Genomic DNA, 72089 nt, shown 5'->3' with positions numbered 1-72089 from the left:
ATTTTTTTTTTAAAGCGTTATTTTTTTCGTGGAAATACAACTGCCTATTGTTCTCATTGGCCCCCTACGGCGACAGCGCAGTGAGCCGGCGGGCGAGCTTCGCTAGTGCGTTGACCACTCACCCATAACGAGAGCACGGCTCCCAAGATATAGTCGACTGGCGGTATCGCTGTCACTGTATCGCTACCGTATCGCATGTGCTGTGCAACTGAGCATGGAATATACACATGTATATAGATTTCAGTTACTATATTTACAGTTCTTTTTCTCCAAAGTTTGCATTCACTGTATAAATTTATTGAAAATTCCTTACATATTAGGGTTGTGTTGGAATCGACAAGGACGTTTAAATCCTTCGAATCGGTCATAGTTTAACTACACTGTACAAAGATTTGATGTTTTTTTAACATATTGTGTATTTCAATTTTATTGATTATTACGTTATAAATACAATATATAGATATGTTTCTGATAACGTACGTAATCTGTTTTGATTAACGAAATTGTGTACATTTCTTGAATGGCTGATTAACAAAATTATTTGTCGAAGTTATGCATATTATGGAATCTGTTTTGATTAACGAAATTGTGTACATTTCTTGAATAACTGATTTATATATATCACAACATTATTTGAGGCATATTTTGGAACAAGTACTATACATGTATATTCAAAATGAACATTACAAAATCTACTATACCGACGGTAATTCTATATGATATGTCGTATCGTACAGGGAAGACACAAATAAATATCAAATGCACGTCCCTTGAATACAGTTACAATACGCATGATGCAAACCGACATGCATTTATTTAATTAAATACACTGTATTGTACGTTTTGTCTACGTTATGAAAAGTGAAATATATATTCAAGTTCATGCTAAAATCACTGTCAAAACAAACTCCATTGTATCCGACTTGCTACCGCGCACGGACATGTAACATGCGCAGCGACCCGTGAAAATTGCCCGCGGGTCAAGCAGTCGTGGATCTTTTATTTTCGTCAAGTATTATTATCTACGCTAATTTGTATGTACTGTTTGGAATCGGCTTGTTAACTTAAGCCATTAACTTTTAACTTCAACAAAGATTATTGAGAAATGGTACCATGACATAGAGTCATCTAGCTAGAGGAAAACTATACTCTAATATCAAAGAATTTGTGTCACGATAAAATGAGGTGTGTTCTCCTTTCAAGACACTCGGAGTCATTAGTTGCCGGACACATAGATATCCGCATTTCGGTGTCAGGACATGTATTGTGGTAACGAGACTTATTTGGTGCGTGACGTAATCGACCCTATGCAAGGCAGCGCAGCTCATCACTATCAATGCTTGCATACGGCGCTCGACACACCTACCTGTGATTTTCAAAAACGTATTTTCAGCGATTTGGGATTGTTGCTACGTTTCTTTGATTTTTTTTATTATTAAATAGCATTGTCATGAACTTTCGTTTTCTTATAAAATGTTAAGCAATGCGGGACGAAAGCGTAATTGTGAGAACCGCGATGAACAACGTAACCCTGTACAATTTCACATGGATGCGGAGGCTGGTGGATAATTATGTATATTTAATGAGTGTAAAACTTTCGTGTAGATTTCTTACTTTTTTTCAATGATTTATGCATTCTTTCTAAAGACTGTAGTAAAAAGTAACACATACTTGTATGCATCGTAGCGATTAACATTTTTCTACATATTTAATTCTCCCTTTCTCTTTCTTTCTTTTTCTCCCTCCCTCTCTGAGTGACAGGTCATAGCACTTACAGGTTCTCGCCATGTCTGCTAGTGTGATTATCCTGTTTAGACAGGAATTCACACTAGACCTATACACGGTGGAGAAGGTTAACGGAATCGTGATGCGCCCTGACTTACGAGGCTAGACTTACGTGGCCCTTATATTTCATTGTATTTAGGCCGCACTAGTAGGAGTACGAAGCGAGAAAATGGCCGACAATAATTGTATACACTTTATAGACAAAGATATTGAAAGGGAACATTAACATTGAAAGTTGCTAGTAGACGTAAAAAAATCTCTTTATGAGTTGCAAATTGGTTGAAATCTTAGCGAAGTACGGGATTAGCTGGGCGGGTGGTTACGTTATGTATAGTAATCTTCAGAATGTGCACACAAGTCATCTACAAGTATTTAAACCAGAGACTTAAAGGATTTGTGCATTCAAAAATAATAATTTCAGTTTATGCTGGCAATGGCTTTAGATTTCATATTTCAGATTTTTATTTCACTCTCAGACATACAAGTATGTAACAGGAGGTCACTATACATAATATAAACATGCAAGTATATTGAGCCCATAGCGCAGCAGTGCATTACAATATGTATTAGTGATGTACATGCTCTTTATCAGACCTCGTAGAAACCTCTCCGTGCCGCGCGCGACCGGAATAACCTGTAAACCGCCGATATCGAGGTCAAATTTTCTGACCACCCGATCATGCATATTTTCTGTTTAAACCGTGTGACGTCATAATAGTCCGTGGCTTACAGCTGTACTATAACTGATGTGCTATCACTTACATCGACGGTCACAGGAAAAGCCGATCAAAGATTTTTTTTATGATTAATTTTGAGTGAAGTTAATCGTACAATAACGTTGGCTCTTATATGAATAACTAAAAGAGTGAAATTCGATGTTTCAAATACTCTTATTTATGCTCTAATAGCAGGTATCTTCGTGTAATTATGAAAGAAAATCCACACAGAAATAAAAGTTTCAGATTTTTTGTCGAGCAGTTCAGCAACGAATAAGCTTTAATTAGATAACATTTTCCTGTAGTCTGTATCTTTGATACATTGTAAATTGCAAAGTTTGTGACCGTAAAATGAAATTTTATGTTACAATTTAAGAAATCCTTGATTAGAGCATGATGCTTGACATATGTACGCACCGATGTTTAATCGTTAAAAACATTGTGTTGTGTGTTGCTAACTGAATAAATCGAGATAGATTTATTGCAATACCGTAAAACGTTTCAACATGTGGTAGAAAGAATTTACTTTTGATATTATAAAAGATCATATAATTGAGATATTAAGCAAAACAAACTATTTTTTTCAGACCGTGCGGTCGCTTTCAATTTTTAATCGATATACGAGTAGATACACAATGACAATGACAAAGACAATGACAATGACAAAGATTTTATTCTCGTAAACATACAAACAGTAGTGTAGAGAATATATAAACAGGACATATACATGTAAACAGCATTAACAATGAAATAGTGCAGTACATATTACACATATACTAAAATATACATATATATATATACTGGTTATATTAATGAACTGAATTAAGTCTGTCTTGTATAATAATTATAAATTTTGTAAGTGAAATAAGTTCATTGTTAACTACATAATTAAATAGAGTTTCAAATTTAAAAGTATTTGGTCTTTCATAATAGTATCTAGACATAAATTTCTTTCTATTGGATACTAAGTGATCATCAGTACAGTTAAATAAATAATGGAACTCATCTCCAATTTCGTTTAAGTTACACATGTTACACAATCGTTGTTGTCTTGGTATATTAATCCATCTGCCACATTCAACCGCTAGTTTTACATTACATGTTCTAAATTTACAATAAGCCTTCGCCAGACGTGGAGGAAGAACAATCAAGTAGTTTTCAAAAATCAGATCATGCTTATATATTCTATAATTGGTACCTTTCGGAGAGTTGAAAACATCATTTTTCCAACTATATATAAAATTACTTTTGAGGGCATGGAAAATAACTTTTTTCAAACAATGTGAACTAGTGAATTCCCTTCTCTCGAAAACATTAACAAGATTACATTCTTCAAAAATACTTTTAATACATTTTAACCACTGTGTATTATAATTATTAGTAATCTGGAGCAGTTTAAAATTAAGCTTGATATGTGATGATTCTATCATCCTTGCCCAATAGCCAATCATGCGAACTTTAATACTGATAGATAATGGGAATCTACCAAGTTCCCCGTATACCATGAAGTTGGGTGTTGATGTTTTCAACTTAAGAATATGTTTACAAAATTTCAGGTGGAGACGGTTCTAAAAGTTTATAATCACAAAATCCCCAAACCTCACAACCGTATAATATAACAGGTTTTATAGCTTTATCAAAAATATCTAAATTACAATCAATAGATAGATTATGACTCCTACATTTAGCAATGGCACCATACATCGCTTTTATACCCTTTTCATATAATTTCTTAACATTAAACTGCGTGAAGCCATTTTTGGTGAAATAAACACCAAGATATTTGAAATTTTTCACAATTTCCACGTTGTTACCATTAAAAGTGAACCTCATATCTCGAGATAGATTCCCTCTACCAAAAACCATAACTTTCGTCTTATCGATGTTAACTTTAAGGTGCCATAGCTTGGAATAATTATAAAATACATTAAGTTGCTTTTGTAAATCTTCAGCAGAGTCTGCAAGTAATATAGTATCGTCAGCATACAGTAAGACATACAATTTAAGGTAAACTTGTAATTCATTCTCAAGTTTCCCAGATAAAGCTGACAAACCTTTACAATCATGTGATTTTAAAAAATCTTCTAAATCGTTTAAAAATATTGAAAATGTAAAATGGGGATAAGTTTTCTCCTTGTCTCACTCCAGAGTTACAATTAAATATGCTAGAAACTGATTTACCTTTAACGACATTAGCTTTAATGTCATTATACATATTTAATATTACATTAAAACACTTTCCATTTATACCACTTGATATTAATTTGTTCCATAGACCTAATCTCCAGACACTGTCAAAAGCTTTTTCGAAATCTATAAAAGCACAATACATACGTTGTTTAAATTGCTTTGACAGCTCAATTAAAGAATATAACGAAAATATGTGATCTAAGGTAGAGTATTGCTTTCGAAATCCGGCTTGGTTTTCAAGTATAAGTTCAATGCTATTGGCATAGTTATTTAGTCTTTCATTAATGATAGTAGTAAATAGCTTACCCAAACAACTAACAAGAGTGATAGGTCTGTAATTTTTCGCGTCAAACCTATCCCCTTTATTTTTATATACAGGTATAATATTTCCCATAAGCCACGACTTTGGAATGATACCAGTGTCAAATATGTAGTTAAAAACTTTTACATATACGGGAATCATAATATCAATAGTAGATTTAATATATTCATTACAAACTAAGTCCTCACCAACAGCTTTACAGATCATATAATTGAGATATTAAGCAAAGCAAGCTATTTTTTCAGACCGTGCAGTCGCTTTCAATTTTTAATCGATATACGAGTAGATACACCGATATTATAGATATATAATTAGCCATGCCTTTGGTTTGATGGTTATGTAATACCTTGACCAGGATGTTGTTTACCTGTACACGCCGCCATTCATCGAACTCACCTGCAATTACCTGGCCGCGGGCAATTTGCTATTCGGTGGACTATATCGGATATTTGCTATTGTCTTACTGTCAATCAGGTTAGGACATCCGTTAATTGGATTGTGATTTGAATTATGGAAACCCCGTACATCTATGCACTAGGTTTTTTATTGTCACCTCCATTTTTAAAATGAAGATGTAAAAGCAAATGGAAATAAAATATACCTGATCATACCTAGGAATATATATTACATACACATATATATATGTCATACATAGGTAAAACAAAAATGGAAAGTGACTTATTCAGAAACAAAAATGATTCTAAGAACTATTTCAACTAAAGGTTTAACCTAAAATTGTTCCAGTCTAGTACTGTAATTACGGAATCGTCGCTTATAGCAATCTTCCGTATTTTCTAAGGTATTAGTATTTACTGCATTGTATCTTAACGAAAATTCCAAATATCTACATCACACTAGCGCTATCGGTTGGTTTTGGTCGTGATTTCTTGGTGTAAAGCTGAAGTATAATAATAAATTTAATCAAATTCAAAAACATTTATCTGACCAAGGTCGTAAAGCCATGTTTGCACTTTTTTCTATGTGTTCTAATTTATATTTAAATTTTGAAACCTTGTTACGTTTATTTGACACGTATGTTTCTAGCATCTTGCATTATGCTTGCGAGGTGTGGGGATCATCGAAAGGGTGTGATATAGAAAAAATTCACTTGTCATTTTGTAAGAAGATCCTAAAAGTTAAGAGATCAACGTGTAACGCCATGGTATATTTTGAATTAGGCCGGTATCCATTAGAATGTTTAAGGAAGTACAGAATGATAAAGTATTGGCTTAAATTAATGGTCTCAAATAACTGTATTTTGAATTCCGCTCTTTTATATTTAAGTAATAGCAACGCTGGTAATTGTTTCAATTGGATAAACCATGTTAAACATTGTCTTTTTTCTATTGGTTTTGGAAATGTATGGAATCATCACTATCTGTATAACCATAAACATATATTATGTTTGATAAAGCAACGACTATTTGACCAAAGTCAGCAACATTTGAGAGGCTTATTGGATTCCTCATCAAAATGTACATTATATAAGCATATTGTAAATCATTTTACTATACAATACTATTTGACCAAATATATACCTCCGAAATACCGAATTGTCTTATCTAAATTTCGTCTATCTGCTCATAATTTTGCCATCGAAACAGGCAGATATACCGATACTGCTAGAGAACAAAGATTGTGCCCTGGTTGCAATTTAGATGTGGAAGACGAATATCATTTTATTTTAATATGTATTAATTATCATGATTTAAGAAAGAAATATGTTAAACCTTTTTATTGGCGTAAACCATCTATGTACAAGTTGATACAATTATTATGTTGCGAAAATATAAGTGATATACGTAAATTAGCAAAATTTATATTTGAGGCCATGAAAATACGATCCCGCCTCCAATAATTTCAGTACAGTTATTTTAATGTTGTATACTTAATACACATTTTGATTTCAATGTATAGTACATTTGTAACTTGTCTATGATATTGTACTAATTACTATGTGATTGTATATATATGTATATGTGCGTATTTTGCACAATTCCAATAAGTTGTAAACTTAAGGAAAATAAAGAATTGAATACGGGTAGTGTCGACTACGGTTCAGAGATAATGAGCTAGGCGGTCTCGTGGTCTTGTGATGTCAGAGTAGTCCGCGGCTACACAAGGTAAGCCTAGTACTATACATGTATACAGCATATATACGTATACGTATACGAGTTTTTCGAGTAAATGGTTATTCTAGCTTTGTGATGTAGATATTTTCAGTTTCAAAACATTCCATTTACACCATTTCAAAAATTCAAACAAGCATATATCTTACTTACGATTAGATAATCAGTCCAATTTGATAGCGATATCAAAATGATGTTCGGATCAGTCTGGACTGAGATTTAGATAGCTATGATGTGAATTTCAGTGTAATAAAAAAACAGTATAACGTAACACTATCTTTTTACGAGTAAAATCCCAAAATTCAGCATGAATATATCTAGAATCCGTGTTTTTATTTCAAACTTCTGCCATAACGATGCAAACATGGCACAGTTTTGAGTAAAAATAAAATGTGGACGGTTATCAGTTATGTGATATTGGAGTAACAGTACCGAACTTATACCGAAAATTATATGTATATCTATATTGTTGCCTTTGAAACTTTATCCATAACGTTTACTAAAAAGCAGAAATACATCAATGGTATTTCTGATATATGTTCCTAAATTACAGTTTAAATGTAGATTTTATAAATTTATTATTTCAAAATTATACTTAATCCTTAAAATAGTATATTCATTGTCGACCGTTTTGTATATCATACCGAGATTTAATAGTATGATATATGAACATTTATCGTATCATCCAAAAAGTAACCACATAAAGTGTTCAAATGAAAATTGAAATTACCTGTATACAGGGATTATAACTAGATATAATATCTTGTACCTTTTATAAAATATACTAAGTGATATTTAGATAAGTATATTTAGATTGATAATGTTGTTAACCCTTCTTGTTTGACTATACATGTACATTTAGATTCGAAACTGTGAAAATACATGCTTAGAATTTTTACTAATACCTTAGAAATTACGGAAGATTGCTATATGCGACGATTCCGTAATTACAGTACTAGACTGGAATAATTTTAGGTTAAACCTTTAGTTGAAATAGTTCTTAGAACCGTTTTTGTTTCTGAATAAGTCACTTTCCATTTTTGTTTTACCTGTGTACGACATATATATATGTGTATGTAATATATATCCCTAGGTATGATCAGGTATATTTTATTTCCATTTGCTTTCACATCTTCATTTTAAAAATGGAGGTGACAATAAAAAAACCTAGTGCATAGATGTACGTGGTTTCCATAATTCAAATCACAATCCAATTAACGGATGTCCTAACCTGATTGACTGTAAGACAATAGCAAATACCCGATATAGTCCACCGAATAGCAAATTGCCCGCGGCCAGGTAATTGCAGGTGAGTTCGATGAATGGCGGCGTGTACAGGTAAACAACATCCTGGTCAAGGTATTACATAACCATCAAACCAAAGGCATGGCTAATTATATATCTATAATATCGGTGTATCTACTCGTATATCGATTAAAAATTGAAAGCGACTGCACGGTCTGAAAAAATAGCTTGCTTTGCTTAATGTCTCAATTATATGATCTTTTATAATATCAAAAGTAAATTCTTTCTACCACATGTTAAAACGTTTTACGGTATTGCAATAAATCTATCTCGATTTATTCGGTTAGCAACACACAACACAATGTTTGTAATGATCAAACATCGGTGCGTACGTATGTCAAGCATCATATCCTTGATGCTCTAATCAAGGATTTCTTAAATTGTAACATAAAATTTCATTTTACAGTCACAAACTTTGCAATTCACAATGTATCAAAGATACAGACTACAGGAAAATGTTATCTAATTAAAGCTTATTCGTTGCTGAACTGCTCGACAAAAAATCTGAAACTTTTATTTCTGTGTGGATTTTCTTTCATAATTACACGAAGATACCTGCTATTAGAGCATAAATAAGAGTATTTGAAACATCGAATTCCACTCTTTTAGTTATTTATATAAACGCCAACGTTATTGTACGATTAACTTCACTCAAAATTAATCATAAAAAAAATCTTTGATAGGCTTTTCCTGTGACCGTCGATGTAAGTGATAGCACATCAGTTATAGTACAGCTATAAGCCACGGACTATTATGACGTCACACGGTTTAGAGCTAGAAAATATGCATGATCGGGTGGTCAGAAAATTTGACCTCGATATCGGCGGTTTACAGGTTATTCCGGTCGCGCGCGGCACGGAGAGGTTTCTACGAGGTCTGATAAAGAGCATGTACATCACTAATACATATTGTAATGCACTGTTGCGCTATGGGCCCAATATACTTGCATGTTTATATTATGTATAGTGACCTCCTGTTACATACTTGTATGTCTGAGAGTGAAATAAAAATCTGAAATCTAAAGCCATTGCCAGCATAAACTGAAATTATTATTTTTGAATGCACAAATCCTTTAAGTCTCTGGTTTAAATACTTGTAGATGACTTGTGTGCACATTCTGAAGATTACTATACATAACGAACCACCCGCCCAGCTAATCCCGTACTTCGCTAAGATTTCAACCAATTTGCAACTCATAAAGAGATTTTTTTACATCTACTAGCAACTTTCAATGTTAATGTTCCCTTTCAATATCTTTGTCTATAAAGTGTATACAATTATTGTCGGCCATTTTCTCGTTTCGTGCTCCTACTAGTGCCGCCTAAATACAATGAAATATAAGCGCCCCGTAAGTCTAGCCTCGTAAGTCAGGGCGCATCACGATTCCGTTAACCTTCTCCACCGTGTATAGGTCTAGTGTGAATTCCTGTCTAAACAGGATAATCACACTAGCAGACATGGCAAGAACCTGTAAGTGCTGTGACCTGTCACTCAGAGAGGGAGGGAGAGAAAGAAAGAAAGAGAAAGGGAGAATTAAATATGTAGAAAAATGTTAATCGCTACGATGAATACAAGTATGTGTTACTTTTTACTACAGTCTTTAGAAAGAATGCATAAATCATTGAAAAAAAAGTAAGAAATCTACACGAAAGTTTTACACTCATTAAATATACATAATTATCCACCAGCCTCCGCATCCAGGTGAAATTGTACAGGGTTACGTTGTTCATCGCGGTTCTCACAATTACGCTTTCGTCCCGCATTGCTTAACATTTTATAAGAAAACGAAAGTTCATGACAATGCTATTTAATAATTAAAAAAATCAAAGAAACGCAGCAACAATCCCAAATCGCTGAAAATACGTTTTTGAAAACCACAGGTAGGTGTGTCGAGCGCCGTGTGCAAGCATTGATAGTGATGAGCTGCGCTGTCTCGCATAGGGTCGATTACGTCACGCACCAAATAAGTCTCGTTACCACAATACATGTCCTGACACCGAAATGCGGATATCTATGTGTCCGGCAACTAATGACTGCGAGTGTCTTGAAAGGAGAACACACCTCATTTTATCGTGACACAAATTCTTTGATATTAGAGTATAGTTTTCCTTTAGCTAGATGACTCTATGTCATGGTACCACTTCTCAATAATCTTTGTTGAAGTTAAAAAGTTAATGGCTTAAGTTAACAAGCCGATTCCAAACAGTACATACAAATTAGCGTAGATAATAATACTTGACGAAAATAAAAGATCCACGACTGCTTGACCCGCGGGCAATTTTCACAGGTCGCTGCGCATGTTACATGTCCGTGCGCGGTAGCAAGTCGGATATAATGGAGTTTGTTTTGACAGTGATTTTAGCATGAAATTGAATATATATTTCACTTTTCATAACGTAGACAAAACGTACAATACAGTGTATTTAATTAAATAAATGCATGTCGGTTTGCATCATGCGTATTGTAACTGTATTCAAGGGACGTGCATTTGATATTTATTTGTGTCTTCCCTGTACGATACGACATATCATATAGAATTACCGTCGGTATAGTAGATTTTGTAATGTTCATTTTGAATATACATGTATAGCACTTGTTCCAAAATATGCCTCAAATAATGTTGTGATATATATATAAAACAGCCATTCAAGAAATGTACACAATTTTGTTAATCAAAACAGATTCCATAATATGCATAACTTAGACAAATAATTTTGTTAATCAGCCATTCAAGAAATGTACACAATTTCGTTAATCAAAACAGATTACGTACGTTATCAGAAACATATCTATATATTATATTTATAACGTAATAATCAATAAACTTCAAATACACATTATGTTAAAAAAAACATCAAATCTTTGTACAGTGTAGTTAAACTATGACCGATTCGAAGGATTTAAACGTCCTTGTCGATTCCAACACAACCCTAATATGTAAGGAATTTTCAATAAATTTATACAGTGAATGCAAACTTTGGAGAAAAAGAACTGTAAATATAGTAACTGAAAACTATATACATGTGTATATTCCATGCCCAGTTGCACAGCACATGCGATACGGTAGCGATACAGTGACAGCGATACCGCCAGTCGACTATATCTTGGGAGCCGTGCTCTCGTTATGGGTGAGTGGTCAACGCACTAGCGAAGCTCGCCCGCCGGCTCACTGCGCTGTCGCCGTAGGGGGTCAATGAGAACAATAGGCAGTGGTATTTCCACGAAAAAATAACGCTTTCAAAAAAAATAACGTTTCCAACGATACTCTTAACGTGGTCACGTAAATAATCACATGTTCTGTTGATGCTAACAAAGTTTCACATAAAAATCACGTAACATTCTGGCAATAACATGGGAAACAAAATCATTAACAATCATTGCTGACACTAACACGTGAAATGAAATGAATAACAATGCAAAATAAATAATAACATCAGCCACTAAATCTAACATCATTTAAAAAAGACAAACGCATGCAAAGATAGAGATAACACAGCAGCAAAAATATAACGTGTGCTAGAAAATAATAACATGCTTTTAGTTTAATATAACTAAAATTTTGATAATAACAGTAAAACAGATATAACCAACATAAATATTTACAAAATCACGAATATGGTTAAAATAACAGTTTAAGAACGAAAATTAACAGAACAGGGCTATATATACAGTGAATACTGTTATCGTGTGTAACCATGCGTATCGCCACGACTCTCCTTAGTACATGTACTAGTCTATATTTGTATATAGGCCGACGATCAAGCTGTTTATATCTTTCGTATTCCCCGTCATACGGCAAGGTAATAAACCAGGTTTTCACCTATGTTTCTTTTAGAAATGGGGTACGCTTTGCTTGAAGGCAGTTAAAGCAGAGAAAATCATGGACGTTGAACAGCAAGAAAATAAGGTTTGGATAAATGATTTATAGTCAGTACCTGGTCTCCACTTGGATTTCGAATTCCCAATATCACCGTCTATCATCGGTACACCGGAAGTAGTTACACTCGAAGCGACAGCACAAAACACCGATAATGTAATTAATGTTTTTAGCTATATAAAATTAATATTGCTTGTCATTTCCTGGTTTAGGTGTTTCACAAACTATTCTAGATTCGTTAAAGGTATACACTTTATAAATTGAAGGAGTCACTATAAAATTATTTGACAATATGTATGGTGTACATGGCGTGTACTTTCGGCGAGATGTTGAAATCTGAAAATATTTTCATTTTATTGCAAATATTCGGCCTGGATGATCTTTATTGTATATTAGCAATATGTATAATTGCTATAATATTGTAATTAGACCGATATAACAACACGATTTGTTCTATAAATGCCGTTTTCAATACGTAATTTAGTCGTCTTGTGTACGGAGTATAGCTATTTCAAAATAAAGTGTGTACGGAGTATAGCAGGGAAGGTGTACGGAGTATAGCAAGTTTAAAACATTTTAAAACGTGTTCGTTTTTGAGAATTTTCTATTTTTAAAAAAATAATCATATTTGGATTTACAATTACAAATAAAGCATTGATTTGTTGATTTAATAAGGTTCTTTGTAATTTACCAGTATTACAAAATATAGCAATATCATTACATAACATAACTTTTCGGTCCATTGAGACTCTTGAAATTCCCAAATCTAGCATTTTGCTCATTTAAATGATTTATCATACCTATCACAACAATTACAAAATGATTGTAGAAATTAATGCCAATTGTGACGGATAGCAGCATGACAACACTTGCACCAAAACCTTAACCTGGGATTTCGAACGCCGACGCCAAAGTGATTCTCTTCTAGAGCCAAAAATGGAAACTATTAATGACATGATAATGGTTATAGTGATGTTATACAAACACTTTGGACAGTCTTTCGAAACAATATTAAGACATTTACAAAGTTTTTTAACTTTTAATTATCCCCGCTTTCACCGAAACAGGGAATATTGCATGCAATATTAATTTATCCGTCTATTTGTCTGTTAAATTTACTTAAATCCGCTCTCCATGATTACCTGTTTTGCACCTACGGTTAATTCAACATTTATCTGACTTATAATTAGGCATAACAGTGTCATGTATTCCAATAACCGCATGGGAAATTTTAAGTTCCTTTCCGTATAAGAATACATACAAAATATAAATATAAATACACGAACATAGCGCAGTCTCCCAAAACACGCACCTCGCACTTCACACACACGATATACGCACTGCATACACGGGAGGCCATCCTTACATGACCATGGCTGTTAAAAGGACGTTAAAATAATCAAACAAACAAACATACAAAAAATAGCAATAAAAATGTATAACTTTCATAGTCGTTTATAGCAATATAACCAAATCGCTCCTGTCATGGCACCCCTCAGGCACACGGGGATTAGTCCACCCGTTGTATACATTGCCCCATACCAGAAACACACACACATATATATATATATGATATTAGAGAGCTTGGCAACTTCGCCATTTTTACGATCGGCAGATGTACCTCTGTATGCCTCCTGGGTTTTTTAAATACACTCCTAAATATTTAGATGAAGTAGGATAATAAAATTATGTTAACTTATACACCGATAAAAGAAAATGCACTGTCGGTTATGAATGTCAGGTTTTGGACAAACCAGGAAAAACAACTTATTTTCATGCTTTCAAAAATCATATTAAAACATATCAATTTGAAAAACTAGTCATATAAGACCATGGTATAATGTTTTAACTTTATATTTATGTACAAATACACTAAAAATTAGTTAGCTAAGGGAAACTAAGCCTATAGCTCGATGGTCCCTCTGCCGTCAGCAAAGAGAATGAAGGAGATTTGCTTGTTCGTCTTGTGTTGAAAAGACAAACGTTCATGATAACGTTAAAAGTAGTTTAGTTTAAACATATTTTATTGACATAAAATGACAAAAGGATAAATCATGAAGTTTTTCCAACTTATATGTAACTTCTCCTGAAATATATAACTTGTAATGAAATAGGAAATAAGTAAGAAAGCGAAAGAGAGAGGGGGGGAGAGAGAAAGTGTGACATAGAGAGAGAGAGAGAGAGAGGGGGGGGGGGAGAGAGTGAGAGAAAGAGTCGATCAATCGAATCTACCCGTTCTTACCAGGAATTGCTGTACAGCTTTTGCAATTTTCATGTTATTGAGATTGAAATGTTAAGATCACCTTTTCATAGAATATCAACGTTAATGGCGCCTTCGTACCATGATAACTCAGTGTTGAGAATTGCTCGATGATTGGCATACAGAGGGCAAACAATAAAGAAGTGATAGCTATCCCCACAGGGATGTCTACACTGACAATATGCGGAATCGGTAAGATTTGCTCTAAAAAGGTAATTTTTTAGGGAACTTGCTCGGTTTCTTAGACGACAATGGAGAATATTACGTTTTCTTGGTCCATATGTTGCAAAAGGAAAATTAAAGTTTGTATTTGTTTTCATGGATTTCATTATATTTAGTTTAAAAGAATTTATGGAAGGAGAATTTCTAATGTTATGGTCTAAAACATTCCAAAGATGTATAGTAGATGTAAGCGATAGTAGTGTTCTCTTAATCAATGTGCATTTCGTAAGTTATAAGGTGTTAAATTACCAATATCATCAGGCAATATATCTATGAGGAAACTTGGTGCCATACCATGGACTATTGAATATAACATCGAAAGTTTACGAGCTTCTCGTTTCTTTGAAAGTGGCAGCCAACTGGTTTCACGGTATAAAAACTCAGTTTTAGTAAAAACTGGAAGCCTTGTAACAATCCTTGCCGCTTCTAACTAAATATTTCTAGTTTTAAAGAATTATTTACTCCGCAGTTGTCCCATACTTCACACGCATACTCAAGCAAAGGTCGTATATAAGTGAGATACAGTTTTTCCAAGTTGTTTCTTTTTAAGATAAGTTTTAGTTTACCTAGAGTTGCTTTGTATTTAGTTACTTTACTTGTGATATATTATATATGGATATTCCACTTACAGTCGTTAGTTATAATAACACCGAGGTGTTTGTGATTATTAGTAAAATGGATGGGAATGTTATCGAAAATAAGGGACGGGTTAAACGGTAACTGACGATTAGATATGACTAGAGCCTCTGTTTTAATTGGATTGAATTTCATCAACCAATATTTCGACCAAATTTCTAGTTTCCTTAAGTCCGATTATGCTTCATTCTCGATTAGAAGTAAGTTCGAGGATGAGTAAGAGAGTGAGGTATCGTCTGCAAAGAGCCTAGTTAGAGAAGCAAGACTGCAAGTTATATCATTAATGTATATCAGGAAAAAGAAGGGTCCAAGTACAGAACCTTGAGGAACACCAGCAAGTATTGTTTGAAAAGAAGATAATGATTGTTTTACAAAAACCGCTTGTTTTCTGTTACACAAGTAGTCACTTATCCATCGAAGAAGTTGACCTGATATACCGTAATTGTTCAGCTTATGTATGAGACCCTTATGCCACAACCTGTCGAAAGCCTTCGAAAAATCACAAAATATTAAAATGGAATGTTCAGGTAATTATTGAGTGGTAGATTTCAATAAGCTGATGTGAGGTAGAATGCATGGGTAAAAATCAAACTCTGTTTTAAACTCATTTTCTATTACGAATGCCGTATTAACAGTTTTGACTACTATTCTATAGTTACTGACTGATTTTGTCGTTTTACCAGGCACATCAACTTCGTTAGCCAAGGGTATTTGGTTCATTCTCCACTAAATGTACAAATTCCATTATTAAGTGTCCTCTATCGATATCGGGACTTGAAAACCATGTTTGTATATCATGTTTGTTTTACACGTAAAAAATATTGATTGATCTTCGAAAATAATCAAGTGTTGTTCCTTTGACCAATTAAGATTTTTCTCATTATCACATTAAATATGGCTCTAGTGACGAATTTCGACTGTCCTCTTAAGCTATAATGTATTTCATAAATCAACTGTGACTAAAAAAATGGGTAAATGTTACATTTTTTTCTATCATATCATAGATATTAGCATACGCAATGAGAATAGACAAGTATTGGCACACAAAATGCTTAGATATTTTTTATATACCTCATTTTATCATTGTCACAAACTATGCTGGCAGATACGTTACAAGCAAATAAAATCATGTACACAATTAATGTATTATCAAATGTCCACGTTTTTTTCGTGATAATGAACTTTAATTTGTATACTAACTTTTACCTCTATGACAAGGACACATCCATTAACAATTAAATGGACAGGTGCGATCTAATCTTGAAAATATACATGTTACGCAACGACATCAACAGATACGTTACTACTATGTACTTGATTACCTAAGATGCCACTTTCCCACAGAGATAAATTCACATCACAGTTTGTAAAGTATATAATACTAAGTGTTACAATGTTTGTGGTTTGGTCGACAAGTCACACGGTGTCATTTAAATGATGAGAGGGGTTAGTGTCGGTCAGTACGTTACCGACAGATACGTTATGGAAAAATACCCATATCGACAGAAATTCTCACGCTTGTCATAAAACATTCGAAATTAGCTTAACCACGTGGCAAGTGTCCGAGAGTTTGTCAATAGTTTTACAAGCGGGAAGATTCGTTGTGTTGCCAGTGTTGGGAAACTCGAAATAAGAAAAACCTTTACTTTCCTTTAGTATATACCTGTACATAGTAACATATATATACATTTCTGATAATAATCAAGTGATTTCTAACACTAGTTAGCTGTATTGATTAAGCTATTAGGTATATAATTAATTGTTAAATATATAAAAATCACATATCAAAATAGTAGTGTCTGGTATAAAAGATCACGTATCTGTTTGATGAAAGATGTACCGTTAACTCTAATATTTAGTGTAAAACTAATAAAAATACTGTTACATCGACTAGTTCAAATACATTTTATAGCCAGATATTGTTAGAATGTTTGTTATACCTAATGATACGGTAATGTGATATATAAACATGAAATAACGTATCTGTTTATTTGGTAACGTACCTGTCATATTTGGTAACGGATCTGTACTTTTGTACGTAAACTTTAATTTGAGTGAACTTGGTTTCAGTTGTAGCAATTTGTTTCAGACTAGATATGGTCAGAAAATGTAAGTTTAGGGTTTGTGGCAATCAAGTATGACGGAGACTGATACGTTTCTCAGGTGAAGGAAGGCGAGGACAATGAGAATGAATTATTCCTTTTCTTCATGTCAAAAAACATCAACAAAGGACATGTGAGGTTTCGTTGGCCAATAATATCAGACGAACTGTTTATCCTGAGTTATCACATATACATGTACCTGTCAGCCGTGCGGGTCGTTTTTTCCCCCAATTAAATGACAAGAACGCCGAAACCACCAGCAGTCAATGGGAATCGGTGTAGACAGATACGTTACCAATATGGTTCACACATAATCATCTCTTCATCGACGCCGCTTTCAATAGTTTTGATCTATCGTTTGATAATTTCGATGTTGTAGTTTTGACTACAAGTTTTGAAGCAGATTCGTGTTATTGAATTAGTTTCTTTTCTAATACTTCATAAAGACATATACCAAGAGAACAGATACGTTATCGCTGCTAATTTAGGCAAAAATCATCTAAAGTATTGCAGACAAGTGAAACCGCTGAAAAGTACGTTTTCTTTGATGCATTTTGACGAATTTATGAAACACAAAAACATAATAATCCTGTCAGATTTCTACAGTCATATATTAAGTATGTTGTAACATATACGTTACTGTTTAAAGCAGGATTTTAATGCCCTATACAGTAATTTGTGATTTATACAAATACAAAATTACTGACATGTACTGATGCAGATAAAGGTACCGTTTGATAATAAGGAAAAATATAGAAACAAAATGCTTTGGTACTACTTTTATATGAAACTATTCGAACACACTTATGAATCATACAAACCAATATTCACAAATGAACTTTTCATAACTGCAATTGATAAAGACAAGTTGCTTTCGAGACGGACAAATGGCTTTGAATGGAGAGAAAAGTCTAAAACCAAAGCAAAAATTCAGTTAAAGTGTATATTTTGTGGCATTTCTAATGACAAACCTCAATTTAGTTCATTTTGATAAAGTCACGTATCTGTTCTTTACCAAAATATGATGGTTGACTGTAACAATTATAATTTTTCTTTGAGTAAAGATAGGAGCCAGCCCTTTTGGATTTAAAAAATAGAGATATTTGCCAAACAAATGACAATACATACGAACTTTGTTTTCAATTTTCATATTTTAAGTTTTCATTTCTGAAAACATGCAAATTAGTGGAGAATGAACGATTTATCCGATTCTCATCTGTAGGAAGAGAATCAGATAAATACCCTTGGCTAGCGAACACATGTGTAAACAAGATCGTCAATATGAAGAAAACAAACCGAAATAATCAATTGAATGAGGTAAATATACATTAAATCATTGATACTATTACGCTATACTCCGTACACCACAATAAGAATTTTAGCTATACTCCGTACACCTCGCGAGCTATACTCCGTACACTGATGTCTCCTTATAAAACGAATATCTACAAATCATGGAAGAAACCCAGGTTACCAACATTTTGTATTAATGAATATATATGTATATTCTTTTATGTAAGAAAAGTGATTTGGTTTAAAACCATATAATAATTTCAAAATAAACGAAAATATGTGAGTAACCTAAATTTTAGCAGGTACACACCATATATCTTCACAGATTATTCGATAAAGTCTGCATACTTGTGCTGTATAATTAAAAACAATGACTGAATCATCCCCTGTCATGCTGTTTTTTTGAGCTGTCGCTTCGAGTGTAGCTATTTCCAGTGTACCGATAGACGGTGACTATATAGGTTGGGCGTTATTGGTAATACAATTGTATGGTGTACCTTTAGATCTGCTTCGACAAGAACATCCGATGATTACGTAAGTTATCAATACATTATTGTATACGTTATCACTCCATCCAGTTAGCAGAGTTTCTTCTACGCAGGACGGATCTACTAAATGGGACAGGATCTAGTTTGTTTAACTCCATGTATTTATTTATTTATATTCGCGTGAACTTTGATAACCTTTGTGACCTCCGTTTGACATTTGTATAGCCGAGCATGTGATTACAACTTTCTTGGCAGTACTTCTGTTGCTCTGGTGAAGGATTTAGTATACATTTATCTTGGGCCGTCGGAATATTATTTTTAAAAATTTATTATGTATCATTTTTTAATAGTTCCATAATTCCAATAACCCGGAAAATATCCAAAATGTATCATAAAACCATTACTCATACGGGATAGATTCCTTACATTTCATGTTTGATAAAGCGTCTTTCGCGCAGACTAAAGCTGACAATGCAAGTATCCATGCATTTGTGATTTAAAAAATCATTTGCTCAGCTTGAAAACCTCTGACCGACCATCACCCTTGGACAGAAATATATATAACAATGTATATATGTTTCTGCCCTTGGAGAATAGATACAACGTTGGATAATGATGCTTCAATACACAGGTCTACTTTATTGTGTTACAGGAACATTTACATGAGGGAAAATGGCGGCGAGTTTGACATTGAACAGTGGACATCGTATTCCGCAAGTAGCTCTGGGGACTTCGAGGGTAATTACTTTTTTCAGATACATAGAGTAAAGTTGATCGTAATGTTAAAGCCTTGGATTTGAAAGCCGGTGCCTTACCTTTCACATATATTAGTAACTGTTCCCTTGTATGCTATTAGTTAATAGATTAAGTAGATAATAACGATTAGTAAAATAGGTCAAGTGTAAATTGAACAACGATATTAGCATGTAGTTTAGATACCGAAGTGGCGTCATGCTAACATGATATCATCGATGTACTCTTGAATTTGGATTATCAGCATAGATTTGATTGTAATAATGAGGTATGATTATTTATAATAAACAAAGAATATGGTTTGTTGAAATAACATTATCATTGTTTCGTTATAGATTTCAGCAGATAACTTGAAAATCACCATCAAACGAGCACTTGATATAGGCTACCGTCATATAGATACAGCGTTTTGGTATGGAAACGAGGCAGTCATTGGAGAAGCACTCCAAGAGTGGCTTAGGTCTTCAAATCTAAGTCGTCAGGATGTGTATGTCACGACAAAAGTAAGTAAAACAGAACTTGTGCAGATTAGTAGAAGGAGGGTAAAGATACCTCTCATCATCTCAGAGTTGAAAATCGTAAGCCTAGTTGTAAGATTCCTTAGTTGTATTGCATAGTATGACAGTACAATAATCAATAAACCAAATGAGTTATATGTTAAACATCTTTTCCAGAGGGTTCGAAATTCATGTATCTCGCCAATGATTTTCTAATACAAAATTGTGAATCTTAATATCAATTTGCCTGTAATGCAAGAAGTAATTATTATTTTCTGTATTCTAAGATGAGTTACGAATATCCTTAATATCAATCGGAAAGTCTTTTTAAGTATCTTTGTACTGTTCTCTATTTGGTGACAGCTACATCAAGCTTACATGAAGGGACATGCCGTAGGGCCGGCCCTAGACGAGAGCCTAAGAAGACTCCGAGTGGACTATGTGGACCTCTATCTTATCCATACACCTTGTGCAGCAAAGGTAAAAACACGATCAGTGTGAAATTTTAGCAAATATTCACATTTACATTGCACTGATGCTAGATGTCCAATGCCGTTGTTAGTATTTTATGGTTCTACGGTGTCAGAGTGGTAGTGCATGCTTATTTGTCCTATTAAACAATAATAATAAACTAACTCTACAAAATTATGGACATAGTGTCCGTCGAAGTGGTGCAAGTGTTAATTCACCTTGATCACGTAGGTTTGCCTGTTAGGTAGTAGCGCTAATATAAATTTGACGCCATGCTGTACAGTCGTCTGGAAAATTACCATTACGCTAAGTTTAAACAGTGTATACTCGGTTATCATCTAGTAATTGGAAACTTTCTCTAAGAAAATCAAAACATTCTTACGAATGCAAATGTCATAAAATACACGTAGTTGTTAAAGTATACCATAATTATCATCAATATCGGTGTCTGATGTTTTAAAACTAAAACATGTTCGCATTTAACGAAAATACCGAATACCTTGTTGAAAGGTGAAAATGCATATTAAAAAATATATTGAGATAACATTATATCTTACAAATGATTCTAAAATGGTTCCTGTGATAACGACCAGTCCTTTCTATTAAAAGCCACCTAGTTGCCACTGAACGCGCATGCTTGCACAACAACAACATAAACAGTGCATTTATTGACAACGTGTCAATTAGCTAAGTAAGTACTGACGTCGGTGACACGTTGGCAGTTGAATAAAGTGTTTATCTTCACTTTGAGTTCTTTGATTCCCACCATGGTAACTACATATGTATGTCGTTTTTAACAAAATTGCTCATCACTTCCTGATATTAACGTTGACCGATATCATGGAATTTAAAGAATTTCTTATCACGAACCCTTAACTTGTTACTTTCCATTGTCGGGTTTTATTAATAAGATAGTTAGTTTTAGTCGATATGGTACATTTATGACGTTAGCAACAACTTGTTTGCTTAATAATTAGATTTTATGGAGGAATGATTTTTTGTTTGAATTATTCTTACTGTACTTTACCGTATAGCATATTCTGTATTTGCATATTGCAGTTATTTGCCTTTTCGTGTGTATTTACTGTGCCGTCACGTGTTTGGAAGCGTGACGTCATACTTTGAAGAGAAAACGACGTTGATTTCGCTCAAAATTAGCGACGTCACAATGGATACCTACGCACAAGGGAGCTAACTATGTTATATGTAAAGACTGAGTATCTGTTGTAGTGAACTGAATAAATATCATCAAATAGACACGATATCAAGAATATTTAGGATCATTTCAGTACAAATTATGATAACACATTAAAATTGGAAATAATTGTTGATTTATAAAGTTTCAATAAATATGAAAAAATATTATTTTTTTCTTCATTATCCGGGAGTTTCCTCAGGAGAAGACTAAGATAGGCTATGCCCGATGTCCAATTCTATTGACATTTCGATGTCTTTTTGTCAATACAATATTTAGATGTTGAAATTATACTTACTATTATAAGGTACATATTCAATCAAACGAATAGAATCTCTTAGAGACAAATAATTAAAATATCAGGAGAATAGTTTAATAAAATAATAGACTGGTTTGAAGTAATATTCACGTTTTCATTTTTAAATCTTTGAACAGGAATTGGATACCTATCCTGAAAACAAGCCTGCACGTCCTCCTGAAACAGATTTCATTTCGGTGGATTTAAGGGAAACATGGAAGGTAATATTAATAAGGCTATTTTTCAAGAAAAAAAGTCAAAGTACATAAAATATGTATCTTATAATTTGCCTGAAAAAATGACGTCCGACAGGATTATGAGGCCATCGGGATAAAACGAGTGCCTCGATTGGATTTTGCAAATTTGGACGTTAAAATACAAAACTTCTAAAGCTCGTTTCATAATTTGCTATATGAACTGAACATTCAATTAAGATCCAATATGTAACAAAAGTTTTTACCATTAAACCTTACAGGGTTGTTTAGAGTGCACCCACAGATTTGTATTATATTTCCATTACATTCATATTCTTTGATGTTTGAAGTTAATTCTTACAACTTAGACTTGCGCCGTGATTAATCATATATCGTGAGGAATACTTATTTTTCTTATGTCGTGTTGTGTTGTTTGCAAGCTGCAAAGTCATTTGTTCATGGAACTGAGTGATAGAGAAAATTAAGATTTCAATTGAAATATTTGTTACACGTAAGACTTATTGGCTATGTTATGAGGTAATATGTGTGACGTGTTGATATAACGGTAAATCATGTAAACCTAAGTTGCTGATGGTTGTACTCTGAGGTTATCACATGATATAGAAAACAGAAATACTTATGACAATTGTATCCATGTTGTAATTTTTTTCTTTTGTTTTTCTCTATACATTAGGCTATGGAGGATACCGTGTTTAATGGAAAGGCGCGTTCGATTGGGGTATCAAGTTTTAATTCCAAACAATTAGACTATATCTGTGAGGGTGCACGAATTCAGCCCGCCGTTAACCAGGTATTTTATCATAAAGAGGTACGATAATTACAACATATGAAGTCGCCATCAGATTAGCATGATTAACTTTTTAACGCGATTTAAATGTTATTAAAATTATTTAGAGCTTTCGTCAATTTGCCTTTTGTATTTTGTAAGGTTGAGGTACACGCCAGACTTCCACAGAGGAAACTGCACGACTATTGTAAATCAAGAAATATCCTTCTCCAGGCGTTCTGTCCTCTGGGTTCACCCAACTTCGCAGGGCCAATATTTGTAAAGTAAAAACAGTAATCATAAATTTGGGAAAGTATCTTGTTAACATGAAACACCCATCTATGAGTAATTAGAAACATTTGCGCTGTCAATAATGAATTGATGTTTCATAATAGTTTTGAAAGCATAAATGAATGTTCTACATACTAAACATCACAATGACTTATAACTTTATCTTCCTTTACAATAAGGTGTGTTAAAATCTTCACAGTTTCTGTCCATTTAAAAAAAAAATATGAAAAGATCATCTGAATGTGCTTGTCCCTATAACTGTATATGACAGACAGCATTTTTTCACAAAATAACTATTATATTTCAAAATCTCTCAGTTGACAACATTTGGTATTTTAACATTTAAAATATTACAATAAAACATTTTTATTTTACAGTAAAATCCAGTCGTCGGATAATTTGCTTAAACATCCTGTCATATTGAAAATTGCCAATAAGTACAAGCGAACAGTAGGACAGGTACGTTTATGAAGAAAGATTGTTCTATGTACTGTAAACATACGTAATGTAATGGTGGTTTAATTTTAAGTTTCGCGTTGTCTTTGAAGCGCTAATTCATGTAAAGCGCTATTTTTTGTAAAAGGGTATCAAAGTTCCATCTTAATACTCTAAACTAAATAGCATAACATACATTTTTCGCATTTGCGCTTAAATTTGACTGTGTTATAATCAACACGTTTGCAGTGCATGTAACTGAAAAAAATGCATGCGCATTTTCCACATTTCTCATTTCACTTACCATAATGACTTTCCACAGATTCTTCTACGGAACCTTACACAGAGGGGTATTGCTGTGGTTCCGAAATCTGAAAACCCACAGAGGATGGAGGATAACTTAAACGTAGGTATTAACGGGAACTCTATTGTAGGATTTGTTAGTAACATACATGCACGGCCATTCAAGACTCCCAAAGAGTGTTGAGGAAGACCGGATAACCGAGAGAAAAGACGTAAACCTATGGTCATTACCTGACAACGTCCTTACGTGGGATTCTTACTCGAAATCGAAACTCAGATGTAGCAGACTAGTAGTTATATGTCGGAACAATCTAACTTTAAAAGAAAGTCTTTGAAAAAGAGAAAAGAATCCGTATCATTATATATTTATGAATATTATAGTTTTTCAAAAAACTGTCTCCAAATGAATCGAACAATTGGCAGAAATTATTTCAATGCGTAGATCTGGTTTCATTTCAGATATTCTCCTTTTCATTATCCGACGAGGATATGAACAAAGTAAACGAACTCGACAATGGAGAACGTCGATTTATCTTCACATGGTAACTAGTTTCGTTGTCTACGATCACATTTTTATGTTACAAAGCATTCGTCGTTAAATTAGTTGTACGGGTCAGCAAACCGGTATCTTTGTCTTTGAATGGTTGATACAGCTAGCTATCAACCTTATAGTTTAAGTCATAGCTTTGTCCATAGGTAATTAGATTTTAAGCCTGTATTGAATATCATTAGGTTTAATAACCAAGGTATCGTAAAACAAGTTTTGCATCAATGAACGCCAAACCAATAAATATTCTTCTGATATTATTCATTATCTTCTATGTACTTGTACACTTATTTATTTCTTTACTAGGTTGAAAAATCACCCGGACTATCCATTCCATGAAGAATTCTGACTAAATCGTGGATTATTTCTGGATCTTTGTGTCATTTAATTTATTCTGTCTAATTATCTAATAAAAATATGTGACCATGTTGTAGGTCTTTATCATTATGACGCATTAAATACACATTCAATTTCTTGAGATCGTTGAAGGTCACATCCACTTTGGTATCTTATTATTACAATACGTCGTCCATGTACCATAGGGTATTACATTATCCTCCGTATGTAATATATATACATTTCTCTGTTAGAGCATTCAAACATCGAATAATATAATATAAAAATACATATCATCTTTAGGTACTATTTACTATTTTCTTCCTGGTATAAATTCGTTACGGTATACTGTTACTGTCATTAACACAGAGTAAGGTTTACTCAGAATAAGGAAAATTAATCTTGAAGTAGGTTTAGGTACACGCCACAAATAACTTCAAATGAGACAAAATGAGAATACTGTCATAACAGTTGTGTCATGTAAGTAAAATGGAGCCCCACATTCACATCCTAAATATTATCCTTGTCTCGTTGTAAGCAGCATACCTTATATCCGTATAAAGAGTTTAACTGATACCAAACAAACTATAACATCAAAGTCGCATAAAGTGGAAATTATTATTAAAGTATAGCACAAGTATCCACCTTTTATGTGTAATGTTGTAACCTTTTATGTGCAATGTTGTTACCTTTCATGTGTAATGTTGTAACCTTTATGTGTAATGTTGTAACCTTTTATGTGTAATGTTGTAACCTTTTATGTGCAATGTTGTTACCTTTCATGTGTAATGTTGTAACCTTTTATGTGTAATGTTGTAACCTTGTATGTGTAACGTTGTAACCTTTTATGTGTAATGTTGTTACCTTTTATGTGTAATGTTGTAACCTTTTATGTGTAATGTTGTAACCTTGTATGTGTAATGTTGTAACCTTTAATGTGTAATGATGTAACCTTTTATGTGTAATGTTGTTACCTTTCATGTGTAATGTTGTAACCTTTTATGTGTAATGTTGTAACCTTGTATGTGTAATGTTGTAACCTTTTATGTGTAATGTTGAAACCTTTATGTGTAATGTTGTAACCTTTTATGTGTAATGTTGTAACCTTTTATGTTCAATGTTGTAACCTTTAATGTGTAATGTTGTAACCTTTTATGTGTAATGTTGTAACCTTTTATGTGCAATGTTGTAACCTTTTATGTGCAATGTTGTAACCTTTAATGTGTAATGTTGTAACCTTTTATGTGTAATGTTGTAACCTTGTATGTGTAATGTTGTAACCTTTTATGTGTAATATTGAAACCTTTATGTGTAATGTTGTAACCTTTTATGTGTAATGTTGTAACCTTTTATGTGTAATGTTGTAACCTTTAATGTGTAATGTTGTAACCTTTTATGTGTAATGTTGCAACCTTTTATGTGCAATGTTGTAACCTTTTATGATGTGTAATGTTGTAACCTTTTATGTGTAATGTTGTAACCTTTTATGTGCAATGTTGTAACCTTTTATGTGTAATGTTGTAACCTTTTATGTGCAATGTTGTAACCTTTTATGTGTAATGTTGTAACATTTAATGTGTAATGTTGTAACCTTTTATGTGTAATGTTGTAACCTTTATGTGTAATGTGTAACTTTATGTGTAATGTAACATTTAATGTGTAATGTTGTAACATTTAATTGTAATGTTGTAACTGTTAGTTGTAACCTTTTATGTGTAATGTTGTAACCTTTTATGTGTAATGTTGTAACATTTAATGTGTAATGTTGTAACATTTAATGTGTAATGTTGTAACCTTTTATGTGTAATGTTGTAACCTTTTATGTGTAATGTTGTAACATTTAATGTGTAATGTTGCAACATTTAATGTGTAATGTTGTCACCTTTTATGTGCAGTGTTGTAACCTTTTATGTGTAATGTTGTAACCTTTTATGTGTAATGTTGTAACCTTTTATGTGTAATGTTGTAACATTTAATGTGTAATGTTGTAACATTTAATGTGTAATGTTGTAACCTTTTATGTGTAATGTTGTAACCTTTTATGTGCAATGTTGTAACCTTTTATATGTAATGTTGTAACCTTTTATGTGTAATGTTGTAACCTTTTATGTGCAATGTTGTAACCTTTTATGTGTAATGTTGTAACATTTAATGTGTAATGTTGCAACATTTAATGTGTAATGTTGTCACCTTTTATGTGCAGTGTTGTAACCTTTTATGTGTAATGTTGTAACCTTTTATGTGTAATGTTGTAACCTTTTATGTGTAATGTTGTAACCTTTAATGTTAATGTTGTAACATTTAATGTGTAATGTTGTAACCTTTTATGTGTAATGTTGTAACCTTTTATGTGCAATGTTGTGTAACCTTTTATATGTAATGTTGTAACCTTTTATGTGTAATGTTGTAACCTATGTGTAACCTTTTATGTGCAATGTTGTAACCTTTTATGTGTAATGTTGTAACCTTTTATGTGTAATGTTGTAACACATTTAATGTGTAATGTTGTAACCTTTTATGTGTAATGTTGTAACCTTTTATGTGTAATGTTGTAACCTTTTATGTGTAATGTTGTAACCTTTTATGTGTAATGTTGTAACCTTTTATGTGTAATGTTGTAACCTTTTATGTGTAATGTTGTAACCTTTTATGTGTAATGTTGTAACCTTTTATGTGTAATGTTGTAACCTTTTATGTGTAATGTTGTAACCTTTTATGTGTAATGTTGTAACCTTTTATGTGTAATGTTGTAACCTTTTATGTGTAATGTTGTAACCTTTTATGTGTAATGTTGTAACCTTTTATGTGTAATGTTGTAACCTTTTATGTGTAATGTTGCAACCTTTAATGTATATAAACTATATATATGAGCAAACTATATTAACAGATTTACATAAGATCAGTTATCTTATACTCACTACATAATTCAGTAAAAAAAATCGTATAATACTGAAGTAGGTCTAATATGATGTAATTAGCCTTGTCGGAATCTCAGAATAAAAACGAATCTTATTCATTATTCAATGGCTCCAGATACTTAATGATTGATATTCTAATTTATTCTTGTCATCAAAGCATTTGTTTCAAAGCGCAAGGAACATAAAGCGTTTTGGTAACGTAGATGATCACGTTATCTAAATAACGTGTAATATATATATATAAACTTCTTTGGGAATAATTTAGTGATATATTTTTTATCGGTGATAACGTGTCGTGTATCAATTGACAAATGAGAAGTGACAAATATCCATAAAAAATATCACAGAAAATACATAAATACATAAGTAAATGAACAGGCCAAGGAAAAAACAATCACGAAAAAGCTTTTATTAATCTGTCATATTGGATATCAAATACTTGAGGATTGATTGTCAATTTTGTTGCTTGCATTGACTGATGAAGAAAGTTAATCTCGTGCAAAATAGGTGAACTGCGAAGAAATTGTTAACATTTGCACGAGATTGATAATCAATCCTTATTTTTACGTTAACTTATTTAAAAATCCCGCTGTTGAAAAAAAATCAAATTATATGTATTCGGTTTAAGATTATTACACAATATGCAACATTGTACCAGTTATCGTACATGTATGAGTTCTTCTCGTCACCAAGGCAACACAAAATGTAGTTCCGAAAATAACTTTTTGAAACATTGTTTCTATGTACAAGAATTAATGGGTTTTTTTAACAATGTTATCATAAACACATTATTATGTGGCAATATAGCATCGAATAAAAAAATGCTGCGCAGTATTGGTAGTGCAGTCAATGTGTAATCTGGTTGCTCGATTTAGCAGTGGTCCGGTTTTGAACAAAATGACGATTTTGGTGAAAGTGCTGAATAGTTGGTATCCAAACATAATCAACTCGTTTAAAACTGAATTGCAATTGTTATGGAATGTAACTGAATGTTGTATTTCCGTCTGGTAATTATTTGTAGCTGGCATTTAAATGTTTATTAACTAAACCTGTTGTGAAATCACACCCCTGTGTCTATGGTATGCGATGCAGTTTAAGAACCATGCTTCCGGGGCTCAATAAAACGTGTTAAAAAGTATGATTTAGTCGCAGATCACTGGCAGACCTCTTTGTTTTTATTGAAATGTGATAACTTCTCTGTCAACTGGAGTTTTGGATTTAAAATTCTGTAAAAAGTAACTAGAGAAATATCGATTCGAAATATTGGCGGTTTCCAACGACCCTCCAATTCCGTGGGTTTTGACTCTTATATTGTATGTTGTAACTATTTGCGTTCGGTACAATTGTCACGCGGTTTATGACAGATTCCTATTCGGACATTTGTGATATAATTCATTTGTTTATTGATTTGTTTTAATCTACTCGAACACACTTAATATTCTAAGTTGAGAAGTAAAATACAAAGCTTCATTTTGAATATAATAGCCGTTTCTTTATTGTTATATATTACTTTAACGTGTTTACCTGTTTTTCCTTTAGCTAATCCTTCTGAGCACTTCTCAATGCCGGTAACGCTTGCGTCAGTAAATTAGCGACTATTGTATACCAAGTGTAGACTAAGTGCTTTTACATGTTTGTTCCTGTATGTTTTGCATGTTATCATTTTGTATTATATGTACATTCACTTTTAGGCCTAGGTTTGAAAGTGTAGAGTTGGATATTTCTCCGCTCCGCACCCGACTGTAATAAATCATCATATAGAAAATTTCATCTTTGGATTATCCTTTTTCACAGACAACATTATAGCTATTTCCCAAATACACTAGCTGTAGCGCTGTGAAGCAACGATAGGCCACATCGCAGAAAGTTTATTCAAAACTGAAGCGGCGTAAAACTAGGTCAAAATGTAAACAATGTCAAAATGTATTCTCACGCAGGTCAGTGGTCAGCGCGTGACCAAGCATCCTCATTGGGAAACGAGTTTACTAGTTTCATTGAAGCGGAGCGAAGTGAAAATGTAAATATTTAATCAAGAATTACCTACAGTATTACATTAAAGATATTTATAACATTAAATTAATATATCATTATGAAAGATAACTGTAACGTTGAATCTATTTGAAAATTCCCAGCTGGCCTATCATTATCACATGCATGATATTCATGACATGAAGTGTAATGCGTGTATATGAATATATATCCATTAGGAAGTACATTCGAAGTTTCCTATCTTGCTGTAGTACGGGTAAGTTTTTTTCTCTACAAAAATACTAATTAATCCAAACATCAGTTACAATACCAAATGAATGCACTGTAATACTCTTGTTATGCTTTAAGTATGTTTATGGAAACAAAAACGCAGAAATTACTTTACAATTACTCATAACACTGTCAGAAGGTGAAACGAAAAGATATTGTAGACCACAACCTCATTATATGACCGTTATGTACTCGTTTCACCGAGTTGTAGATGTAAATACAATGCAGTACTGTTAAAAACAATTTTCAGCTCGTATTTGTATTTGTAAAATTAAAACTTTTGCAATGTAGGTTATGTGATTCTCACAATCATGTTAATTTTTCATGATGAATACAATATTAAAAGTTTTTCCTGGTTCGTGAGCATGAAAATTACGGGGAAAATATAACTTAAAATCACTTTCTTTGATTTTTTTAAAAAAAATTGTTTTCATTCATTTTTGCGTTAATATGATACATTTCAACGCACTTTGGAAAAAGCTGTTACATGTATGAACCAACCCTCCCTACTACAATATTGTGTATATATAAGAACTATTTTTGAACTAAGGTCCATGATGCTTTGTTACAAATCCTACAGATGTATGATTATATTAGTGCTGTTTTGCGGTAATGTCTAAAACTGTTGCTTTATGAAGCAATACGTTTGTAATACCACAGAAAAATAGTTTGAAAAATATTATAATTTTAACTAAAATGATCTTTTACTTATTCATGATGCACATACAAGTGTGTAATAACTATTAATTATGGACAAATTATGAGGTTAATGCAAACTTCATCTTAAGGCCATAATGCACACAAAATTGTGTGATATTTATCAATTAGACAATCAATTTAGATATTTGTTGTGGTCATGTTTTATTTGAAAAAAATATTGCATGTTAAAAGGAAACGATATCCTTAGGACATTACTCAGATAGACGCAGATTTGGGGAGTGGAGTCTATAGGATGCGGCGTTTCAAAAGTAAATAAGAAATAAGAAGAGAAGGGGGAGAGACAGGGAGTAGATATGCTATATAATCGACCTTCTCATGATCATAATGTATAAGCCAATCAGAATAGTGGAAAAATCAAAGCATGTAATATGTATATATGAAAATGTAACGGTCTATTTTAAATTAAAAATATTTTAATAGTAAAAAAATAGATCCATAATGCATAATATGAATATTCATAATTAAAAAATTCTCAATAAGATCGAAATATCGAGTGTTAGTTCAATCTATATTTGCTTTCGAAAAAGTGATTAAATGCTATTTTCGTTAAAACTTTGGAGAGCAAAAAAGATAGTGAATCAATAGAAATAGGAATGTCATGCTTTTAACAATTTGATATTCGCATATTCAGTCGGCTCATGGTTATCACGAGATGTCGGTCAACAGAAAGGTTGTTTTTAGCGTGGTCAATCCCGCAAGCTTAATTTTTATTGATTCACTATCTCTTTTGGTTAAAGTATGGAATTGAATAATGTATGTGTCTTTATTTGACCACATTCAGTGTACATTAACAGCCAGAATAACGTGACGGGTTACACAAGTTGTACCAATGGGAAGTGTTGTGATTTTACCCCTAAATTAAAAAAAACATGATACAGGCATATAATATGTTTTTCTCTCATACATCACAGGGATATCCCGTAGTTGCTAGGGAAAAGATAACTCTATCTTACACAGGGGGTGTAAGAAAGCTCACACGTGCTAGAAAATAACGTGTCGCCATCAATACATGCGGAGTGCATTGTCGATGACGTCATAAATTTTGACGCATAACGACATTGCTTTGATGATGACGCGATGAGAATGCTGGAAAGCAACGAAAATTCCATGCTTTTTCATATAAGTATGGGAGAAAAAGAATCTTACATGGGTCTGTCAAGTGGATAGGGATATCTTCTCAACCCTTGTGAAAGATTTTTGGCCGTCAACCCTCGGCAAGCCTCGGGTTGACATGCTAAAATCTTTCACAAGGGTTGAGATAGCCTTGTCCACTTGACAGACCCATGTAAGATTCTATTAATCTCAAACAGGAATATGAGTTTGAAACAAACCGTGGATAGTTGCTCAAAATATTTTAGCACCATATATATTGTTTTTAATCCAGATATATTTCCAATGATATGGATATGGTAGAATGTGCAACGTTACACAATGGACAGAGAATCCCTCTGGTAGCTCTTGGGACATCCAGGGTAAATTCTTTTATATCATATTGATAGTAAAGTAATGACTTGATGGTATGTGCTGCAAATAAATTTCAAATGAGGGATTACAAATATTTGTAAACCATCAAATTTTAAATTTTTGATTATTTTAACGTCCTATTAACAGCCAGGGTCATGTAAGGACGACCTCCCATGTATGCGGTGTGTTGCCCATCTGGTTTATCATAGATCAAACGGGAAACAGAAAGTATGTAAATATCATCTTGTAAGTTTTGATTTTATAGGCAATATGTTAAGTACGGGTAACTTGCATTGTTTCTAATAAAAGCACGGTATGGGAATATTTTACTATCAACTACATATTGCAGATTTCGTCTGAAAATCTGGAATTGACTATAAAGCGTGCATTAGATATGGGTTACCGACACATAGATACAGCATTTTTCTATGGAAATGAAAGGGCGATCGGTAAAGCTCTCCAGGAATACGTGAACTCCACGAACTTAAGACGAAACGAAGTATATATAACCACAAAGGTAAGTGGATAATGTTTAGGAGGATAGATATATTTAAAGCTGGCAATACAAATTAAAATTATTGGTGTTGGTTTATATATACATAGCGACGAACTTGAGTATAGCAACAGTGGTGACTGGTTAGAATCTATGGATGATATATAAAGGTTAACTATTGTTTTTATCTCAACACGAATGTTTATATATATGATTATTAATTAAGCTTCATATCATAACTGATAATTAGCATGGTCCGTCTAATTATCTTATAACTTCCATTCCTATAAAACAAATGGTGTAGTTGTAATGTTATTATAGCTGCTCTGTATACTTTTCTACTCTCCATTGGAACATTTCTGTTTTTGTGATACTGTTATTTTGATTACAGCTATACCCAGCCTATATGAGGGGACATGCCGTAGGACCGGTGTTGGACGAAAGCCTTAGAAGACTCCGACTGGACTATGTGGACCTCTATCTTATCCATACACCTTGTGGTATAAAAGTACGTACAATAGTGTGTAAATAGACTCCTTAACAGGATAAAACAGTTATATAAACGTAGAACTCTGAATAGTTCATTTTGAAATTTGGTTGAGGCTATACTTTAAACTGTATCTGAAAGTTTCCTTGTTTGAATTTTGTTGTATTTTTATGTCCGTGCTTTGTAATTAAGAAAAGTAACGAATTGTGATGATTCGATGTTTCTGTATCGTGTTTAGAATCGGTGTGATGTAGAGTAGAGCTCAAACATTGAGTTGTTGGTTCTGTACTTTATTCCGTATCACTAAGTGTGCCGCAGCACTCATGTAGAGCACTGGGGGGAGTGACAACTATACATGATCTCGATGGCCTTTAAATAGGCCTGGTTGGATAATATCTCTACATCAATATTAATCACAGTGTTATTCTTAGTTACACCAAAACCTAACCACTAGCACATGATTCCTATAGCTACAAGACATACACAATTGTCCGGTCAATTCTACTTGCGACACGCGACATTTCCTTTAAATTATAGACTGTTAATTATGACATAACATATGCATACACACCTGTACTACAATCTGATACAATTCATAAATTTGAACATTTCCACATTATATCACAGAATATGCATTGCACTATCAATGAACATTTGTATCAATATTCTTTAAACCTTAAAAACTGTAAACTGCGAAAAAATTTACTCGAATATTTGATTCTGCAAAGCATGTGTACATAGTTTTGAATTTTTATATGCATTTCATATTGTTTTGAAGAATACTAAAATATCATCATACATCTTGTCACTACCGAGTAACTACCCTGTCATATTGGTTCAATTCAATTTATTCTCGGGAGTTAATCAACCAAATACATTTAAGATGACAGAATAGATCAAATACATAATCTACATTAGAAAGACATATAGAAATATTTCTTCATTAAGATATTTTTTATAACCATAAGAGAAATGTGAAATTATTAAGATAATTACAAAATCGTTTCATGTTCTACAGGAGTTGGATACTTACCCCGAGACACCTCCACCGAAACTGGAATCTGTGTCTGTTGATTTAAGGGAAACATGGAAGGTGATTACGTTATTATGAGACATTTTGGTGTAATCGTTCAGTAATCAATGACAATCACTGATGACGACAGAATAGAGTGATCGGATATAATAATGCTTTAGAATGATATTAACGCTAGCACCTTTTTGAAAAGTTATACTTTAACGTGTCAGTTTGTTTATATACTAAAACCATCGAGATACGCGACGTCCATATTGTCGTTCTATAATTCAAACTTAAACATTTCCAGGTTATGGAGGAGGCAGTGTACAATGGTAAGGCGCGTTCTATTGGCGTGTCAAACTTCAACTCCAAGCAGTTAAATTACATTTGTGAGACTGCTCGTATTCAACCCGTGATAAATCAGGTATATTATTTGTGCTTTTCTCCTTGGCTAATACATTACACAATATGGTTACGTGACGTTCAATATATAGCATATTGACTCGATGTTTTCATTTTTAGAACCACTGAGTTAATATTATTTTGTGAACTAGTCTCATTGGCTAATACATGCATGGTTACAAAACGTTCAATATATAGCATATTGACTCGGTGCTTTTAGAAACACCGAGTTACTATTCCTTTGTGAACTCCAATACGCAAACGTTCAGTTCTTCAGGGTGGCGTCTTATGTCCAACGCTTTTCTAATAATCAAATATACATGGAAAAATGCTTTTGGCAAAGAAACTGCATACATTCTTCATAACATAAAAATCAAGAACTTTTTGTTCGATCTATATGGTATTATACCGCCCATGCATAATTAAAAATACATATCTCGTGCTACGTCCTCGGTCATTATTCATTCTACCGGGGCAATATAACACCAGATGTACCTCAACAAAGGGCCATCATTGATACATATATATATTGGCTGGTGATCACTGTATAATACTTCTTAAACGGTTATTATGGCCGTTATTTGAGTTTCAAATATGAGGTCGGTACATCAAATTATTCAATGAGATTTAGCCAATAATGAATACAATTATATCATTAGACCATCATTTATGCATGAGAAATAAAGGGCCCAAATGAATAAATTGTCATTTATAAGTTACAGTGTTAGAATATGTTTCAATACAGGTAGAAGCGCATGCTCGACTACCACAGAAGAAACTCCAGGAGTTTTGCAAATCAAGAAATATTCTACTGGAAGCATTCTGTCCTCTGGGATCCCCTAACTTCGCCGGATCAGCAGAATTAAAGTATTTCAGCAACATGACGACAGTACAAACGTCGTGCTATATCTGTAACATATAACGAATGTACCAAACCATTATTTATCTAACCTAGCAAAAGAATTAGAAAAACACCCAAACTTGTTGATTTTAATGAATTATTAGAAAATTCTTTTTGAACTGTCAATTAATTTATTTTCTCGGCGCCATTTTTTATCATATTTCAAAACATTTTCGTCGAGTTAATTTTTCGCTAATTCCATTTGGCCGTGTAAAACGCGAAATTATATCAGCCGTGAAAAACGCGAAACTCAATCGGTCATGAAAAAGCGAAATTCGATCGCACGCTAATATAAGTAGGTTTACACTATTTAATAACCCGATAAGTGAAACACAAATCGTCTCGAATTTGTATGAATTAAAGTTGTATTTCTTGTAATATTCAACATCACAAACTCTCATAAACCATACAATGTAAGAATGCTTATATATGATGATTCAGATTCATGAAAGCACCAATATACTATTGACATAGCGGTAAATATCGCATGAAATATCACACGTTTTGAAAGACCCGCCACAGTCAACGCCATGTTTCAACCTTTCGGGAAATATTGGAAAACCGAGTTGCATCAAGTGACCGACATCGGCGATACCCGTACAGATCTGAATAGATCGGAACAGTTCGGATACTTCAAAGCTATTTTAAATGTGTACACGTTAAAAATCAATACTTTAATTCAATTGTTTAAAAACTTTGCAAATACGAAGTTTACAAAAGTCGGTAAATATCAATAGTTTAATACTTAGAGAGGCAGAGAAAAATATATAGATCACTCTAAATACTTTTTCTTTGCCGAAAATACAACAAGTCTCAAACCATGCAGCTTTAAATTTGCGTTCATTTAACAAATCCATTCCCGGATAACTACTAATTGTACTTATCAAACATAAAACGTTTTTCAGTCACGTACAATCGTCAGACAACTTGGTAGAGAATCTTCTCATTATGGATATTGCACAAAAATATGGACGAACACCAGGACAGGTGGGTTTAATCAAGAATTGGTTTCTTCTCGACGTCGGTATGTTCTTTATATCTCTGCTCATATCTTGCTAAAAAGTTTGCTTCCGGATTATTGTGGGTTTTGAACCATTTAAAAACTAATAACTACTTAAAAACCATTCTCTTAGATTGAATGGATTTGTTAGAATTTGATGCTGATTGAAACTTCTTTGTCGAGTATAAAATTGTGAAAATTCTACTTTTTAGTAATCTCAAATTGTATACCACAAGATAAAGCAAAACATAGTTGTAGATTTAAACTGCCGTGTGTGTTACATGTATGTATTGGTTGTCATATCATCCATGAGCTGAGCATTTTATTTTTGGGGATTGTTCATAACTATTTATCATATCATCCGCCTGATATTCAGTGATTTCGTCAAAAAGACTGAAACAATAAAATGACGTCAAGATTTCGAGGACGATGAGACCAAATTGCGAACTCCGCTGTATTTTTTGCGATATGTGTAGGTTGTTGTAGTTTTATATAAAAAAAAACCCAACAACACATTTTAATTTTTTCATCGAATGTCATATGCAAAGGAAGCAAACTTGAATATTTTTAGACTGGTTTTATAAAATGTCATATGAAATAAACACCCATTTAAGATCCTATATTTATGTTTTGATAACTTTATTTTTGTACACAGATTCTTCTTCGGAACCTTCTACAAAGGGGTATGATTGTGATCCCGAAATCCGAAAACCCAAAGAGGATGAGAGAGAACATAGAGGTACGATGTATGAAAGAACAATTACCTATATTACACGATACTGATCAGAACCAAGACAATTACTAACTGTGAGGACAGTCAATAATCGTGTAAGATATCGCTTTTGTTGTAAATTTACTGCTGCTGTTTTCCTTGTTTAGCCCATTATCTTAAAATAATTTTATAATTGTGCTTCAATATTAATTTTTTTTATGTTTCTTTGAAAACTGACTGCTTGCAGATATTCTCATTTACATTGAGTGATGAGGACATGAAAAAGATTGATGAACTTGAGAATGGAGAACGGAGATTTGTCGTCAACTGGTACGTTTTTTTCCATAACTTGAAAATCGATGTATGAATATAAATATATACATTATGGATGTAACAAAACTGAAAACATCTGTAACACTAGTTAAATATGATGTTTATAAATTATTATACAATTGTTGCAATTTTGTTGCTTATCCTTATATGTCACAGAAGTAATTATATAATTTTAAAATATGAGAAAAAAAACAGCCTCAATACTTCTTTTTATCTTGCGGAAACGTTAACTTGAAAATTGTATGAAAAGCTCATCTCAAACCTTTTTGCTTATGCCTGTACGAGTTGCTTTCCTTATGTTTGGATTTATCTTGGGTAACCAGATCATTGTTAATAGCATTTATTTATTAACTTTAAAGGTTTGTAAATATCCTTTTCTTGTTCAAGGTGGAAGGATCATCCAGACTACCCTTTTCATGAAGAATTTTAGAGCAAAAGTGAAAATTTTGACTCGGACGAACAAATTTGGTATATTCAAAGACGAGATATCATAAGCGGCGTGGATCAATAATGATGAATATCGGCATATGAACATAGTGACCCAAACATTAGCGTTATTTTGTTCAGTAGTAGGAGTAGTTACAAACTGTATAAAAATATTGTAATATACCAATGTTTGTGTAAGATATATTTTCCGTATTTCATGAGCGAATCGAATTCGCGAAAAAGATTCAACTACAATAACAACCAAGATTTTTACTTTTAAACCGCAGTGAATATAAAAATTAACTCGCCTAAAAATAAGTACTAATACTGAATATATATTATGAATTGTACTTGTCTTCACCCACCACGGAAATCAGTGTCGAAATGTCGGTAGAATAATAAACATATTGGTGTACAATACTGCTGTTAATGTAAATCTTTTTAATAAACAAACCACAATGTAACTTAATTTGAATAAAACATAATTTTGTTTCAATATATGTATTATTTTTTTAATTTTAAGTCATCTGCGTGAAATCCACTGATGAAGCATATTAATGTTCATGTTTTGTGATGTAGTTGGCCTTTTATTTGTGTATGATAAACTATAATTGTGACACTGTGATTATTTTAACGTCCTATTATCAGCTAAGGCCATTTAAGGATTTACTAGGTTTTGATGGAAGAGGAAAGCCGTAGTAAAAGGAGAAAAACAACCAACAAGAATTTAGAAGCTGGTAAATGCCCCACATGGAATTCGATCTCGTGACCCAGAACTCGAGTTGGAGGGTTTTTGGTAATCTCCGAAGACATCCCAACCACTCGACCAGCGCGGTCTCAAGTGTTACACTTACATGTATTACCCATACCTATACTTTTATCAAAACATGACTAACCCATAGGTCATCTTCAACGTTATCAGTATCCCACATCGGCCACTTTTTTATCTAATGCGTGTACGTGTTAAGTAGTAGTGATACATTTAATAGTGAGTATGCTTTTTGTATACATATATATATTATACAAATATTTCATGGGTTACTGTGCTCTAGTTCATAATATTTAACCCGAGGTGGTGGTAATCAACAAATGTTATATTGCACGAGGCCGAAGGCCGAGTGCAATATAATATTTGTTAATTACCACCACCGAGGGGTAAATATTATGAACTAGAGCACAGTAACCCATGGAATATTTGTTTTATTACATAATCACTAGTTTTTCAGTTGAATATTGCTAACCGGATACGAAAATTAACAAAATCTCAACACCGTATCGTACGGAGACGCTTCAAATCCATTGAAGATTGACGTATAGCACACGAACGTCAGGTTGTAACTCTGGTTTGGATATGTCTTATTGTCTTCTTTCACATTATTAGACCTGCATGCAGCCTTTTAATTCAACGCATTTGCCGTGTCCGTCCTGACTCCTCTACTCGATAAACGTCTTCATGACGTGCTCGATTCAAGATCTATAACGTTAGCACGAAATTGAGCGTGAACCTCTGTGACGTCATAATAACGTAACTCACTGTTACCCGCGATTCCTCGGAAGTTTTCTACAAAACTAGACAACAACACCGAGGTGTTCATAAAGCCGTGCAATATAACATTTCGAACCGTGCAATATAACGTTTCCATGGAAGCGTGCAATATAACTTCGAACTGTGCAATATAACAAGGTTTTATTGAACGGTTGGGATAATAGTTGAAAATATAATATTTCCTCATATATAGATTGGTGTACACAAATTATGTAATAAATAAGTATAATTCTATCATATGTAACTATTTTGGCTAGTATTCTATCGTATTCACCGTCATACTCCATGTAATCTAAGATATAATATTCTTTTTGTTCACACATAATTTAGGTGAAAAATAATGATTTTAACTTTCATCGTCACTGTGTTTTATCATATACAAGACAATATATCTATAAATTCATAGTATTTGCCCAGATTACAAATAATTGTAAATCTAAAGCATATATATCTTATTACAGATCTAACTGCGAAGTACTAACATGGCAGATTGTTTAGTATTAAACAATGGACAGAAAATTCCTCAAGTAGCCCTGGGAACATCAAGGGTATATATCTAGATTTATTCTCCTTATGGATATAATAAACAAATCTTATTATATGAACATGTTCCAGTGTGTTTTCCGTATACTGTATACATTTACCGAAGACTTTGACGTTACTTTTTGTATGACGCGTAGAGATATATTAACACTGAATGAGACCATGGCGTCGGTTACTTTTCATACTCGAAGATACGAGTACAACACTTATCGATATACAAAATGTATATGATTTGAAGCCTGTCAATGTCGGCGTGGCAATCAATTAAAATATGGTGACACTGTAAAACAATTATTTTGATCTTTCCTAAGTGAATTAAAGAAGAATATTAACAATTATATCGTCTACGATATAGTAGCCACAGGTTCCCTCGTTGATTTGTCGAGGCGCCACTTCTCCTATTGTAATTGCTATACATACATACATACATGCATATATCACTATTGCTTCTACCGTTTTACAGATTTCTACAGAGAATCTTGAAATCACCATCAAACGAGCACTTGATATGGGCTACCGTCACATAGATACAGCTTATTGGTATGAAAGCGAGGCAGCCATTGGAAAAGCTCTCGAAGAGTACCTCGAAACTAATAAGCTAACTCGACAAGAGGTTTTCATAACCACAAAGGTAATAGACAAGCTGTTTTAAGCCATAAACACGTTAGTTGTACACTAAGATTATTTTAATGATAGCAGATCTCTGTTTGCAGTTACCCACCATTCATATGAATGGAAGTGATGTAGGACCATCGTTAGACGAAAACCTGAAGAAACTAAGACTTGAATATGTGGACCTTTATCTTCTTCACTTCCCATGTGCCACAAAGGTACGTTATTCGTTTAAAATACAGGATATTACGAAGGTATTCTATGTTTGTATATTTCGTGGTTTTCTGATCTTGTTTTTAATACCGTTTTACGTTTGTGAACGACACAACACAGACAGAAACGATTTGATTTCCGCACACGAAGGTTATTTCCGCATGGATGATATTTTCGCGATTTCGCGGCACATTGCTATGATCGAGAAAATTTGATCCGCGAGATAATGAGTAATGTTTGAATGTTATCAACCTTTAAAATCCATATCGGGAAAATTAAAACCGCATTAACTTGATTTTGTCGTTCATAGATCAAATCCCAAAAACATTTGATCCGTGAAAATAACTGGTCATACGGTATTTGATGTGAAAAGACAAAATTTGTGTCATTCGTAAAAAGTTCCATCTCTCATTACAGATACACTGATCATTATGTGTCTCAATACCAACATGCAATTGTATTTGGATTTTACTCGTAGGAAACGTAATTATGTTTCACTTTATATTAAGTAGTAAATGTGTTTATGTTTCACTTTATATTAAGTAGTAAACGTAATTATGTTTCACTTTATATTAAGTAGTAAATGTAATTATGTTTCATTTTAGATATATTAAGTAGTAAACGCAATTAATGTTTCACTTTAGATGTATTAAGTAGTAAACAGAATTATAATTAGAGGAAGCTGAACTTTAAAGGGACAATTCAGTGAGGTTAATTCGTAATATAACCAAGAAGCAAAATATGACATAAATGTATTGTTCTACATTCCTTATGAAATATATGACAAGAAATATTGACAAATTCCACAACATTGTTAAGTATTTTGATTAATACCATTGAAATTACAAATCGTTGATCAATACGATTAAGCAGGTACAACATGAACGCTGTACCCTTACCCGAGTGAAAGTCACGCACGTTAAACAAATGCAATACATAACCACTGAGGAGTTGATGAAATTATTTTTAGACAAAAACATGCATCTAATAATGTTAACACAACTGTAAGAGCGTTTCGAGTAAATATAGACTAACAAAAAATTTATTACACAGGCAAGGGTCTGTGTTCGGCATACAAGGCTATGTGTAATGGCGATTGAACATTTCACATACAATTGACTACATTGGGCTTTATCACAATAAAACCAACTAATCTGATTTCCATTAGAACTGGTTTGTTTCCGAAATATGTGCAAGTTTTAATCTACTCTTAGACCGAATTGTCCCTTTAATGTAAAAAAATTGTCAATTATCTTTATTAATCTAGACAGATCTAGGTACAAATGAAGTAAATAACATTTCCATTTGGACCTATTGGTAATGATTTCCCGAATAATTTAGCATCATTTAAAGATGCTCCACCGCTGACAAATGGTATTTTTTTCACTATCAAAAACAGGAGCAGACGATTAAGTATTTTCTTCAGTTAAAAAAGTTACTTACTTTACACTATTACCACCATTGAAAAGTTTGAGCTTCTAATTTTACTTCAAGTTAAAAATATGAAAAATAATTAATTGCATCCCGAAAAAATTCCGTGGCACTATATTCTATATGGAATGAAGTACTGACTGCACATGCACCACAGGCGGAATAAATTATTTTATATTATTTTTTGTGTTAATTAGGCATATTTATACACGATTTAACACAAATTATTGTTCAAATGATGAATATCATTTATACTCTGTCGGCGGTGGAGCATCTTTAATCATTACCGTTTCAAAATTTTTGTTTACATATTTCAGAGTTATCTGCCCTTGTGGATATGTATTGATTGTGACGTCATGTATTTGTGAGCGTAACGTCATACTTTGCAGAAAACAAGACGTGAATTGCGCTCATAAAATAACGTAACAACCGATACCTACCCGTACGGGAGCTAACTCTAAAATATGCAAAGACGGAATATAAAATGTTCAAAAAGTGACTTTACTGTAACTAATTTCAATGTTTGATAGGAAGTTCCGGATACTGAAGATCAGGAATTTACGTCAGTTGATTTACGAGAAACATGGGAGGTAACTAATATGAATCATGCACGGCATGGAAAGAGCGAAGCTCTACTTGTGATTTTTATTTTCTATTTCATGTTGAAGACATAATTTAGAAATAAAAGGACGTACTTCAAACTAAAGAAGTATATGATATTATAATTGTCTAGAAAACCAAGAAATGAACACAAAAATTCGGATTTCTCTGTGTCCATGCAAGGCCAGGAGTGCCGCGTCATCCTCAACTCATCTGGTATTATGGCGAGAATATATATCTATGTAATTTCCCCCCGAGGAGTTCCGGATGGTGCCGCGTATGCGAATCCTACGATTTCGCGCCATTTGGTGACGTGTTGTGACGTCATGATTCCTTGTGCTCATCTTCGCTTGAAGGATATTTTGACTACATATCATAGCTTTTAATTTTCAAAGTGATATTATTATTATTCAAAAAAATAATAAAAAATGTTTCATTTCTCCTGTTATGAATTTCCATTAGTTAAATATATATTTACATGGGAGAGCAGTACCGGAGCAACGCAGGTAAAACCGGAAGTACGAAAAAATTTTAGCCATCCATGCCTGCAGGTCATTGATCTCAATATGTACTTTTGCTTACGTACATGTTACCGGAACAGAGCTTCGATTTTCGACGCGCTTCGCGCGTCGAAAGAGCTTCGCTCTTATAAACATATAGATTATGACATATTATGGTGTATTGTATTGTTATTGAGTGATATAAACAATCGATTCAGTTGATGAGATGATATCAACTACTCTATCACACGAATCTTCAAACCGTTATTTTGTGGTTTTTTGTAATATGTATATTACATTATCATTGTTCTATCTGCTAATCAAAGACGCTTCTACCCACGAAAGGATTTGTAAGCTAAAAAGAACGGACCAACATATATCAATGATAAACAGTATGCGTCGGCATGTGGATATTTATTTTAGTTTTGTAGGACGCTCATTCGCCACATATGATTTGTTGTCGTTTAATTAATGTCGAACACAAAGATTTGTTCCTTCGGTTTGATATACACTGTACATGTACATTCGTGTTTCGTTGTACAATACGTTTTTTCCACGGACTAGTATATTACGTGTTTTGACATCACTGTCTGTGTGTTTGTTGAATATCTCGATGTTCGTCACGAATTTATCTAATGACTATCATAAATGGAGCAGAAGATTCTTCTTCGTTTACAAAACGTCAAGTTCATTCACCTTTGCTTAACTTCTTTCCCATACAAGACAATAGAGGACACCGTATACAATGGTAAGGCGCGTTCGATTGGGGTATGTAGCTGCAATTCCAAACAACTACATTACATATGTGAGACAGCCCGTATCCAACCAGCTGTCAATCAGGTATATCTCCATTTCTAAAGTTAACCTTTTCTGTTAGCCACTTACTAGGTTTTGATTTATTGTTTAATGAATCCTGCATTCAGGTCAAATTGCATTAAAAATAAATCTTAAACGTTTAACCTTTAAGTATTCTTACATTCAGAAGTTATATTTCGAGTTATATAGCATGCCAACAAGTAAAACGGATTATGTCAATGCATAATTAAGCATATAATATAGACGATGTATGTTTAACGATAATACACTGATCTTGTGGTAAAAGAGGAGACATTATCTTGTGTTTCTGGTCACATTTTTATTTCAATTAACGGCGATATGTTTTCCAAGGCAGTGTGGTTTATGTTGCAAAATTATTTTTCAGAGAGCTCTGGTTTTGAGATCTATTAATATACATTTATACAGGTCGAAGTTCAAGCTAGATTTCCCCAGAAGAACCTAATGCATCCAGCTTGAAGCATTCGGCGCCTTAGGTTCACCGACCTTTCTCGAAGCGGAAGATGTAAAGTAAAGCATCATAATTTTAAAACCATAAAAACCTTTATTTTTTTAATTTCTGTATTGAGTATTTCCAATGCTACAGTGATAGAATATAAATTTACTTTAACGAAATAAATCTTAAGCAGATTTTTTTAAAATTTTGCAGTGGAATGCAATCGTCGGACACCTTGTTGGAAAATGCCGTAGTTAGAGATATTGCTGATAAATACAAACGTACAACTGGACAGGTAAAGTTACACGCTTTTATGAATCTATTTCATTAGTCATTTATTGTAAAGGGGTTTCTATCAAGAAAAGTAACATAAACTTTAATGAAATTATGCCTACCGTAACACTTGACAATTTTGACCGGTTTGTAATGAAAAGCTAAAATATCTATGACGGAAATAGAAAAGTCATGTTCCCCAACCCGAGTACATGATAACAGAGATAAACGTTTGAGTTATCCCTGCACTTCAGTGAGGAAAACTGATATTTTCGCATTGGATATGACACATGGTAGTCCTTAAAAGATGAAGCTGTGGTATAGCGCGCAGCCTTGTGGAAACGGTATCGTTTTTTAGAATAACACTGTATGGAAGATAGTCTTGTTATGTTGTATTACAGATTAATTATAAGGTATAGATATTTTATGTGTATTATATGTGCACACATGAATCTACTATACGTATGTGTGTTTATTCAGGTCAGGACATTATCAAAGCAACGTTATATATAAAATCAAACATTTATTTTTGCAATGTTTCATTTCGAGATATGGAAAGGTCCAGCCTAGTGTTTTCCTAAAAATGGGAGCGACTATAAAGGAAACATTATTTTCTTTCAATTTTAGATTCTTCTTCGAAACCTTGTACAGAGGGGTATCATTGTGATTCCTAAATCTGAAAACCCACAGAGGATGAAAGACAATTTAGAGATAGGTGTTCATGCTATAATATAATAACCCTTAGATTGAACCAACTATTTCCTGAATTAGTTTAACTATATGGTGATACATTTCAATTCCAATTTCAATTTCAACAAATTTTATTGACATATATTACATTCAGTCAAAAGGATAAGACAGCAGGCAAGGCCTATCTAAGTTTTCTCCTTAAAGTGGCAACAAGTAACAAAAAAGAAAGATAAATACAGATGTATGTACAACAACACATTAATTAAAGTATTCAAACAATCCAAAAAAGGGAATTACTCCTTAATATCAAAATTTAATTGATGTATTTTTTCCATATTGTAACCCATTGTAGGTATTTAAGGTGGATTATAATTCAAATAGAAATACTAAAATAATTTCTTGCTACCAATGTAGAAAAACTATTTACTATAAATATTTGTTGACATTGGATTATGCATGTATCCCCCCCAACAGAAGAAAGGCCAAACAGTCCATATGCATAACACACTGATGTTGATTAATGTCAGCAAATAGATATGTAGCATCCGAAAGGGTTACACAAGATAAGCAGATAATATCGTTTTTCTAATCAGTTTGAAAGGAGTACTTAGTATAGTATAGTTAAACATCTCAAATGAAGGTACACAAAAGAACAAAGAGTATATTCATCTTGCCCAATATAAATTTCATTTAAACTCCAAAAGCAAGTTTTATATAGATCAAAGTAGTAACAATTATCCATATAACAAAACACATATTTTGTAATATATATACTTTGAATTTTGAATTTGAACCTAGCTTACCAGAGGATATAACTCGTACAGAAAAAAAAGTTTAGTGATATGTATGTTATTGCCACATATTTTATATTTGCTTACAGATGTTTTCTTTTTCATTGAGTGAAGAGGACATGAAGACAATACAGGAACTTGACAATGGAGTACGACGCTTCCTCTTCCCATTGTAAGATATGAATTCACATTACAAATAATTGCTAGTTCTTCATAACTACATAATAAGTGAAGGAGATGGCCAATATGCTACATGTATATAATGTCGGTGTCAGTTAAATACCGTTGAGTATAATTCAATCTTGCTTGTAATACACATTTTCATTTGCTTAGAAGGCCTTGGTTGTGTCATCATCTCGTGACGTAGAAATGATGTCCATATTTGTAACGTCACATCTGATTGGCTTTCACAACAACCTAGCGCTATACTGACAAAAAGAGTCTAAGACATTTGGTTTGGAATTTTACTGGATAAGATTAAATTATTAGCATTTATTTGAATACAAATATCTTTGTTTTCATACTTAATATGTCTTTCTGATTGGTCGATTCATTTCATATATACCTATGAACATTAATAAGTCAACTTTGATGAACTACTATATAGTATCTCGTAGGAAGATGAACTTTTGATGTTTACTTATTAACGTTTGAGAAGTAAATGATGTAGATTTTAACAGGATGTTTTCTTTGTGTTTATAGCTACAAACTACATCCGGAATATCCATTCGAAGATGCATTCTAAGCAGAATAATGAAACAAGAAAGGGAAAGAAATGCTTTTGAATTATTATAACGAAAACACTGCAAATGTACTTATTTTAGCGGTAGTTTTATTTTCGCGTTTTTCTCTCTGTCTTTGAAGCGCTAATTCATCTACAGCGCTGAATTTTGTAAAATAATATTTCCGTTATTGTTCCACCGAATTACGCTGATTTATATCCGCGGTAATAAATTATAATTTACTTTACAGTAATACTTAATCATACACGAAGATGTAAATTGTAAATTGTGTAGTTATGGTAACGTATTACTGAAAAGAAATGCGTATTTTTGTAGCTTCAATAAAATGTTTTGACTTAAACAAGTTGTGTAGTTTAATGTTGCATCTGTAAGTATAACGACTGATAACAAGTCTCCGGAGTATAAATGATAATATATAGACCCCACAGGGTCCGCTTGTATAAAGATAAGATAAAGATCTTTAACAATACATTGTCTATGGGAAATATAAATTTCAGTATTAAAACAGTTTCATCCAGGTAAATAGGTATGGCATTTTCCATTAAAGTTGAATACTGGTGTGTACATTCGGGACGGATATTTGTTAGTCGGCTTAGTGGTGTAACATAAATAAAATACACTATTTACATGCTGTATGTTTATTGATGGCAGCTCAGCAATTCAGTTATGGTATCAATGCCAAGAACAGCATCAAAACAGATAGTGCCTACTAATATCGTTAAAGCCGTTTAACCTATCGTTTGCAGATGTAATAATGCTGCGTAACAAAATTGGCCTAGTGGCCTGTGGTTTGGGCATACATGTATATTCGATCAGGTATTGGATCGAGGTGTTCCAGTTTACATTTAAGGATGTACATGTACACCTCTGAGAAGTCAAAATTTTCTTGTATTAAACTTTTTTTCTCACACAGATTTTTGGAAATAGGAGTTCATACCATACAAGAAAATGGAAGAAAAAACATATGTCGGTGTGCTTGTTTTTGAGCTATTGTCACTCAAAGATACCAAGTTGACAAAATCTTAGATTTTTTGGGATTTTTGCCGTTTTGACCATATACACAAGAGTTTGAAGCCATAATTTCCTAATGAGATGTTTAATATGTATAGAAGTTTGAAGAATTTATTTTCCTGTAGTTTTCTTGAAAAATATACAAGTTTTGATTAATAAGACTCATATTGTTTCTCAGAATAACAACATATGCTACCCCTACCCCTTTCTTTTGAACTACAAAATACACCATTTTCAGCCATTTTTGCCAAATTTAACCCTTTATAGAAACAGTTGTGGTATTAAACTTTTGTTAATATTTTGCATATCAATAGGGAATGGCTTGTTTTTTTTCTAAATTAGGCAGAAAAATGGGGGGTCAGTGTGCTTACTTTTATGCCTCATTTGAATATGTGTTATTTTTCAGTATTTTAGAGTAAAAAATAAAGGTGCTCAAATTACCATTAAATGTAAAAATAAAGTGACAAAGGCGTATCACTTCATGATGCTCAATAATGCTCAATATTTTAATAACCACGAACCTAGTAAAGATTAACAGCAAAAATTAGCTCGATACAGCTAAAAATGCTGGTGCAGTGATGATTTAAGTAAAAACAATTTCAGTAAAAAATGGTTAAATTATGGCTCTACTCAAAGAGGAAAAAGACACAATTTCAAAATGGTCGCCAAATGGGCCATTTCTTAAAATCCCTTTATAAAAAAATCTACTGAAAATAGAAATGTAATTTTTTGACAAAATTTGCACCTGGCAATTTGCTACAGATATATATAAATTGATAAAATATATTTGAAACTCTCATAACTTCTTTGATCTTTGTCGAAACAAGACTTCAACGGGACTGAAACCTCAGAAAAATACATCCTTAAGACACAAGGTTTAAAGATGCTCCACCGCCGACAGAACATAAATGACATTCATCATTAGAACAGTAATTGGTGTTTAATGATACCATAAAGCACATACTCAAAATCGACAAATTATATATACATGTATCGACATACATCGACAAAGGGAAAATATTAAAACAATTGATTTGAAACTTGTTGATTTGTACGCATATCCATCTAAATAATGAATAAAAAACCATAACTCTATATATAAGACATATACAGAGGATGATACAAGTATTACATACATAAAAATGTACTAAATGTACAAGAACTTGTACTATACAGTACAATAAGTGTTATAAAATATGAGCGTTATAAAGGTAAATGATTGAACAAAAATTAAAGCATTTTGCAAAAAAAAAAAAAAAAGTAAAATTGAATTCAAAATTTAACCGGACCAAAATTAGCATTGTAATGTGTTTCATTGTCGAGAAAATCGGTAATAAAGATAATTCCTAGTTAGGGATTGGGTACGGCAGGGAAAGGGAGCGGACCGGGCACGGCGTACGCGAAATCACCTCCTCTGATTTATAAGCGTCTCAATGAGCGAGATTCTGTTGTTTCGAATTCATCAACAAATCCAAATCAGACTGCAAACCGAACTCAAACTATGTCTTCGAACGCAAAACGTAAACGAACAGAGCCTGAAGACGACACTGCTCACGTAGAAGGTCGTAAAAAGGACACAGACGATAATGTTTCATTTGACATTTTCAGAGAGTTCCCTAGAAGTGTCAGTAATTTGATCAATCTAGCTCTGGACTCTCTCATTGATATTGATGAAAACTTTTTACCTCCCGTCACTTTAACACCAGTCAAGATTTTAATGTGCAATGCGGCGGATAAACACGAGGGTTTCTCATTTTCTAAGGCATATTGTAGCAGTGAGATGTATGGCACTGATTATGCATTTGGTGCTATCTTCAGAAAGGGCGTTAATTTACTGATTGATATGCTTGACAATCGCACACCAGAAAATCGACAGCACAAATACGTCCTGAGTCGACTGTTGCATTACCTACATGACATGAAAAACTTACGTAAGTATTAAAAAATGTCAATGAAATTATCATCGTCTTTGCAGGGCACGCACTAGATAATTCAGGGGTTAACATTACTATCACTGACATTAAATTCACCCCTGGACTACAGCAGTTCATGATCAGGAGAAAAAAACCTGACCAACCACAGGCCTGTACTGGCTGGCGACCAGTTCTCGCCGAGTACCAATTCTCGCCATCGCATCTGTAGATGTACGATTACCACTCAAATTACGTCAATAAAGCCATATTCTGCTAGAAGACACTTCCATTGTAATTTTAACAAAGAATTGTCTAAAAGTTTGTGTGTGATCATACAAATACACATGCGATGGCGAGAATTGGTACTCGGCGAGAACTGGTCGCCAGCCAGTAGAGACTTCCTTCGAAGATTGTAGAGAGAGAGAAAAAGACGCCCAACTTCAAAACAACACATAGCATGTAGTCAACCATACTCCAACAAATTTGTTAGTGGTATAGCACGATGAGACACTTTTGAATCATTACGTCCAAAGAGTCAGCAATTAATGTCAGATAAAAAAATAGGCTGACCAGTGATCCCTCATGTTATGGGAGTAAGTGAACAACCATCATTCAATTCTTATGATGTACATTTAAGGAACAAATTACATGTACCTGTATTTTCTGCTGCCTTCAGTTTCACCAGGGGTAAATATAAAGTCAGCGATAGTAACCCCTGGAGCATTGAGGATGACCCATGAGAATAGTATGTGTTTGACTCCCCAAAATCTGTCTCGACTCTTTGATTTGAAGCACGTACATGTCTAAAATGTATTTGTAATATGATTTTGACTCTTCAGATTTCTGGGAAATAATGATTTGACTCCTGATCTGCTAAAAGACTAAAGTCAATGGTCAAATTGCAGTCCGTATTTGTATTTTACCTTTTGATCACTTGTTCCAAGAATATGAGAAGTTTGCAGATAATTGGAATACTTTTGATTTGATTGATAGAAACTTAAATGTCATTGACAAGACACACAGCAGTTATGCCGCATGTATTGATGATGTCACGTAATTGTCTTGTGTGTGTGATCTCTACCTGTCTTACACCCCTTGTGTAAGAACTAAGATTATAGAGTTATCTTCTTCGTAGCAACCACAAGATATCCATGTGTAGTTTGAGAGAAAACTAAATCTTTTACACATCTACATTAGACAATGTACAAATCTATAGTCAGATGTAAAAGTCTGTAAAAGGCTTACTCTACGTTACATAATACCTTGGAATTAATGTATATGTAATGTACTGACTCTAAATAAAAGTAACTTGACTCAACAAACATGTAAATATCAATTACACATCAATATATTATTACAATGTGATAATATACATTTTAATCCTATTTACTACAAAATGAATTGTATGAAGTATGTAATTTATTTCAATGGTTATATTAATTGTAAAAAAATTAAATATATAGGGTATCAAAATGTTTTCTAAACATTACTATTAATTAACACCCAACTACATGTACATAAATATTGTATATGAGTTATGATACAATTTTTTACCTCTTGCCATTTATATTTCAGATTTGAAGTCACTGGAATCAAACAACCTCACATCTTTAACAGAAGCAGAATTGACAACTGTGTTGGCGAATCATCTTCTTGTCAATTTATCAGCATCTTCATATTTTGTAATTGACAAACAACACAAAGAGAATGAAAAATATGGAGGTGAAAATATTCATTGCCCTTGTGAAAGTGAAAGGTGTCAACCATCTGGATATTTTGGGGACACAAGTTTAGGTATGATTGACATCATATAGCTACTTTTGTATGTTTTAAATACCGGTATGTATGTAAAAGGAGCTGGTTTGTACATACGGTCTCTGTCACTCAGCTGATGGATCATGCTTCTTTAGCTCAGTCAGTAGAGCCGTAGTTTTTTACACTGGAGACCTGGCTTTGATTCTTGGTCGAGCCCTCAACAGGAATCGTGAACTTTTCCCTGTTCTTCTACATTTACAGTGGAACTCGGTTAATACGAACTCGAAGGGACCGAAATAAAACTTCGAGTTATCTGAGTGTTCGAATTAAGCGAGTTCTCATGTCTACTGACGATATCTTTACTTGGTATATCTAGACTAGTTCCATGTTGTAAAATGATGTGAACAATCGAGATGTCAAAATCGCCGATGGTAGTTGCTAAATTATGAAAATAAAACCGAGATATATATTTTGAAATGCTGTTCTACAGCACATTTATGAAAAAGAAAATCGGCATTTTCGGCGAACTCGTTGTCCAAAAAATCTCATTTCGAGTTATAAGAACATTTTATGTATGATTTTTGTCATTGGGACCCAAAATTTACTTCGTATTATCCGAGTTCTTCGAGTTTTCCGAATTCGAATCATCCAAGTTCTTTAAACATAGATAAAGAGGGAATTCGGCCGGGACCGGCAAAGTACTTTGTATTAAGCCGGGTTGTCGAATTATCCGAGTTTGTATGAACCAAGTTCCACTGTATATTCAATCCTTAGCCTAGATATTTTGATTATGTAGATGTAGAATCAAATACTTTTCAGAGGCCTGTATTAGCCAAGTGGTTAAGTGGTTATACCTAAATTACCACTAGCCCTCCACCTGTGGATTTCAAGTTCTAAGTCCTGATATTATTAACAGATCTTGGCTGTTAATAGGACATAAGCAAACAGACATAACTCCACAAAACTCTTCGTAGATTACTGCATAGTAGCTTAATTTCTCAGGTGGTTTATTCACATTTTAACTTTAAGCACTTGTGAATTCTAGACACAGAAACACCAGTGAAATATGAAGAAATTCATTGACATTTACTGTAACGATAATATTGTTGAGTCTCGAAATGTAACATCCACTTATATGTCTTGTATAGGAAACATTGACACTGAGAATTTAAAGCACTTTACTTGGACTCTACCAGTATTCGTGACAGGAACAGTAGTCGTGATTGTGTGCACATTCTACTGTGCATCCAGATTTCCGAATGTCTGAAGCTGCTGACGAATACTTCATGATGGAAATTGTTTTGTTTTTGTGGAAACAATTTTTTTCCTGAAATGCAAACAATTATTTGTTCCTCAAATCACGACTACTGGTAGGGTCCCAGTTTAGTACACAGCAAGGTTCCTAACCAAACAATTTAAATATCATGATCCTTGGATATTATTATTAAAATTTGGTTAATCTACTATGAAATGTGTCAAGAAAAAGATTTTAAGTATCATTTGTTCAATTCCAAAGGAAATGAGATGTACAATATTAAGTTTTGTCAAATACAACAGTATAAAAGGAAATCATCAGATATTACTGATATTTGACCATTAGTGTTTGTAGTCTTAAATGATTTCATTCTCATGTACAAATCTTATTGATTTTTCTCCATGTTCTGTGATATTTGTAACAATTTTATGGAAACACAAACATTTTAATTTTTCAGGCAATGGGTTGGTTTGGCATGGAAACTTGGACATCATCATCAACAATGAAGTTATAGTTGATGTAGAGGCAAATGAAGACAACAGTCAAAATGATAATCCAAAAAGACATTCGTTGGTCAAAAACCAGTCTTGCTCCTTGTCAGGACATCACCAAATCATATCAGAAACAATCGTATTCTCATTTCTCCAAAAACAGAGACATCCAGAAAGTGACAACTTCCTTTTACCCTGTATTGCTGTTTCAGCCCAAGACCTAGTCATATATTTCTATGATTCATTACATGACGTTCTTTTGGAAAGTTGTAACATTCCTTTGCATGGAGTCTTCCCTAGCCCAGCTACTGGATCTGTGAACTTGATTGCTGTAGTTGTTATATGGCTGGTTGTGAATTATAGATATCTTTGTGATGGTATTGTGGACGAAATGAAATCCACTAAAGCTGGGTTTTTCTCACATGCAGAATCTAAACTCGGTATTTATCACAGAAATTTAAGATTCGGTGATGTAAGACATGCTTTCCAACAGTCAAATGATGCCTCAGTAAATCTTGGTAGAGAAAGACATCAACATCCTGATTTGAATGAAATGAAGATAAGAAAAAACTCAATCCTACCTATATAAGGCAACAGGTATCTGTGTGTTATGTGTTTAAGCACCAGCTCTATATGGATTCATGTATATACTCTTTGTGATAGGTCTGTGATTTGCGATAATTAAGCAAGGATACTATATAATATATGGTACTAGTACATATTTAATGTGGTTTTATAAACAAATAATGAGAGCTGGTAAAGTATTGAGATGATGCTTAATGATAACTAAGCCCACTAATAGTATTTTGCTTGCTGTTAATATATTCATCAGAATGCTAAGCAATGAGTACAATTTCAAATACATTTGTCAAAACAGAATTTCTCTTGTAGTTGTTTCTACATGTATATACCTAGATCAGGGCTGACATCCAGTTGACCCTTGACTTTCAGCAGTTTCAGAAGTCAAGTAACCATCTCAGAAATTTAAAGAGTCAAAACATATGACAAAGAATAAAATATGATTTTTGGGAGTCAAAAACATACTCCCAATGCCCTTTGAAGAGTTTACTGAATGCTCTGTTAAGCTGTTTAAAGGTAAAGATTTGAACAGTCCTATTTATCAGAGTTACTTCCCTTTGTTGCATACTGTCACAGCAACAGATTAAAGGGAAGTCACTCTGATACATTATGTGGATCAGAATGGGATTTGAAATGCAGAGAGACTACTAATACAAGTAAATGTAATTGATTAATTCCTTAGTTCAAAATACAATTTCAATCTTCTCAAGTTCCACCCTAACAGGATTTGAAATTTGCCTGAAATTTAATGATATTGTCTTAATTTAGTGGTGATGTTTTTTGGGTTAGTCTGAAATCGAAGATGGTCGCCACAGCTGACATCTTTAAAAACAACATTTTAAACTTCTTTGTATGAATGAGGCAGTCATGTGATCATGAGCTGATAACCGTTAGTCAAATTAAACCCCTTTGTACCCGTTGTTTCTATCAGTGTTCTCCCTTAAGGATATTGTCCAGCTGGTCCTAAGGAACGGTTGACCCTAAAAGTTACTGGTCCTGACTGAAAGTTACTGGTCCCGACTGAAAGTTACTGGTCCTTACAAAGCAATAGTTTACTAACAAATATCCACTTATCTGTTTTAGTATCGCGCCGCTCTCAACAAAGTTGACTGAAATAATTACGGTTAAACCATAATATTACGAAAATTTGTTTTGTACAGTGTGATCTTCAACCTTTCTACAATGCTACTGCTATTTTTGTTTTGTATATCTTTAGTACTGTATCAGACCTGGACCAAAAAGTTGCCAGTCAAAGGACCAGTTGTATGGCAAAAATTGTCTGCCCTCCTGTAAAGTTGCCGGTAACGGGCAGACTGACAGGGGTTAATTTTGAGCGCTGACAGTGATACTCATATAGTTTAGGAATGTACTGTAGTACAACATGAGATCCTGGTAGGATCTTCGCGCCAACCATTGAATAATCTATATGTTGGTCAAAGGAAAGATAGGCATATCTCTGCTTTTCCATTCTTTCCTTTAACTAGCAAACTCTATAAGATAGTCTTTTGTTGACCATCTTGTCTTCAAATCGGTCTCAAAATGAGACGTTAAAAAACTAGAAACAAAGAGGAACCTACATATGAAATGTGAAAGAGAGTCGACATCACTCAGTAGTTTTGGAGAAATAGTGCTACTAACATCAATTGCGAAAATCTACGATGATTTATGTACATGTACTATTGGTCATCTGAAATCTGGACCAATCTTAATATGCCTCGTGCATAACGAGCCACCAAGGAGAGCCTACACGTGGAATATCTATAGAATTCTCTTCAGTACTTTCTAAGAAACGGCAAACTTCAATGGTCAAAATCAAAGATAGATACCTGTTAGCCATCTCGTTATCCGATAAATCCCAAAATTTGTTACGCATAACTCGGCACAATAGGGTACCTATATACGAAATTTGAATGAGATTCCTTCAGTAATTTCTGAGAAATAGCGATAACAAATTCAATTGTCAAAATTCAAGATGACTGCCTATCGGCTATCTTGTTATCTGATCAGCCCAAAAAACAACGATATGCACAACCAGGCTCCATGTTGAACTTACGTCTTTTTGTGAGATATCCCACAGAAAATTTCCGAGAAAAATATCGATAACAAACTCCAATTGTCAAAATCCCAAATGACAGTCAATGGTCGAAATTCAAGATAGATGCCTATCATGAATTAATCGTTTTACATTGTCTTTATCTGACCCAATAAACTTGTTTCAAATTGATTAAATTGGTAAGGTTTAACATTGTGTGTTCTAAGACGAAATTGTATTATCCATCAGATGGGATATGCTGGACGAGTGGGATGTCTAGATAGTAATTGTATTACTATTTTTTATAAATTATGTATTAACGATTATATGTATTTAAATTTAAGTGTCCGCTTTCTTCATAGAAAGTGTCCGCTATACACATTCAATTCGTACAATGATTTTAATTCAAAAAGATGTCTTTTTGTGTCCACTATACTGTATATTTCTGTAGTCTTCAATTCTACTGAAAGCTTATGTTTTTTTCGAGTGAAAGTACCGACGTTCGGAAAATTTATTTGTGTCCGCTGTCCGCATTGAGGAGGTGTCCGCTATATACATGCCATTTATATAGTGATTTTTGTTGGGGATTCCTAGCACTGTCCGTTATGGACAGGTGTCCGCTATATAGAGGTGTCCGCTATTGCAGGTTTGATTATATACCAATGTAACAAAATGACCTATAGTCTAATATAGTAGTGATATGGAGTGTGTTTATCATCAAATGATCTAAACATTTTAGGTGGTTTGTTAAATCATAAAAATTAATACAAAGTTGTTTGATGAAATATGTAGACACTAAAAAACTTTATTCCAAATGATTGTTGACAGAATACTGTTAGTTGTAAGGATTCTAAATTTATTTGGTTTAATTATCAAGATAAGAAGAGAGAGTTTAGCAAAGCATTTCCATACTAACACGCTCCGAGAAAAGATTTTTCGAAGAAAAAAAGTACTGTCTTCATTCAAAAACTTCCTATTCTGTGTTAAAATGTTTGACTTATTCTAATTGCGACAATGTTACATGCACATGTGCCATAACAGGACGAACATTTTGATATGCTATTTGTCCTCAGTAATAAAGAATGGATGCACTGGAAAGTTTAGCTTTCTATGCCTTATGTCTGTTAAGATGAAAAATATACCCGAAGAAATCACTTAAAGATGCTCCACCGCTGATAAATGGTATTTTTTCACTATAAAAAACAGGAGCAGACGATTTAGTATTTTTCTTCAGCTACAAAAGTAGTACTTACTTTACACCATTACCACCATTGAAAAGTTTGAGCTTCTAATTTTCCTTCAAGTTAAAAATATGAAAAATAATTAATTGCATCCCGAAAAAATTCCGTGACACTATATCCTATATGGAATGAAGTATTGATTGCGCATGTACCAAAGGCGAAATAAATTATTTTATATTATTTTTTGTGTTAATTAGGCATATATATGCAAGATTAAACACCAATTATTGTTCAAATGATTAACATCATTTATGCTCTGTCGGCGGTGGAGCATCTTGAACAATTACAATAAGACTGTAAAATGTGATATTAACGTGTAAACCACAATTTGGCTTTATGATCTGATCGTGTGTGTTTCATCGCGCTGTAGATGGAGAAAATATAACCTTTTAAGCCCTTATCTGTATTTATAAAATTAAAATATATTCATTGAAAATCTTGTAAGTGTAATTGTCAAAATGTTGGTATGTTGTGATAGTAAATAAAATATTAAAAACTCTTCTTGATTCGTATGAACATAACGGCATATATACCCTTGCGACCCTGTCAAAAAGTTCTAGAAAGTCATGTAATTTCAATATATATTTTATTGCAAAAGATGGATGACATAAAAAAAACCACGAGACAAACTGCTGTTATGAAGCAATACACACGTAAACCAATAGTTTGTAAAAATATAATGGGAACAGCAAATTCTCTAAATAATGAAATATAGGTATCTGATGCGATGAAAGGTTTGAAATATACAAAAGCATAGCACCAATATATTGTTATCAAAAACATAATAAAAAGAACATGGACATGGTGTCTTATACGTTTGTCCCTTCTAATTATATACTCTATTTATACTAGGAATCAAAATAAGGACTCCCATTATATGAAGCCCAGGAAAACGTTAGGACATAGGGTGAAATGATAACACAATGATGTCAGATTTAATGTAAAGAAATTATGGATAGAATAAGAGTATTCAGTAACACAATTGATGATTATCAAAATACAATGTTATATATGATAATACTACAACTTATAGCTTCCGTGTAATTTTGTCATATACAAAGATAGAATATGTGTAAATAGTAACACAGATAAACTATGTACACTAAAAAAACCGCTACTACATTGTACATGAATTGAAATGTTGCACAATCATTTGATTTTGAGTATGATTTTCTAAATCATTTTGATTATATGTCCATCACAATTGTTGATTAAAACACACATTAACGTCGACGAAATGTCAGTACAGAAATTAGGTATCAGGGAAAAAAAGCACCTGGCCTACTCGTTTATCATGAGTTTACATGGATCTTAATGTAGATGTTCGGTTAGAAAGTGATTTTTCTATCGAATTTGTTACATAGTAGAGATACAATGTACTGTTAACCTGCTAATTACCTTGATAAAATCAAATTGTAACGCAAAATTGATTTTAATTAAAGTAAGTTGCGTAATAAAGAATTCACGCATTCACAACAATTTGATTTCAAATACCAGCAGAGAATGATATTAAATGTTGTTAGAAAATATATTTTAGAGCAAAGTTCCTAGTGTGATATATACATACATTGTAACGGCGTTATACAGTATGGAATTGTTTTGTATGACTTATATTGCCTAAAGATTTGTAGAATAGCCTGGGACGGGATTGTCATAGGCCGATTTACCCTCTGGAGCGCTTACAGTGTCAGCAATTGTCCTACTCTTCCCATTATTGGCCTGGTCCCGGAAGTTATGCGCAAACATTTTCTCCTCAGGTGTACGGTACCGGAAGCGGTAGGTGAGACAGAACATAGCCAGAAGACCAATGAATACTGCCGTTGCTATGACAGCTATGATGGCATGTGTTTCGTATTTCTCAGACAAACTTTCGTACTTTGGTCCATTATAGTTGATCAACCGTAAAACCTGGTCCCGTGATTCGCCGCCATTGTAGATGATACATACGTAAGCTCCTTGGGTTGCAGCGGTGACCTTTTTAACCAGGAGAGAATATCCCTCGATTCCATACATGGACTGAACTTTGAAGTTGGAATCGTTGTGTTGGTCCATGAGTACTTCCTGAGACGGCACTGTCCAGCGTCCAATCTCTCCCTGCTGTATCATGGTCACACTATTGTTACAATGCAGCGTGACTTCTGCGTCCATGCTTACGAATTCGCTCCAGTCCACGTCATCATCGATATTTGACGACATTACCAGTGCTGGCAATAGTAACAGTAGGTACCTCATGTTGGATTCTGTCATTTTTCTGGAAAAGAAAAGCGATTTTGGAACATTAAATTGATTAAATCAATGTCATAATGAGCCAATTCCCATGATAGTCCAGGGGTTTCTATCAATGCCTTTACATGTATTTCCTGCTCTGGAATACGACATAGTAAAACTGAAGGCTCTATGTGCGACAACAGCTGAGACGGATATTTTGGTCATTTGATATGCATCAAACTGTGGTTAACTGCATGGCTTTGGAGTTGTGCGGCACTAGTACTCTTTACATGCTTTTCAAAAAAAGGTTTTGTAGGCCTGTGATTACTCATAAAATGCTTTCAGTTATACTATGACATATAGTGCAGGGGTGGATATAACGACAGTAAAAGTAACCCGTGGATTATCGAGAATGTTATAAGTCATGAAGATTTTTTTAGAAGACATTTTGTTCAATAGTGCTCATAAGTGACTAGTTCTTAAAATGTCTTTTAGATGCTTTCACAGGACAAATAAAATGTAAAGGAAAACTTAAAGAAAGTACGTTTTCCATATGTACTTGTATTATCATACGAAAAAGGTTATGTATTTTCTTCCTGTCTTCTATTTTTCCTCAATAACTTTCAACATTTAATTAAACTGACATATGTTTTTTGTTTTTACTTAGTCAATCAAAAATGAAGTATCTTTTGTAGCCAATCAAAACTGAAGTATCTTTTGTAGCCAATCAAAAATGAAGTATCTTGTGCGACGTCATTTGTGATTGGCCAAGTCTAAACTAAAGACTGTTTTAGACTTTAGACCATTTCATGATCTTGGGGCCAGGTATGCTCAGACACATTTCACATTGATAATGGTGCGAATGAGACGCCGAATATAGAATACAGAAGTCCATTTTCGAAAGGAAAGGCATTCTAATATACACAAGGCAAATAAGAATATCGACAATTCTGAGAAAAGTCGCATTATCTCTAATACCGTAATCGCTATGAAACTCGTACTTTCTCCATTCTAAATTTTATCCAAAGATGCATTTATCAAGCCTTATATACCAAACCGTTCCGTGTACACTTTAATCAGAGACTGATGCTTTATGCACAAGGAAATCAACCGTGATAAAATATGAAGATAAAGAAAAAAAAAGATCTGTTACATTATATTACAATGACAAATTTTCGTAGCAGACGATAGCCATTTTGAATCATTAACGTCAAATCTATCTAAAAAGACAAAGAAAAATGACCATACACGGCCACTTGGCACCCCAAAAATATTCTTATAACTCAGGTGGTCTTTATTGAGAGTTGGTCCTTAAGGCAGGTACGAAACTTAGACATGCAGTCACACATATTATTCATGTTTGACAATGTATGATCTGTGTTTGTAGGGTACTGAAGGTTTCACCGGATCCATTAGTTGGGATTTGTAATGAATTTATAAACGTAATACGATATACTAAAATTGTATTACATACCAGGTGTATGGAAATTGTATATTGGTATTGCAAACTGCTCATCAAAACTACGTAATAGATATAAGGCTTTTGTTATGCCACGGTAAAACATTTGAATGAAGGTATGTTTGGAAGTATAAAAGGAAATGATATAGGCATACATAATGTAGATTGTCGCCAAGTAGATACATACTTCAAGAGTGCTTTGTAGTGTTATACGACTTTCATCTAATTAATGAAGGGATTCCTTACCAATGATAATATGTACTAGATGGGTATTGCGTATATAACATGACTACGATCCATCTCATAAATCTAACTATTGGTGGGGAATCCAATGTCAGTGCCTATGCACGTATGTGATTTTGTATGAGAAAAAACAACAATTTTGTTTATGCCGAATGTGTTTTTCTTTCATAAAGTATATAGCGGTTCGTCGAGGAACAAAAGCAAACATTTAACAGAATTTTATTGACTAGTTGCGTTACCCTTGTTGTGTACGAAGTATATTCATGCATACTAAGCAGAAGTGCAATGTTTTATTTATTTCGTGAATTTTAACTTGCACTGGGAACTGGGCAACACACGTACTTCCTCCATAATATACACAGAATGGATAATAACTACATACATTTGTACGTATAGCATCGTAGTTAGTCATTAGTTAAAATACCGATATAAAGAGGTAAAATGTGTCATTTAATAAAGTAGTTTTTGGTAATATTAATATGTTTGACTAAACCTTTCCTTGGAGCTTTAACGCTTTGATTTAAGTTCACATCTCTTGAATGAGTATTGCCAACCTTGGTCATAGTTGTCTGTTTGTATATAATTATTAATATAAAAATATATCATTTCTAATTGTTATTTAATATAATTTATTGCCATCCTTTTTCAATATCGATAACGTTCTAAATGACTCTTAACTTGTGAGCTTTAATTTACGTAATATGACAATACACCATTCCTTTAAATGACTGTTATTTATTATAAATTATTATCATCCTTTTTCAATATGGATCACGTTGCTGGAATACACGTATGTACTAGTCCTAGCTTGTTAGCTTTACGGAAGATGGCAATATACCATTCCTAATTGTTATTTATTATCATTTATGATCATCATTTTTCAATATCCTTAAAGTTGGTGAATTAAGGATGAGTCTTAGTTTGATATCGTTACGTAATATGACAATATACCACTCCTAATTGTTATTCATCATCATTTATTATCATCATCTCAATATCTTTAATTTCAATATCGATAAAGTTGCTGAATTAAGTACTACACAAGTCTTACCATGTGAGATTTACCCACTACCTACATGTATAGCAATACACCATTCCATACACGACTTCCTGCACGTATACAGTGTGTGTTTACTTTACGACTTCCTGCACGTATACAGTGTGTGTTTACTTTATTAGAAGTGTATATCATTACTTACCTCGCTGTCTGTCTAATTGTATACATCACCTTACAGTTCAAGGTATCTCGCGATATGCATGGCCAACGATAAATTTCATAAACTACATACCTATTTTTATCAGAATAATCGTTGAGATTTTTAATATTAAGGTCAGCTTTGTCATATTTTGTATCAATCTTAAAAGAAAGAAGAAACTTAAAATATGTAGTCAAGATCCTCCTTATCATGAATGAAAGGTGACAGCAGTAGAAAATTCGTCTTACCTTCGGTGTAGGAGCTCCTTGCTGAACAAGATGTTGTTTACCTGTCTGCTGTAAAACCTGTTATGAAGAGTTTGCTATTTAAGGCACGACCAGGTAGAGTAGGGTGTAAGGGAGGACAGGTGACACATTGTGTGCACAAGTTTCTTTTGTGACCTTTTGACCCCGACCTGTGTGAGGCAAACATTAAGCCTACAAATTATTATGTCTGAAAAGCTCGGAGAAGTTTCTTTTTAAAGAGTATCGGAGGGATACATTAAATGCTGTTTTTATCGGAGTCAGCAGATTTAGTCATGAATTAACATGGATTTAATCGACAGATTTAGCCATACATTATCATGGAGTTAGTCGACAGATTTAGCCATACATTATCATGGAGTTAGTCAACAGAATTAGCCATACATTTTCATGACTTCAGTTGACAGATTTAGCCATACATTATCATGGATTTAGTCGACAGATTTAGCCATACATTAGCATGGATATAGTCGACAGATTTAGCCATACATTATCATGGATTTAGTCGACAGATTTAGCCATACATTATCATGGATTTAGTCGACAGATTTAGCCATACATTATCATGGATTTAGTCGACAGATTTAGCCATACATTATCATGGATTTAGTCGACAGATTTAGCCATACATTATCATGGATTTAGTCGACAGATTTAGCCATACATTATCATGGATTTAGTCGACAGATTTAGCCATACATTATCATAGATTTAGTCGACAGATTTAGCCATACATTATCATGGATTAGTCGACAGATTTAGCCATACATTATCATGGATTTAGTCGACAGATTTAGCCATACATTATCATGGATATAGGTGACAGATTTAGCCATACATTATCATGAATTTAGTCGACAGATTTAGCCATACATTATCATGGATTTAGTCGACAGATTTAGCCATACATTATCATGGATTTAGTCGACAGATTTAGCCATACATTATCATGGATTTAGTCGACAGATTTAGCCATACATTATCATGGATTTAGTGAGATTTAGCCATACATTATCATGGATTTAGTCGACAGATTTAGCCATACATTATCATAGATTTAGTCGACAGATTTAGCCATACATTGTCATGGATTTAGTCGACAGATTTAGCCATACATTATCATGGATATAGGTGACAGATTTGCCAGTCGACAATTACATACTTCATGATTAGCGACAGATTTAGCCATACATTATCATGATTAGTGACAGATTAGCCATAATTATCATGAATTTAGTCGACAGATTTAGCCATACATTATCATGGATTTAGTCGACAGATTTAGCCATACATTATCATGGATATAGGCGACAGACTTAGCCATACATTATCATGAATTTAGTCGACAGATTTAGCCATACATTATCATGAATTTAGTCGATCTGTGTTTTTTTATTTAAGTTATAACTTCTTTCAGACTTCCAATAATTCAGTTGACACCCAATTTTTTTTTTCTTATTTGTACTGGGTACATTAGCCATAAAATTAAACAAGATTAAAACTTGTTTTTCATATTAATGAATAGTCGATCAAAAACGACTACTGATATTTTAATGTTATATTTTTTATGTTTGAATCGAATTAATGATACATAGCGTAGTAAACATGCTATTGTATAACAACCAATTTGGTGATATTGTTTACAGTACAATATACCGTACAGACTGTTACTAAGTAATTTTGCGAGTCATATTTCCTTATTTTGAGATTTGAAGAAGCACAAGAAAAACACATTTTAGTGGTTTTAAATTTTTGCGTTCTCTTTGGTTGTCAAAGGGATAGAACTATATATCAATATATCACTGATTAAATTTTCTCGAGTTAATAGCAATGTCCCCAGAAATCGCGAAAATATCATAACGCGAAAATAACCAGTTATATACGGTAATAACTAAAAAGACATTTACATAAACCACAGAAGCTCATACTTACTTTTACGTTTCCCATTCCCTGTTTTGTTTTCGGGAATTCAATTCCTGAATTTATCTTCTGATGACGTTACTTTAAGACGTGGATCAAATAGTTTCAATATTTTGCAGTCGCAACATGAATATATTATTAGAACCTTTTCTCCTTCTCTTTCTACTCGTGATTAATTACACAAATGTTGTTTTTTTCATGTTAAAAACCTTGATGTTAAAGACACAACTTTTTAATTTACATTAAATATTGAAATGTTTCCATCTCATGTTATTTTCCAAAGATAAACAAGGTTTATGCTAAAAAAAAATCACAAGTAATAAATGATAAGCGACTCGTAGCGCCTCAGTTGGACTGTTGAAAATTTCGCTCACGCGCTTTCTCCCGCATTGCAATTCCTGAAAGTTGACAGGTATGGAATTGAATCTGTTGTATATTTTGACCCATATTTGTATTGTTGTTATCACCAATGGAACAACGATCCTTGTACATCTGGAGTGTCTAGTTATTTCACCATTTGATAATAATATCTAACAGGGGCTACAGATTCTGCATATCTTTTTTTTTTAATCGATTGCTAGTTTGAAACGTTGTTCATTATTGCTAAACATATTAGATAATGATAAGCAGTTGAATTTAATTTCAAATCGAGTCAAACTGCTCGCATATTTCGCGATATTGATGAATTTTATTGTCACTGAAAATAGAATACAGATGTGTTTTTTTTACATTATGTTAAGTAAATATATTAGTTTCGTAATTCCAATATTACGTTTTAGTTCACTAGCTACGAAGGACCAATATGAACTTCTACCATACAGTGGCATCCGGCGTCCACCAACTGTTCAATTTGGTCATATTGCTGTAACGATTTCCTGTAAAATTCTACCTTTTGTTTGTCAATGTCATTTGCTTTATTTTTTAATGAGACGGACACAGCTTCCTTAATTGAACCCATAACTGATATACATATAATTACGTGTCACTGTTGTGTCTGGTCTTAAGCCAGATAAGCGTGATTATAATAATATTTTTTTTTTATTTCATTTAGTAAATAGGCTAAAAAGCCTTTGTGCAAAACAAATGCAGACATGACAATAGTAAACACACTTTTCTGCAAAAAAGATGTACACTATATATATATATATAAATCAAAAAGAAATCAGCGAAAGGATGCACACATCAAATATATCAATTATCAAATAATATTGAATTTTTAACTTCATTAGCTCTGTGAACATAGATAGCTAAATTTTTAACAATGGTAGTATTTTCTGAAGTCAAGAAATCTATAAATTTAGTCATATTAGGCCTAAACCAAAATTTCTTTTTTAACAGTTTTGATCTAATATCTACATACATAGGACATTCCAAGATAAAATGATATTCTTTTTTTTTCACAATTAAACAATATCTCAAATCGCCTGGAATTGGATTAGGCTTATGCCACCGACCTGTTTCTATGTACAATCTGTGTAATGATGTTCTAATCTTCGTTACAGCTTTTCTATATTTTTCAATATTTGCAGTATCGAGATAAACTTGTTCAAATTCTAAACAATGATAACCAATCTACCACCATACCAGTTTTGTATAAAAATAAACTTAGTTTTACTAATTTTTTGCCAACTTGTTGTTTATTATTCTACATATATGATTCAGCTTGTTGATAAAGTTCATCATAGACTGACTTCACCAATACATTTTCTTATGATGGACAATCTGTAGCCAATACTTAATTATCTTAAAATATCTCTTGAGTTTTAGTGGCAAACATCCTACTTCTCCGTGAATAAATTTGTTCTGTGTCGAAGTTTTCACTCCAAGTAATCTTTTACAAAACCTTAAAGGAACCTTTTCTACTACCAACCCAGAGTAAAAGCCCCACACGTCACTCCCATTACTCATTACGGGTCATACTAATTTTTCAAACCAATTATATGCATGTTTAGCTGAAAGGTTAATAAATTTTTGCAATTGTTCCGCTAGAGTTAATTGGGCATCGGAAAATGACTCACTGGATGAGAGTACTAAGCTAAAAAAGAAATCTTTTTAACTATCTGCACCTCCTCCTCACCCAAATATAATTTTAAATCTCCTGGTAATCAACCACCGTTTCTGAAAATCATGACCTTGGTTTTCTCAACATTTACTTTCAATTTCCATCTATCACAAAAACCGTGCAGAATATCCAGACCCTTTTGTAATCCAGTACTAGAGTAGGCCATCAAAGTGATGTCATCTGCATAAAGTTATATAAATAATTTCAAAAAATTTATATATGTCGCATTTACTGAAAACACCAGGTTAGCAATACAGGCCCTTCTTGTTAAAAAGCTATATTTTGCTTGGCGTCCATAAAAAGGTTATGCTAAATTAGAACGGTCTTGATGTGTTTGTACTGTGTATATTAAGTTTAAGAGGCAGCAGTATGTACACGTGATTGTCTTACTATGACAGCATTACCAGAACTAGTGTTTTATCCTTCTATTTCATAGATAAAGAAACTACCAAGAACTCCACCTGGAAGCATTCAACCTGGTGTCGGTATGTTTTAGATGTTCCCGTCTCTTGACCTCATTGATAGTTCAAACTTCAATTTGGATAGTTGCGACCTCTGATATAATTTCTCTTGACTAATGATATATTTGGTTGTGATGATTATAGTTTGGCGGGTTCTCTACTTATACTATCTACAAGTATATACTAGTCTTTATATATACGGATCCTTAATTCATTAGTTACGTTTGTTTAAAGTCCAACTACCAAAGTAAGCATATATTGCTGTCACTTGGGGTCATAACTGAAGTGGGAAAAACTTCCTCTGGAATACGACACGGAAGAAGCAGAATTGTTTTCGATTAACCAGGGACCATGTACCCGTGGACATAATTTTTAAATGTAAAAGAACATTCAAGTTTGTGTGTAAAAAAAACACCTTTTACACAGGGATACTATGAATAGTCTCCCATCAAATGTTGTTTCCTCAAGGACAGTTTTGAATATGAAAATGACTCACATTGAAAAAAAAAACATTCTTATACTAAAGAAATAATTCTGCAAACTAAGAACTGACTATTAAAGGACAATAAATCCTGTATATGTTTCATGTGTATTGTCAGAATAAATCTAATATGTCAAGACATTCTTCCCCTCACAAATCTTACATTGTTCCGTCAACTGAACACCAAACAGTGACAGAATCAACATACCTGTCGCCAGTGTATTGTTATACAGATGTACATGTATAGACTGTGGTTTGTATCGTTCGCTTCATACCAACCAAATGTTAGGCGGTACTCAGGAAGACATAGTCAAAATGGATAGGATAATAAAATTGACCACTGTACATGTTTTGTAAGAAAGCAGAGTTATTTCTCTTGGACCAATCGTTATGAAATTAGAATTTTGCTATTTCAACTAACATCATCCTAATTTCTTTTTTACGACTAAATAACATATTATGGTAATAAATCAAAATAAATAATTATTATTAAATTATTAAATAGATTATATAGATGAACATATACTGAAGAGGATGTGATAAATATTTAATTTTCTATAATAAAAAAGACAAAACATTTTATACTGACAGAAACATATATTACATATGTATAATTATATGTTTCTGATACTTGTCCCAATTTTTAACGTCTAATTTAACGTAACATGATACAGCTTGAATTTTGTAAAAGGATGTTGTATGTTTAAGAGGTCATGTATTGATTTATTTTGAGTTGGGTCGGTTTTACCCCTTATCTATACCAGAAAGTATCGTATGCTAAATCACTGGTTTAAGATTATAAATGCTTATAACTATAATGTGAAAACTGCATAATGTTATAACGTTTTATTGAATTTACCAAAATCAATTTACCGTATTCAAACAATGTGTTTAATTGGGTAGAATACCTGAAATATGTATTGTACAGGCTTGATTTTGGTGATATTTGGGAAAACCAGCATATGATTATTTCTTCAAAGGTTTTACGTATATTGTCATCTATCTAACAATAAAAGGATAGTTAGATTGCATTTATTGGAGATATAAATGCAATCTGTGTGGCAGATAAATAGAATTATGAATATTTATCTGCCACCCAAATTGCATTTATATCTCCAATAAATGCAATCTAACTATCCTTTAATTGTTATATTTACATTTTACTTTCTATTTCAAAGTAAAACATGATTTAGATGCGAGTGAACATTTGAATTTCCCGCTTCAGCCATTTAACCTCAACAGCCAAGTTCAATGTGATAAAAAATAGTCCCTATAAAAAAATGAAAAGACAACAAAGTTTCAATGTTTGTTAGTTGCTTTTCAGTTTACTTTCAATTATCCAGACATTCAAACGAATTTTTATAGATTCATAACCAAACTGGTTCAACCACAATGTCAATTTTCCCGCGCGGACTAACATGGCGTCAGTAAACAAGACACACATCCATTTATATAGATATTACTACATCAAGTCTAGGCTGCATTTATTGGCTCATAATGCAGATCACGATTATCATTAGAGTAATGGGAGTCGCTGTGGCAAAACGTAAATATATATGTATTTAACATATCGAGAACTTGATTTATTTAAAGCCCACTACCTTTTTCAAAACGGCTTTTAATTTTTGAAATGGGAATGTAAAACGAAATCGATAATTTTGTAGAGTCGCAAAAGTTATAAACTTACCGTTAATACTACAAATATCAACACCTTCTGATCAACTTTATTAAAATAGATAAAGTTAATTTTCATACCGCGGGTCGTCTTTTCGCCGAAGTCCTAAATACCGCGCGGTACATATGTAGCTAGTTGACTATCACTGGGCCAGACGGCAAAACAGCGATTACACAGGAAATCTTGTATATGTTTGGCGTTGTGAGCTCATCTTAGGCAATCGGTATATATTTCCTGATGTTATTGATGCTTTTAAGAAACCTTTATATGTTTTGCTCCGGAAAGGCACGTAGTGGCCCTTTTAATGATGACATTTGTTCATTTCCCCGTTTCACGTCATCGTATTTTAATTAATTGATTTCGCAATCTAATCATTCTATACTATTAACAGCAATGATAATCCGCTTTGTTTTGTTTTGTTTTTGTTTTTGCTTTGTTTTTGTTTTAATGATGCACAATCATAGATCTTCAAAATTCTATTTTATATTCAGAGCTACTTTTGAAATCGAAAATGATGTAAGTTCATAAAATATGATGAAAAACTATACTTATTTGATTACTTTTTCTATCTATTTTCATTTTTTTTTTTGTATTCTTTTAAATAATGAAATTAGACATGTTTAGCTGCGGCAGTCTGTGATAGCCGGACATGTACAGATGGTGCTGTGTGTATAAACTACAAATGTGTGTGTCAACCAGGTTACTATGGTGACGGATACAACACCTGTTTTGGTAGGTTATAGTTGTGACTTTTTATACCAAGGATAAGTATCATATATCATATAAAGCCATGGCAATGTTTCTATATTATATTTTATTGTATATTTTTGACTATCCATATTGGACATCTTGCTACAAGTATGCGTATTGAAAGTCTCGAACATACATAGGATTCCTCCATACAAGAGTTTTGATGATAAATGAATAATATTGTTTGACATGGTCGAATTAGAACATAAAGATCCTTTTCTTTTTCCTTCTTTTTCGCATTTCTGTCAACTTAACAACAAAAACTATTATCTATTGAACATAAATTCCTGTTATGCCATAAAACATTACTTCCCTTCTTTTTATTCTGTCAATCATTACTTCCCTTCTTTTTATTCTGTAAATACGGTGGCTGATATATGCCATTTCGTCTTTTCGTCTTTTCGCCCCGAAAAGACGAAAATTAAATATCTTAATTCTCGTCTTTTCGTCTTTTCGCCCCGAAAAGACGAAAATTAACAAACATTCAATTTCGTCTTTTCGGGGCGAAAAGACGAAAATTAACAAACCTTAATTTTCGTCTTTTCGTCTTTTCGCCCTTTCGCCCCGAAAAAATACAAATTACAGATATACTTTGTCATCTATCATATACGACGGAGATTATAATGTAATTTCTAATGTACATTTCTGATGCAGACCATGTTATGTATGTAGTCAAAATGTGTTTTCAAATAATACACAGTACATTGTACCTACTGATTGACTGTTATAATTAACTGTATTTGAGCAATTTCTTGGTACAAGTCCTTCCTTTAAACTCAAGGTCTTCACGAGTTGTCTTTCATAAATTATTTTGTTAACAAGTTCATCCGTGGTTCAAACGCTTTCAAATAATACCCCGCCGACAACTTTTTTTTTCAAGTTGTGTAGGGGAGGCAACTCCTGTAAGTGCTATGTTTAGCATCTTAAGTTCATTATGGTCCTTACATATACACGGCAATGTTTTGATAAGCGTAATTGCTAAAGAGGGCGATTAGAACACACAAAAAAAGATATTAATGAATTTTAAAAAAATGTATCAATCACGCTAAAGGATTTGCGGAATGATGAATCTGTTAGTGGCACGTGGCATATGCCACGTGTTAGAAATCTACGTAACTGCTGTAAAACAAACATGTTGACTTCTGTTTTAAAACTTCTAATCTTAGTTATTGATGAAGATACTTGTAATACTATCAATTTAATAAATCGATTGTTATCATAAACTACTTTGATGCTTCTATATTGAACAATTAAATCAACATTAAGATAAAAAGATTTCAAAATGACTTCCACACCAGACCGGAAGGTGAAAAGACGAAA

The 72089-nt window shown here is 33.1% G+C and overlaps 4 protein-coding genes and 1 pseudogene across 11 annotated transcripts; 4 read left to right on the top strand and 1 right to left on the bottom strand.

Moving 5' to 3' along the window:
- Window positions 1-12121: 12121 nt before the first annotated feature.
- Window positions 12122-25525, top strand: LOC138327947 (aldo-keto reductase family 1 member B1-like). Of its 6 annotated transcripts, none has more exons than XM_069274442.1 (11): window positions 12122-12354; window positions 19978-20063; window positions 20414-20581; window positions 20939-21055; window positions 22677-22760; window positions 23428-23562; window positions 23683-23804; window positions 24189-24270; window positions 24569-24652; window positions 25009-25091; window positions 25403-25525. In XM_069274442.1, the coding sequence occupies exons 2-11, from the start codon at window positions 19998-20000 to the stop codon at window positions 25443-25445; spliced, it is 984 nt and encodes a 327-aa protein (XP_069130543.1). In that variant the 5' UTR covers window positions 12122-12354; window positions 19978-19997; the 3' UTR covers window positions 25446-25525. The 6 variants fall into 6 exon arrangements, with proteins under 6 accessions (XP_069130543.1, XP_069130540.1, XP_069130541.1 ...); XM_069274439.1 differs by lacking the exon at window positions 12122-12354 and adding an exon at window positions 19295-19371; XM_069274440.1 differs by lacking the exon at window positions 12122-12354 and adding an exon at window positions 19415-19483.
- A 4999-nt stretch (window positions 25526-30524) lies between these two features.
- Window positions 30525-39058, top strand: LOC138327944 (aldo-keto reductase family 1 member C23-like protein). Of its 2 annotated transcripts, none has more exons than XM_069274431.1 (11): window positions 30525-30595; window positions 32714-32801; window positions 33143-33310; window positions 33678-33794; window positions 34792-34866; window positions 35096-35212; window positions 35936-36057; window positions 36997-37078; window positions 37747-37830; window positions 38051-38133; window positions 38524-39058. In XM_069274431.1, the coding sequence occupies exons 2-11, from the start codon at window positions 32730-32732 to the stop codon at window positions 38564-38566; spliced, it is 963 nt and encodes a 320-aa protein (XP_069130532.1). In that variant the 5' UTR covers window positions 30525-30595; window positions 32714-32729; the 3' UTR covers window positions 38567-39058. The 2 variants fall into 2 exon arrangements, with proteins under 2 accessions (XP_069130532.1, XP_069130533.1); XM_069274432.1 differs by lacking the exon at window positions 30525-30595 and adding an exon at window positions 32306-32452.
- A 550-nt stretch (window positions 39059-39608) lies between these two features.
- LOC138327943 (aldo-keto reductase family 1 member C13-like) lies at window positions 39609-49181 on the top strand (annotated as a pseudogene).
- An 832-nt stretch (window positions 49182-50013) lies between these two features.
- On the top strand, window positions 50014-55078 carry LOC138327942 (uncharacterized). The gene is made up of 3 exons (XM_069274430.1): window positions 50014-50716; window positions 52274-52492; window positions 54166-55078. The coding sequence occupies exons 1-3, from the start codon at window positions 50287-50289 to the stop codon at window positions 54786-54788; spliced, it is 1272 nt and encodes a 423-aa protein (XP_069130531.1). The 5' UTR covers window positions 50014-50286; the 3' UTR covers window positions 54789-55078.
- Window positions 55079-58620: 3542 nt separating this feature from the next.
- Window positions 58621-63563, bottom strand: LOC138327941 (uncharacterized). 2 transcript variants are annotated; one of them, XM_069274427.1, is made up of 2 exons: window positions 63406-63563; window positions 58621-60302 (listed from the first exon to the last, which is right to left on the bottom strand). In XM_069274427.1, exon 2 carries the CDS (start codon window positions 60296-60298, stop codon window positions 59669-59671), a length of 630 nt encoding a protein of 209 aa, XP_069130528.1. In that variant the 5' UTR covers window positions 60299-60302; window positions 63406-63563; the 3' UTR covers window positions 58621-59668. The 2 variants fall into 2 exon arrangements, with proteins under 2 accessions (XP_069130528.1, XP_069130530.1); XM_069274429.1 differs by lacking the exon at window positions 63406-63563 and adding an exon at window positions 63013-63100.
- Between the last annotated feature and the right edge of the window lie 8526 nt (window positions 63564-72089).

This window comes from Argopecten irradians, chromosome 7 (genome assembly GCF_041381155.1).
Source record: "Argopecten irradians isolate NY chromosome 7, Ai_NY, whole genome shotgun sequence".
NCBI classification, from domain to species: domain Eukaryota; kingdom Metazoa; phylum Mollusca; class Bivalvia; order Pectinida; family Pectinidae; genus Argopecten; species Argopecten irradians.
The sequence above is the reverse complement of the archived record's forward strand: the minus strand, read 5'-3'. Positions and strand labels throughout refer to the sequence as shown.

Bases quoted from the DNA above. Each gene is read 5' to 3' on its own strand.
- LOC138327947 (XM_069274442.1), top strand. From the start codon at position 19,998: ATGGCGGCGAGTTTGACATTGAACAGTGGACATCGTATTCCGCAAGTA. The intron at 22,761-23,427 runs GTAATATTAATA...TCTATACATTAG, and splicing joins ATTTAAGGGAAACATGGAAG to GCTATGGAGGATACCGTGTT. The intron at 24,271-24,568 runs GTACGTTTATGA...GACTTTCCACAG, and splicing joins ACAAGCGAACAGTAGGACAG to ATTCTTCTACGGAACCTTAC.
- LOC138327944 (XM_069274431.1), top strand. From the start codon at position 32,730: ATGGATATGGTAGAATGTGCAACGTTACACAATGGACAGAGAATCCCT. The intron at 34,867-35,095 runs GTGATTACGTTA...AAACATTTCCAG, and splicing joins ATTTAAGGGAAACATGGAAG to GTTATGGAGGAGGCAGTGTA. The intron at 37,831-38,050 runs GTACGATGTATG...GACTGCTTGCAG, and splicing joins GGATGAGAGAGAACATAGAG to ATATTCTCATTTACATTGAG.
- LOC138327942 (XM_069274430.1), top strand. From the start codon at position 50,287: ATGTCTTCGAACGCAAAACGTAAACGAACAGAGCCTGAAGACGACACT. The intron at 50,717-52,273 runs GTAAGTATTAAA...TTTATATTTCAG, and splicing joins ACATGACATGAAAAACTTAC to ATTTGAAGTCACTGGAATCA. The intron at 52,493-54,165 runs GTATGATTGACA...TTAATTTTTCAG, and splicing joins TTTTGGGGACACAAGTTTAG to GCAATGGGTTGGTTTGGCAT.
- LOC138327941 (XM_069274427.1), bottom strand. From the start codon at position 60,298: ATGACAGAATCCAACATGAGGTACCTACTGTTACTATTGCCAGCACTG.